Raw genomic sequence first — 72,089 nt, 5'->3', positions numbered from 1 at the left:
TGTAACAATCTTTCTGTTCCTACTTGAGGCTATACAAATTTGTCTTCTGCCTTCAGGATTTCATGATTCTATCTCATGACTTTGAAACTGTGTTTCTTCTTTTGTTTGTTTACAATATGCTGATAGAATTACAATATCATACTTAGAATCTTAGATGTTGGAGAAAGGATCCTAAGAAATCATTTTATCTAACTTCCAGCCTGGAGTAGACTTAATTCTTAACATTTTTACTGATGAAACAGCTATAACTCATAGATTTTAGAGATTTCTCACTTAGGTAGTTAAAGTGGTTGAATAAGAACAAGTATTCAGCAATATTCTTTCATAATATCACACTGCTTCTTTGGCAGTAAGTTTTATCATTAAGCTATTTATGGTGCGTTACATTCCTGTGGAAAAATATAAGTAGAAGAATCTTTTTTCCATAAAAATAAAATTTGATTCAATTCAATGAGCATTTATTAAGCATTTATAATATAGGCACTATGCTATATACCGGGGATTAAAAAGGGAAAAACAAAAAACCCAAAGCCAGTTCCCTGCCCTCCAGGAGTTTAAGATCTAATAGAGGAAAAAAGGAGCAAATAAATATATCCTAAGCAAGCTATATATGGAATAAATAAGGAATACTTAACAGGAACTTTAACACTGGAATTTAGAGGGGTGGAGGAAATTGTCATATAAAAGGTAGGATTTTAATTGGCACTTAAAGGAAATCCTGGAGATGGGTAGTCAGAGTGGAGTAATATGGACCAGGCAATGAGGACAAGTGCAGAAAATGTCTGAAGCTGAAAGATGAAAGATCTCAATTTTGGAACAAACAGGAGTCCACGAACACTGGATTGAATACTCCATGGTAAAGAGTAAGGTCTAAGAAGACTGGGAAGGTAAGAAGGAGCTAGGTAATAAAGGGCTTTGAATGCCTCACAGAACATTTTGTGTTTGTTCCTGGAAACAGTAGGGAGCCACTGGACATAATTGAATGGGGGTGGGTGGGGTGATATGATCAGATCAGTGTTTCAGAAAAATTGCTTTTGTGGCTGAATGGAGGGTGGATTATAGTGGGGAGAGATTTGAGGCCAGCAGACCCGGCTTTTGTAATAGGCAAGACATTAGGTTATGGTGCCACTATGGTGTCAGAGAAGAGAAGGGATCCTGTTCTTGGCAGTAGATTAGCTGGGAGTCAGGTGGGATGAAAGAGTAAGGAATCCAGGTTTATTCTTAGGTTGTGAGTCTGAGGGATTAGGAGCATGCTCTTGTCCTATATAGTAATGGAGAAGGTGGAATGTGTACAGAGGGTTTTGGGAGAAAGATAAGTTCTGTTTTTCACATGCTGTGTTTCAGATATCACTACATATCCTGTTTAAAAGGCAGTTATAGATAAGAGATCTGAGGTCAACTGAGAGGCTGGGGTAAGATTTTAAAATTATCAAATAAAGATAGAAATTAAATCCATTGGAACTGATGAGATCATCAGGTGAAGTAGTATGGAGGGAGAAGAGCAGAGGATGTAGGGCAGAACCCTGAAGAATATCTATTGTTGGAGGTTTTAATCTGGTTGAAGATCCAGTAAAGCAATTAAAGAAGGAATTATTTAGATAAGAGGAAAATCTGGAGAGAGTGATAACCTAAAAACCTAGAGAGAAGAGAGGAGAGAGAGGAGAGAATGATCCATAGTATCGCAGTCTGCAAGGAGATCAAGGAAAATGAGGGGTGTGAAAAGTCTATTGGATTTGTCAATTAAGAAATCATTAGTAACTTTGGAGACAGCAATTTTGATGGAATAAGTTTGGAAGTTAGATTGGAAAGGGCTAAGAAGAGAGTGATAAGGGAGAAAGTAGAGGTGGTTGTTGTAAATTACCTTTTTGAACAGTTTAGCAATAAGAGGCAGAAGAGAAATAGGATGATAATATGAGAAATAACTCCATTGGACTTGGGAGAATTGAAGTTAAAAGTTTTTAATTATATATCTGCAAAGGTGGGTGTCCTATAGAATAGAAATGCTAAAAATCAATACTTGTCTTATACCCAAAGATATGGCTGTCCTGGGCCATGTCCTTATGCAGATATTGGAAAGATCCATCTAATCACAGAAGAATTTGCAGGATTGCAGGGCATTTCCAATGTGTAAGGTCTAGAGTGAGCTAACTTCCATGGAACAGAGATTTCTGGGATTTGTTGTATTCTTTCCATTCACATTTTCATTGTTATGAGTATTAAGTTTTTTCATACTACTTTCTATTTATCACATATCATATCATGTAGTATGATAGTTTACCAGTATATTCATGTAGTTTGTTATCCAATTGTTGAATATCTTATTGACTATTTTGCTGCTATAAAAAGAGCTGCTACAAATATTTTAATGTATATGGGACCTTTCTCCTTGTTGGTATATGCTAGCATTGTAATCTCAGAGAATGCACATTTCAGTAACTTTAGGCAGAACTCTAAGTTGTTTTCCACGTTGATTGTACCAGTTCTCAACTCATTCAACAATGCATTAGTTGTCTGTCTTCCTACATCCCCCCAACATTGACTGTTCCTCTTTTTTGCCATTTTTGCCAATTTTGGAGTCTGTGAGGTAAAACCTCAGAGTGATACTGATTCAGACTTCTTATTAGTGATTTGGAGCATTTCCTTTTTACATCATTGCTAATAGTTTGCTACTGTGTTGAGAACTGTTCTGATCTTTTAACTACTACTCTTGGGAAATGAGTTTTGGTCTTGCATATCTGATAAGGCTTATCAGATATTTCAAACAATTTTTTCCCAGTCGATTTATTGCTCCAGATGCTTAATTTTGTTTTCTGTTTCATGTAAATAAAATTATTTTATCTTTTTTTTTTTTTAAAGTTGCTTCTTTAAGTTTCTTCATTAGGCTAAGCATTCAAACCCCTCTCCATAGCTGTAAAAAGTAGAGAATCTGCTCTTCTATTTTAGGGATTAGTGAGAGGAATATAATCTTTAATATTTCAGACTATACATTTTAAATTTTATTGTGAAATATGGTGTAAAATAAGAATCTAAGAAGATTTTTTGCTAGACTTTCTTTTTTTCTCTTTGCAGTTCATATCAAATATAGAAAATTGTTTCCCAGGTAATATCAAACAATAATTTATTTAGTTCAGTTATTTCTGATAATTCCTTGTCTAGTCTGTTCCATTAATCTACTCTTCTGTTTTTGTTCTATTTTGTTTTAACCAGTACCAAATGGTTTTGATGAATGTCTCTTTATAATAAAGTTTGTCCATTTCCCCATTTTTCATTTTTTCCTTGATATAAATCTTTTGCTTTCCCCAAATAATATTGTTATTTTATCTAGCTATTTAAAGTATACTTTCAGTAGTTTTGATTACAGGATTAAAACTGTAAACACTCTTTGGTAGTGTCATTTTTATTATATTGTCATGGCTCACATTGAATATCCACTTAAGTTGTTCTTTATTAAGAAATATTTTAGAATCAAATATAAACTGCTTTGAAAGGCCAATTTGTAAGTTTTATATGTATTTTGTAGATATTTTGATTTGTTATAGAACAGCATTTAGATCTAGAGACTGTTCACTTTGATGATGAATAACTATTTCTTATATGAAATGGAAGACTTGGAAAATCTTCAGTACTGAATAAAAAATTAGTTTTAATAAAGGAATAGTGGTGAAAGCTAAATTAGAAAAAACTCAAATTATGTCAAGCATAGACAGTGAGTTTAGATTATAGAAGAATATACCTGAAAAGAAGAACAATGATAAGCAATACTGTTTGGGTTTTTTAAAAGATATGTAAGGGTTTAAGCATGTTTGTATTCTAAGGGGAAGGAATGGGAGAAATTGCTGATTAATAGAGTGCAAGAGAGAGAGAGACCTGGTCAAAGTTCCAGGGCTAAGAAGAACACTAGCATCTGGGGCTCCAGGGGAGCAGGGCTTCTTCCTGGGTAAAGATCAGAGCATAGACCAAGAGGAGTGACTACATTTCTCCCTTGATCATACCATCTTGAAAGGACCAAAAACTTATAGACTTCCAGAATTAGCTTTGAAAATAGTAGTACAAAAAATTCTGAAGCTTGGAACAGTGCCTCCCTATCCTCAGGTAAGCAGAGTCTAAATTTTACACAAAGCACAAAGTAAAAATAGATTGGAAAAATAAGAAAACAGCAAAAAAAAAAAAAATTTGGCCACAAAAAGCTACTATGATGGCAAAGAAGAATAAGATACAAGCTCAGAAGAAGACAAAAACATTTTCAACCAAAGCCTCAAAACAAAATGCTAATTATGCTAATTAATCTAAGTCCAAGAATTCCTGGAAGATATTTTTAAAAAAGATGAGTAACAGAAGAAAAATTGGGAAATAATGATGTAAGAAAATTAGGGAAAGAGCTTGGTAAAAGAGGTATGTTTTTTGTATACCTTAAAGCAGTGGTCCTCAAACTTTTTAAATAGGGGGCCAATTCACTGTCCCTCAGACTGTTGGAGGGCCAGACTATAGTAAAAACAAAAACTCACACTCTCTCCTCTCAGCCCATTTGCCATAACCTGGCAGAGGCAATAACTGTTTTCAGCAGCAGCAGCAGCAGGCCTACACTACAGGCCATAGTTTGAGAACCCCTGCCTTAAAGTTATGACCATACCTTAAAAAGAATTGACTTAATGGTTAAAAAAAAAAAAAAAAAAAAAAAAAAGCTGGGTGATGGGTGATGCTTGAATTTCATCAGAATTGGTTCCAAGATATGAGAGAGAGAGACAGAGACTGAGAGAGAGAAGAAGAAGAAAAAGAAAATGAGGGAGGGGGGAGGGAGAGAATATGGACACACTCAGTTGGGTATAGAATGAAGGTAGGGACACTGATAAAAAGGGAAGGCAGATTAAGAGGCAGTGGAGCAAGGCAAAACAAACATTTTGAGTAGGATCAGGATAATGGGAGAGGGGGAAAGATGAACAGAGGGAAATAGGGTAGAGGGAAATACACAGTAATCATGATTGTGAATGTAGATCAGATGAGCTCACCCATGAAATAAGGTGAATAGCAGAATACATTTTGAAACTAGAATCCAATATGTTTGTGGGAGACACACTAGAAAAAAAAATACGTGGAGTAAAATAAGGGGCAGGATCAGAATCTGTTTTTTTTCAGTTGAAGTGAACTGACAAGTATAGCAGTCGTGATCTCAAAGTAAAAGCAAACAATTTAGAGATAAACAGGGAAACTACTTTTTACTAAAAGGAACCACATACAATGAAATATCAAAAATTTTTACGGCAAAGTTCTCAGATAAAGGTCTCATTTCTCATATCAAGAAAACTGTCAGATTAAAAAAAAAAAAAAAAAAAAAAAAAAAAGATCCATTCCCCAATTGACAAATTGTCAAAAAATGAACATTTTTCAGAAGAATTATCAAAGCTATTTATAGTCACATGAAAAAAAAAATATCACTATTGATCAGAGGAAGGCAAATTAAAACAACTCCTAGGTACCATGACATACCTATCAGAAATGACAAATGCTGGAAGGGATAAGGGAAAATAAGCATACTAATGATTGCTGGAGTTATGAAATTGGTCAGTTCTGTAGAACAATTTGGAACTATCCCCAAAGGGCTGTAAAACTTTGTTTATCCTTTGGCCTAGCAATACTATGTGTGTATACCAAAGAACAGGAAAAAGAAAAGAACCCATATGTACAAAAATATGGATACCAAATCTGTAACAGAGATGGAAATTGAGGGGGATGCTAATCAGTTGGAGAATAGACAAATAAATTGTGGTACATGATTTTAATAATATAGCATGCTGTTATGTTACAAGAAATAGTGTGGGGAGTGGTTTCAAATTCATGCAAAGTATAGAGAGAAATAGATCATCATACACAATAGTAATATTGTAACAATGACCAAATGTGAAAGACTTGGCTACTTTGATTAATACAATGATAGAAGATAATTGCAAAAGACTCTTCATGAAAATGCTAACCACTACTAGAAAAAGAACTGATGAACGAAACACCAAATATTATGTTTTTTAAAAATTATTCTTGTTTTTTTGTGACATGACTAATATAGAAATACATTTTGCATGGGATTTTATTTGTATAATTGATATATTTTTTGCATAAGAAAGGAAAAGATTTGGACCTCAAAAGTTTTTTTTAAATATTAAAAATAAGTCAATGATAAATATATATTTAAAACAAACTGTAAATAGACATTAAAAGAATGACTTTGAAGACTGAACACTACATGACAATATTGCATCCCATTGCATCTTTAAAATATCTTGCCACTTAAAAGATATCAGATTTCTTGAATTTCTTTAAAATAAACCCAGAAATATTTGCATGATCCTGTAGCTATTATGGAAATAATTGTTATGATAATCAGGAAGGATATTTTATTGGATATATAATAGAATATTGATGAATGAAAAAATTTAAGACTATATTTTAAAAATATGTAAAGCTAAAATAAATTTGATGCTTATTAGATTTTCTTTGAATTTTACTAAATTTATTTTAAAAGTTTCTCATTTCTCATGTGTTTTATTTTTGTTTTTTTTTTTTAACTAGTTGATGAGTAAAAGTGATATTGCCCAGCCATTGAAGGTAATATTTCTATATATAAACAGATAACTACAATTTCTACACTTATTGAAATAAAATTTCAATATCATGGTAGTTTAAATTGTAGCCAAGCTTTAAATTTGCTTTTTCTTTGAAACTTCCAAGTGGGACCAAATCTATGCTTTAGTAATATGAATAATGGCCATTGTAAAAGTACTATATTTAAAATCTAATTTGATCTGCAGTCTTAAGTGGTAAATTATATCGTCATGGGTTTAAATTAAGAATCCTTAAGTGAAAGAATACCGTATCATTCTACACTATTATCCTTTTTTCTATTATGATAACTTATGAAAATAGCTGTTTGAAAACATACTTTGTTTTCATAGTCCTAAGAATTATTCTTTAGTCATATTCTGATACTTCATTAAGATGTGGCTATGTCCATAGGTTCTTGAAACTATGATAGTAAACAGGTCTTTCCAAGTTAGGAAAACTTTAAGCATGGCCTGGCGCTGGATTATATCTCCATGAAATCAATCTAGCCAAATTTATAGTCTGTACATTTTATTAAGTGCTTACAACATGCCAGATACTACTATGCACTGTGCTTCAAGGATATTGCAATCTGAGGGGGAAATCAACATTCAAACATATATACAGAGCAAGTTTACATTGAGAATAAATAAGATAATTAACAGACAAAAGCAGCAGATTTAAGAGAAATTGAGGATGTCTTCTAATACAAGATGGAATTTTAGTTGGTACTTAAGGAAGCCAGGGAGTCAGTAGTCCAAAGTGACTACTGTCAGTACTCCAAAGTGGAGTAGGGAGAGCCTTGTTCATGGAAAAAAACCAGGAGACCAATGTCACAGGATTAAAGAATATGTTTTAAAGAACAAGGTATAAGAAGTTTGGAAAGGTAGGATCACATTGAATTATGAACTTTGAATGTTGAACAGAACATTGTTGTGAGAATGGAATGAGGCTGCAAAATGCTTTGCAAATCTTAAAGTGCTATACAAATGTCAACTCTCATTATTAAAATTTTTAATATTGATTCAAATTAACCTGGATTTTAAATAATCTTCTCCTTGGAGCCATCGGCAACACTTATCCTCCAGCTGGAATGTTGTCCCATTTCCTCTGACCTCTCATTAGTATACCATGTGTAGGACTGTTGTATTTCATAATTATCTATAACTATGTCTTCTCTTCTTTACAATAAACTTAGTCACACATGAGGGGGTGCTTCTTTCTTATCTTTTTTCCTTAACACTTAGGATAGTACCTTGAGCATATTTCAAAACAACTCCAATACTCTCTCCCATAAATCTTCCACAGAGAGTTCATCCCAAATATTGGGCACCTATCTTTAGACCTCAACTTATGTGGGCGTCAGTGAAGTATACTGGCTGTTTTATGCAGTCAGTTTTCTTACTTATATCAAGCACTTACATGTTTTTAAAATGTAGACATTCTGGACATTAACATGTAACAGGATAGATTTGGGGCAGACAAAATTATAATCAATAATCAAAACTAAGTTGTTGTTTTTTTAAAAATATTTACCTAAAATTACTTTAAAAAAACAACAACAAAACAAAACCAGAAAAAAAACATAGCAGTCATTAATATCAGGATTCCAAATTTTCCCAAGTTCTAGGAAAGCAGATGAATTTATTTAGTAAGTCAAATTAGTGCCAGCTATGTTGGCACACCCCATTATTGGGGAATGCTGAAGCTGGTGAATCATTTGGACTCAGGATTTCTGAACTGCAGAAAAACAAAAACAACCAATTGCATGTATATACTAAATCTGGCACTAATATGACTGTGATAACTTTACATTGTTTGATGTTGGTTATAATAGGATTCAAATATAGCATCTCTTAGACTTGAGTGTCCATAAAGCATATAAGCAAAGACAAAATTTGTGCTTTTCCAATGTTTTGATTTATGTTAACTCTATGTCAGGCAGATAGTGCTTGCAGTTTTCCTTGGAATAAATTTTTGACTAATTGCAGATGTCTTAAGGCATCCTCTTACTGCTGCTGCTTTAGATAGATCCTCCCCTACTAGTCTTGGTTCCAGTAAGGAAACTCATTACTCAGACCTTACTTGAACCTAGTACTCATTGATAAATGACCATAGAAATGTCTCCATATTTGGGTCTGATTAGGAACATCCTTCCCACAGCTGGTGTTTATTACCTTTTTCAATCAAGCCTATTAGAGTAAATAATTTTGCCACCTGAACCACAATTTTGAGTATATTTCCTTCATGACAAATCTCCTTCCCCTTGTGCTTGGTGATTTTCTTGCAACACTATGAACAAATCTCTTGTCTCTTCATATTGCCATATAAGTATGTAAAGATATTCTTTGCTTACTGCACCAGATAATAATATTTTCTTCTTCTTCTTCCTTTTTTTTTTTTTTTTTTTTTGTATCAGCTTCTCAAGTACCAATTTTCTTCAAATTCTCAAACTCAGGTCTTGGCCTTAACCGCAATGATGAGTCCAGAGAGAAGGAGACCACCAGGTTGCCTAAGGTGCTTAATAAAGGTTTACTGACATAACTGAAGCAACTCAGTTGAGAAAGATGGCTGGTCAAAGGTTCCTGGATGATTGACCAGTTAGGCCCACAAATGGCTACTATACTTTCATGCTGGTTAAGTTAGGAAGATCCAGTTTCTAAAAAAATGCATGAATCCAAATTAAACAGGGTTTTCAAATAATCAAACATGTTTTGATCTGGTCCCTCTCTCTTTTCCATACCTACTCAAAGACTACTGAAGAACAGAAGACTTCAGCAAAGCAAATCAAAAACTCATTAGGTCCATTCCCTTCTCAAACCTACAAAAAGATGCAAATCTTCCAAGAGGAGATATTTCCGGGGAAGGAATCTTAAGAGTGTGTGTGTATTACAGAAGACCCTTTGGCATTCTAGTGAAGCTTATGAACCTCTTTTTAGGATAATATTTTTATATGTATAAAATTAATAGTTACAAAAGAAATTAATTAATTGAAATAGTTATTAAAATATTTTATTACAAAAGTTCATAGGCTCATGTTAAGAACCTTTATTCTAGAGAATTTACTTCTCCTGAACCCAGCAGATATGAAAAGATGAGAATTTTAAGGGCAAAAGAAAAGTAGAAAAGGTTTCTTCTGTTATCCCTCCCAAAAACTGGTATTGAGAGATAGTTATTATTGGAACATCAAGGAGGAAAGCATTTTCCTTCTATACATGAATTTTTTTGTGAGCTGAAAAAGGTAGAATAGCACTAATAAGATCTCCTTTCCATACATTGAAGGTAAGTTATTTTATCAGGGATTCTCAAACTTTATTTTTTGTCATAGCACAACAGTGTTTGCTGTGAGAAACATGGTTCACAGGATTTAATTTAGCAACAAAGAAGAGTTCTCATGCATTTGGCCCTCCACATCATTACCCAGACCTTAGAAATCCTCAACTCTTCTCCTTACCTTCTCACCATCTTTACTTCCCTAGGGCTCAAAAAGCAGGCAGCAAAATCTATTTTAATTTGGACTCTGACAAGTCATAACATTAATTGCAAGTTGAAAAGGAATTGAATTCCTGACCAAAAGGGGTAATTTCTTATTCACAAAGTTTTAAATGGCTATGTAGAAAGCAAAATTTCATATGCTATGACATTATCCTTTGACAGCCAATAGAATAAATGGTTCTTGATGCAAATATGACATAGCCATTTAGATTTTTTTCCTGCCGTAATTTTCTTATATGGCATAGAACCAACAAGCTCTGCAGAACTTAGTACCCTGGACCTTAGCTCTTTTGGCTTCATTTTAGTAGCAGATACTGTTCATATCTCTGGTTCAGTAGGAAGAGCCAAAAACAAAAAGCCCTACTCAGAATTCTTGACATATATTTAAATTCAAGACTCAGGAGAAGCTTTAGCTACTGTGGTACCTTACCTCATGTGCTTGAAATAAGTTTTACTACCAGACTTTACTTAATGTTCATGTTTTTCAATCACCTATTTTTAAAATACTAGGCATCATCATGAAATTTCTAGATGCCAAAGCAAGTTGATGCCTGGTGTTTAAGAAGTAGAAAAGCTTGATATTCATCCACCTTCTTTTCATTTACTCAATGTATCTAAGTTAATTTATTTTAGTCAGAGGAAAAACTAAAAATACAAGGTCTATATTGGATACAAATTAACAAATTCTCTGACAAAAAAAAAAATGTTTCAGGGCATTTCACACTCAATTCCTAAAATAACGATTTATATGTTTGATACTAGATGGAGGAAAAAAAAAAAAACTCTTAAGCTAAGACACTGTAAGATTTCCCTAACAACATTTTAAAGTAGAGTTATAAGTCTATGACAAACTGAGTCATTATGGAAATCAGCTTCTGGCTAAAACTCAAAAAGCCAAATCTGTTCTGATTTTAGGTCCAAATTAAAGAAGCATGTTTTATGCTGCTTTTAATTAGCTTTATATTACAAAATTTCCTAAGTCTGTTGTGAAGGATGCTATATAAAGGCATATTGTACTATAAATGTTGGCATAACCTTAACGACACTGGTATCATAACTAAACTATTTACAGGTCTACTTCAACTGGAATCAAGAAATAAATTATTTGGCACTGAGAAAGCATTTCCTATGTTTAATTTCACATGCTATTGCAACAGAAATAGTTTTAGTTCAATTTACATTTGCATTTACCTTAGCTTCATGTAATTAAGAGAAAAGGGAAGCAGAATTACATATTTATGCTATTCTTAAAAGATTTTATTTGTTAAGAAAAAGGTTTCCATGTACATCCAACTTGTCATAAATATTGAAATATCATATAGGATATTGTCATGTGTCCAGTGAAACAAATTCTTTCAGGGTATGAGGTCTAACAGAGGACCTGAGTTTAAATCCTAGTACTGCTGCTTATAGCTATGGAACCCGAGATAAGTCTCTTCAAGCTAGGTATCTTAGTTTTTCCATCTGTAAAATGGGAATTACAACTTTATAATCACTTATTAATATTTTTGGACATATAATATTCCAGTGGGTTTATGATCTCATCGATGTGAATATTCCCTCCAATGTAGCAAGTTTTAACCCACCCATGCCTGCTCATCCTATATGACTCTTGTTGATGTTTTTCCAAAAAACCCGTTATACTGGGTCCACCCAAAGTGCTTGGGGATTTCTTCAAATTCTTCTGAGATTACATGGTCTTATTACTAAAATAAAGGCATGACATCTGAGCCATATGGGAAGGAAAGAAGTACCTGATGCCAATGCCCTAAAGAGGGGCATTAACCTCTCAAAATTTAAAAAAGAGGGATTCTTCAGTGGTTCAAAAGTTGTACTATAAAACTACCATAATACCCTTTTAGATGCAAAAGATACAACTTGAATGTGTATTCTGTTTCTCTTTCTGGTGTGTGTGTATACCAGGAGAAGTCTAGACCATTAAGCTGCCTTAGGTCTTTGAGTACTCAGGATAAAGATTTAGCAATAATGCACCTGTCATACCATAAACAGCATCATTTTTGACATCTTCTGAGTCATTTCCTTTTTTCTCATATGTGTCAAAGGTCATGTAATCCTGAGAGATAAATTATTTGTATAGAAAATATTTTTTTTAATACTTTATGAGCTTTTGCTCATACTCTGAACTAGAATGTAGTGGAGAGATGATTCTCATGCTATACTTGTTAACAATAAGGAATAAATTTGAAGACATTAAAATCAAAATGTTCATTCTAAAATAGGTGAATAATAGTTACTGTTTCTTCACCATTATATTCAGTAGCTGCACACAATGAAATGAGATATAGTGGCTATTATGTTTGGAACCAGACCAAAAATGACTAGTTATTTAAAAATGTCATATAGTCACATAAAATGGCAAACAAAATTTATATCTGAACATAGGTCTCACTCTTGGTAGATTTTACTAGTATTAAAAAGTCCTAATATAAGAGATCAGATTAATGCTAGTTTTTTCTAAGCTATTTCCACAAACCTGAAACTATAGCCAGAAAAGGGGATGTGTGGCAGCACTAAGAAATTGATAACCATTTTTGTATAAAGTCTAGATTGTATACAAATTGAAAATTAAATGCCATTACTTAAACATTTATTTTTCAAGTTTTTGTTTCCATCTCATGACAGACATAATAAACTGTCTCTTAATAAGTAGAGTAGATCAGCAAGAATAATAACTGAGGCTTTATTGGCAGGACCCTAACACATTTTAAAGAAAAAATTATATAGAATGGCTTGTGTGTTTTGAGAAAGGCAGAGATGCTATTAGAGGCCAGTGACAAAATGCGTTCATGATTATACCTTTTAGAGTAGATTTAATGATAAAATGATTACCTTTGTTTCTTTACATTTTGCTTCTAATCCTTCAGTGATGATTAAATGAATATCATTAATTCTAATTATTGTTTTGAATTTTGCTGTTTCCCTCTCTCATTTTACAGATGAGGAAACTAAGACAAACAGGGATGAATGACTTACTCATGGACTGAATCTGAATTTGAACTCAGTCCTTCCTGATTCCAGGCACTGTGCTAGGTCTTCTGTAGTCCTTTATTCACTCTGAGATTTTGGGAGGTTTGAGAAATTGAAAAAATCACACACTTTCTCTGTCTCTGGCTGGCTGGCTCACTCTTTTTCTTTCTTTCCTCTTCCCTCTCTCTCCCTTTTCCCTTCTCCTCTCCCATTCTTGCTCTCTTTTTTGGCTAAGTGAATGGATATAGATATTGTTTCTGTTTTGGCCAGAAACCCTTAGAGTTTCCCTCCCAGATTGCCTCATTTTTAAAAACTAGTTAAAAAGAATTATTCTTTGCCTCAATTCTTACTTAGCCTTAATCACTGGATGGGTTTTGCCTCAGCAAAAGAGACCTGTTAACAGGCCTAAAAAGGCCAAGTTCTCCGACTGCATCTAAGTAAGGCCATCTCCAGTTGTCCTGATCTATATCTTACCACTGGACTCAGATGACTCTGAATCTTTAATTTCCTTAAAAATGGTGACTTTGCACAGCCTTCCTCAATTAAATCCAGTTCACTTGTATGCCATGGCATCACCTCTTGGTGTTCTGATCATCATCTAGAATGAAGGATAAACAACCTATGTTTTAAATATTATTTATTATATAGTTTAAATAAGTGAAAAGGATTTTGTTCCCATAATCAACCCTCAAAAAAGTCATCTTAAAATTCAATTTGATGTAATAAATATACTGGTATTACAGAAAGAAAAAAGAAACAATTACTGATCTCAGAGGTCTACTAAAAAAGAAGCAATGTGTACATAGATTTTCACTCCTGCCATCTGCCCAGCTACTCCCACCAAAATTTAATGTCTCTTGCTCTAGGAACAAAATCCTTGCTATTCCTTTGAACTGTATTATGACTGTACTTTCATGCATACCCCTTACCATAGACCAAAAGTCTCCCCTGGTGAACACTCTTTAATATGTTATCTTCCCCTATTAAAATGTAAATTCCACAAGGGCTGAAACTATCTTAATTTTGTAGCTGTATTCCCCTCTACTTAACACAGGGCCATGGAAGCCAAGTTTCAAAATATCTGTGACTTCACCAAAGCAGGTAATATCTCCAAATGACAGATGTCTCTCAATTTCTCTATAGACAATATTTGAGTAGCTGTGGTAAAAGTGAACATCATTTGGTAATCAAATTTCTTTTTCTAAATGTCTATAAGTTTAGAATATATATAGATTGCCCCTTCAGTCATCTGCACTCTTAGTTATTTTCAGTCTTGATCCCTCTCTAGTAGCGTTTTTCCTACTGCCTATAAACATGCCTAATCTTCCCTGTCTTAAAATAAAATAAACCTTTCACTTGATCCTTTTATCCTCCATAATTATCTTCCTATACATCTCCTGCCCTTCATACTTCTTGCAAAGACCTTTTACAATAGGTGCTTCTACTTTTTCTTCTTAATCTCTTATCTGACTTCCAGCCTTATCATTTCATCAAAACTGCTCTCTGGTGTAGTCAAATGATTTCTTTACTGCCAGTTCCACTGAACTTTTCTCACTCCTCAATTTTCCTAACCTTTCTGAAGCCTTTGACACTATTGCTTACTCTCCTCCTTGATACTTTCTTCTCTCTAGGTTCTTGGGATAACACTCTTATCTAGTTTCACCAACTTTACTGACCACTTTTCTGCTCTATCCTCCTCCAGATCAAGCCTTTTAACATGTCCCTCAGGGTTTGACCTGGATTTGACCTGGGTCTTCTTGAACTTTCACTTTACATTACTTCTCTATGATAATTTCATGCACTCCAGTAGATTTAATTCAGGATGATGGTGAGATATAAATATATAAGTGCTACACATGACAGTATATACTAATGAAAGTTCAGAGGAAATGGGACATCATTTCAGCTGGTGGATGAATATTGCTGATGGATCTATGGAGGAGAAATCCAGCCTAATTTGAATCAATATTTCAAATTTTGATAATTGCTGATATTTGTATAGCACTTTAAGATTTGCAAAGCATTCTACAGGCTCATTCCATTCCCACAACAACCTCTTTTACATAGAGACTCTTAGTAGTTCCATGAAAAGGCTGCATTAAAATTGAGGTTTGAGGAAGGTATAGAATTACAAACCTAAAACTGGAAATTAGAGGTCATCCAATCCATCACCTTCATTTTATAGGTGAAGAAAATGAAGCCCATAAAAGTAGCATTTCTTTACAGATACTAATGAGAACATTAATTTGTGCATTCCATGTATTTACCCATGTATTCTATGGAGAAAAGTCGTAGAAATAAGAGATCCCTTTATCTCCTAGATAAGAAATGACCACTTCTTGATTTATTTTTTTAAAAATGTATTTTATTTAAAAAAATACAGAATAACATAAAAGAAAAATAGAAAAGGAATATCAAAACAAAATAAAACATTGTCATGTGTCCAGCAGAACATCAGGGAAGATTCAAAATATATAACAACGAATTACTAGTAGAAGTACTAGTAGAAGAAATTATATTATGAATGTCCATTTTTTTAACTTCTTTGTAAAATTTTCTTTTGTTCTCTGCTGTGCAGCTATTTACTTTATTCTTTTTGCCCCCTTACATCCTCCTACCACTCCCAAGCAGGCCAGTAGTTAAGATATATTTATGTATGTTTATATAGATATATACAAACACATACCTCCCTGCTCCCCCCAGATGCCTTGCAAGTTAATCTCCTCCCGTCCATGGATTCCTCCCTTTTCTTTTCTCACCCTTTGTTTCCCCATCCACCCATCTCTCCCCACTTTTTTCTTTATAAATTTTTGGGGTATGCTATACCCTTCATGATATATATTTAGTGTTATCTATTAAAACTTATTCCAGAAGTGAGTAGGTTTTCAGAACAAGTCCTCTACTCACCCTCTAATGCCTCTGTGTATTCTTCCTCTACACCTCAATTATATAACATGATTACTATATTTACCTTAACTGCCCCAAAATTTCTGTTGAGCTATTATATTTTTGATGTCAACCTTAAACACATGGCATATATTTCCCATATTTAAAAAAAAAAGTTTTTTGACCATGTTGGATTCCTAGAAATTGACTCATATGTTAAATTTTCTATTAAGTTCAAATTTGATTGATAGAAAGTCCTGAAAATCTGCAAGTTCATTGAATGCCCATTTTTTCTTGTTCAGTATTATAGATAATTTTGCTGGATAAAATATTTTTGGCTGAAGACCTAGTTCTTTTGATTGTCAGTAGATGATTCCAGGACCTGTGGTCTTTTATTGTGGCTGCAAATGGGTCCTGTACCGTTTGTAGCTCCAGGGTATTTGAATTGTTTTTTTGTTTTTTTGTGTGTTTTTCTCTTGTTTTTGGAAAATTTTCTTTTTGATCTGGGGTTTTTGAAGTTCGGCAATAATATTCCTATGTGTTTTCCACAAACGATCTCATTGAGGTGGTGATAGGTGAATTTTTTCTTTTTCTACTTTCCCCTCATGTTCTATCACTTCAGGACAATTTTCTGAGATTATTTCTTGTGTTATTGTGTCAAGGTTCTTTTTTTGGTCACAGTTTTCAGGCAATCCAATTCTTATATTTTGACATTTTGTGTTTCATATTCTGTGCTTTTTTTTTTTTCTTTATAATCTGTTTTATTATTTCTTGGTCTTTCATAGATTCACTGGCTTCCCTTTGCCCAATTCTACTTTTCAAAGAATTATTTTCATCTCTGAGATTCCGTATCTCCTTTTCTAGTTGGTTGTCTTTTTTTTCATAACCTTGCTTTTCTTGAGTGGTTTTTATTTTTATTATTTAGTTTTTCCTCAGTGTCTCTCATTTGATTTTCAAATTCTTTTTTGAGTTCTATAAATTTTCTTTGGGCAGAGAGTTATTTCACATTATTCTTTGGGGTAGAAGCTTTTTTTTTTTTTAACTTAAGTGTCCTTCTCTGAAAATGAACCCCGATCTTTCTTGTTGTCATAGTAGATTTCTACAATGAGGTTCATTCTTCTTTGCTGATTCATTTTTTAAAAATAAATATTTAATGTAAGCACCTCTAATCATGAGATGGGGAAATGATTCCTCTAAGTGTCACTTCAGCTCTCTCCTCTGATTAGAAACCTCAAATCAAAAGCTCTACTCTCCAGCAAGTGCCCGCAGTCATCAGCCTCCCTGTTCCACTGCTTCTGTACTCCATTCCTTCTACCCAGAGCCAAACCCTGCAGCATAGTTCCGCATCAGCTGAGATTCCCTCAGTCTTCCTGGACTCAGACCCCAGACTCCTCAAAGCATTTCTTGGGGTGGTTTCTGCTTGGGTCTGCTGGCCCCAGACCTTTGCACTTGATGTTTTGGTGGAGCTAGCCTGGAGATGTTTGCATTTCACAAGGGAATCACTGGCCTAGGGACTTTCTAAAGATCATCTTGGGTTGTACCAGAAGGCCCCTTGTTCTGCTGTAGTCAGTGTTCACACCTGCTCTATTTTTGGGGGGAAATCTGAAGAGCTTGAAATTTACCAAGCTTCTCTGCCGGCTTCCCAGAATTTCCTCTGATTTTTTTTTTTTTTTTTAATGCACACTCATGATTTTTTACCATTAAAATGAAATTATTGGATATTGCCTTATGGTGACAAAAGCAGTCACATGCCTTATATTACCTAAAGGGAGAAACGTCTCTGAAGCAAATACTTCCTGCCTTTGGATGATTAAAAAACTCCATTATCTATTCATCAACTAGTTTCAGATTTTTCTGAGAGTGAAGGAAATGTAGAGAAAATTTATATAAGAGAGGGTTTAAGTTCGAGTTTATAATCTTGTTGATATTGGTGTAGCCTAGTACACTCTTCTCTGATAGTTTTAGGAAGGCAATTTTTTTTCTTTGACAAAAATCTGTATTTATGAAGCATATAGAGGTAAAGCATGAAAACATGGTATCATGTGATCAGTGTTACATAATGATGAAGCCTTTTTCTATTCTTAGTCTTTTATGTAGTCTCTTTTTCTATGAAAATAGCCCTTTACAATTAATCATTTGTCATATGTTTAGTTTGTAAAGATTTGGTGCATTTATAAATCTGATTGATGGAATATTTTTGACAAATGTAATTTTCTAGTACTTAAATGACTGTTCATTTCTCTGTATTTGTGATTATGTATCCTAAGGTTTCATTATAAATATGGGGATGAAAGTAGGCCTTTACAAGTTTAATCAGATTACTACTTTGGTATATGTATGTATGTATGTATGTATGTGTATATATATATATATATATATATATATATATATATATATATATATACACATATATATATGTGCACACATGCGTATATATAATATATATATGTATACATATGTATAAAAATTTTCACCATATCAACAGTTGTCATAGTAGCAGCTCCAGTTGAAAATTGTGGTTACTTGTCTCATTCAGCTAGATGTAAAAGTACAATTATTCTAATCTATTTCAGTCATAAATATGTATAAGTTGATGACCAATTTATAAACAAGATATTCTTCACCCTTATATTGGTATACCTCAATTTACATAACATTTTATACATGAAATTCTAAAATTATATAAAAATAGAGATTAAGTATGTCTTTTATTAAAAAAAAAAAAAACTACCAGTTACAAAATTATTCGCAGTAAGGTTCCTCTCAATAAAAATTATGCTAATTTATTTTAAATGTAATTTTGCTTATATAAAATAAAAGCATGGTATAGGGCATCTGTGGAAAATGTCCAGCCTACAGACCATATTAAACTTGTAAAATCATTTGCTAAGGCAATTGTGGGAGATGATCAGCTGAAATCTGGGTACAACAATCTCCCATTTGTTTAGGTTTTATAAGTTGAGAATTTTGTATGGCCCGCAAGTCTTGTTACAAATATTCAAATGGTCCTTGGCAGAAAAAAAAGTTCTCCTGGTGTAGGAGATAGAATATGAATCTTATATGTAACTCAGTTATTTGCCCTCAGACTCTTAGTATTGTATGATCCTGAAGCAAATTATTTATTGTCTCAAATTTCTTATCTATAAAATAGGCATAATAATAGCATTTATTTTAATTGTGAAAAGGTCATGAAATAATAGATTCCCAGTACTTCAGATCCGGAAGCGACTTAGTGGTCATCTTGTTCCATGTTATTCAAGAAAAAGAATCTTCTGTGTCACATACTTGACAAGGTCATTATCTAGGATTTGTTTGAATTCATGCATTGAAGAGGATGTACCACCTGAGACTATTTCATAGGAAGTTTTCTTTTCCATCAAGCCTTTAAAAAAATTCCCTGCTTATGGGGAAAATGTCTGTAAGAGGGATTAAAAGACTTATCAAAGCTCTTCAAATAATTGATGACAGTAATGTCCTATATTCTACCTCCCCAATCTTCTGTTTTCTGGTTAAGGACCCTCAATTCCTTCAGCTGATCGTTATATATCATGAGCTCCTGGTCCTTTATCATCCTGATTGTTCCCTTCTAAATATTCTCCAGCTTGTCTCTTTCTTGAAGTATGGAATCCAGAGCTGAACATATCTTTGAAGCATTTCACAAACCTAAGAATCAGCTATAATTAGCTAAATAGACTTTTCAGAAGCACTTCTGTTGCTTCAAGGTAGGATACAACGATATCATTTAATTCAAATGATTTCACAGCAGTTATTCAATAACAAATGTTTATTGAATTGAAATTAGTGTTTTTAATATGCTTTAGTGTTCAGGAAAACTGTGTTCAGACCATTAAATAGTTGAGTAACCCAGTGGCAATGGTATGTTAGATTCTATTTAGAAGAATAATAATTGTTTAAAGGTATGATCCCTGCCTTTCATGAATTTGCACAGAATTATGAACACTAAACACAATAAGGCATTTTTCCAAATGAAAAAAACTAACCCTCCACAACCATTTTTTCCAGGTTCTATTTTGTACAGTGGGAGGAAGAGATGATTCATTGGGAAAATAAGCCTCTAGCAGGTTCCACCATTGGTGGACTTGGTAGGATGACTGCATTTACTGTCTCATTATGTACTGTTTATATAACCACTGTCTTTTGTATTAAAGGTTGTATTGCTGTTGTTTTTACTATAGTGGAATGAAAAACAGAACCTTAATTTTTGTAAAGTGGTAGCTTTCCAAAAAAAACTTAACTTTTCCAAAGTGCTCTCTAAAATAACTATGTTAGATATCACATTTTTTCTCTATTTGACATATAAGGAAATTGAGGTACACAGATTGAAATGTCTTTAAAAGGATCATTCAGATGATTAGTGGCACAGTCAGGAATAAAATCATCATTTTGACAATTCAGCAAACTTATTTATTACTCATTTTATGCCAAGTCTTGGTTTCCAGGAGATTTTTTCTTCCTTGTGATTTCAAATTTGTGAAAATGTATAGGCCATTTTTTTTGCTTTTATTACTTTTTATGGTGATTTAATTTTTTGTTTTGTTCAGAATGAATTACTTTACTACTGATTGTTATATATCAGATTCCTACCTTCTACAATTGTCTTCCTTCAGACAACTGTTAGATATTATGTTTTAGGAGAGTGTTGTTATATTTTCGTTTCATTCAGTAGCCCTTTACAAATTCAAATATTCTAACCTGAATTCATCTTATCATATTGTAGCTATTTAAGTTACTTGCTATTAACTATAGACATGTTCAGACAATTGAGTTGTAATAAGTTTATCATTGAGTTCTCAGCTTAATAGGGTATTGGTTCTCAGTTGTCATTGTCTAATTAACTTTTCCGCTTTTATGTACTTTCATATAAATTATAATACATCTCTAGCTGTAGTTTGTTTTCTTATTGAATTGACAATATGTAGACTACATAGGATTGCAGAAGAGATATCTTGTTGACCTTTGTGGACGTAAGTCTTAAAAAAAAATCTCCTACTTTTGCAGCTTACAAAGGCAGCCTGTATAAAGGTTGGTCAAAAATAAAGCAGTAAGGGATATTATGTAGTAAAGGTAACCCTAACACTAATTATGTAGTAGAAGCCAGGAGACTTGTACTATAGTTCTGATGCCTCCAGACAGTCCCTAGCATAATGCCTTATTCATAGTGGATACCAGACTCCCAATGATTCTGTTAACTCTAAATTAAATTATCTTAATAAAATGGATTGAAAATGTTTTTAGCTCTCAAATTCAATTCAGTTGTTCAGTTGATTCAAATGAAATGATGGTCAAGCTACTAAGTGGAGAAAAGTTCTAAGAGTAAACATTGGCCTTGGGAGGTCTCCCTTATTATCCCAGTTAGGTGATTATTATTTCTGAGTAGTTGATAATTTCCCTTGTCTTAAGCACTGGGTCCTTTATTTTTATTTTTCAAATTAATGTTTTTCTTTATTATTAGGCCATGTACTCTATAGCTACATAGGTACATGCATGACAAGTAAGATCTTTGCTAAATCTTTTCACATTCAATTTTGACTCTGATATACTCCAAATATATTCATTATTTGAGAATTGATTCTGATGTCTTCAGTGCTGTTTTAAATCTCTTTCAGATAATAGAATTAACAAAATCAAACATTTAAATAAAAATTGTTGTTTTATAACAAGTTTTTTTTAAAAAGTCAATAAACATTAATAACTACTTTGTTCCATACTTTTTTTTTTGTTTGTTTCATAATACTACCGTATTATGCCTGGTATTATATGAAATTAGAGAGCATCTGGAATTCATTGAGTATAGGGGTAGTTCTTATTTTAGGAAGGCCACTTTGACACTTGCATAGAAGAGTGACTGGAATAGGGAGAGATTTATGTCAAGGATACCAGAGAGCAAGTCATTCATTACAATGGTCCAGGCATTAGATGATAAGGACCTACAACAGGATGATAGCAGTGTAAGAGAAGATATAAAGATAGATATATAATTCACAGACCTTGGTACAACAGATTGGTTTTGTTAGGTGTGGTAGTGGAGGATGAGACCTCCATTGCAAGTCTGCCCCACCTCCTCAAGTCTGGGGGACTGTGAAGATAGTGGTAACCTCAACAGTAATCTCTCAACAAAAATCTACTTGTTGATATACTCTATTAAAAAAAGGAGGGATTAAAGAATTGATCCTAATTTGAATTTTTTAAAAATAATTTTATTAAAAGTATTTCTATGGCACTTTTGTTTTACAAAGTACTTTCATATATATGTATCATTTTAGTTGATTCTTAAAACAAACATGAGATAGGTAAGTTACATGAGTTGATTGTTTCTTTTTACAGACAAGGAAACTGATACTGAAAAGAAAAAAAACTTGTCCAAAGATACATGGTAATACAAGTAACAGAATTAGAATTTAATATTAAAAATTGAGACCTGAAAAGGAGGAAGGGAATAAATAGCATTTATTATGCCAGGTACTGTGTTAAGTACTTTACAAATACTATCTTATTTTATCTTCACAACAACCCTGTAAAGTGTATGCTGCCATTATCCTCATTTTACTGTGAGTAAAGAAATTGACTTGCCCCAGGGTCACCGAACTAGTCTGTGTCTGAAGCTAAATTTGAATTCATCCACTTGTCTACAAGTATCTGAAAAGGTACTTTTGTGATCAACTGGTCTACCTCCCCACCCCACCCCACCCCCTTTTTTTTTTTTTTTTTTTTTTTTTTTTTTTTGCAGAGGCAATTGGGGTTAAGTGACTTGCCAAGAGTCACACAGCTAGGAAGTATTAAGTCTGAGGCCAGATTTAAACTCAGGTCCTCCTAACTTTAGTGTTGGTGCTCTATCCACTATGCCACCAAGATGCCCTTTCCCAATTTTTTTTAGATGAGGAAACTAGGGTCCTTAAACTATTCATGTTATGATTCCAGGATTTTGTTTGTCTTCCACATTAAAACTACTTTTCATACAGAACATTCTTCATCCTTGAAGATACATCTAGAACTTGTCAATTGAAAATTATTATTATATTCCTATAAAATTATTGATACTATTCATGGCAGCTGTTCTGTGTTTTTTCAAAGTCAAAATTATTATCTGGATTTTATTTTTTTAAACTACTCACCCAGGGATTTTTCCATTTGCCCAGAAATTGAAAGTTGAGAAACAACCAAAAAAATTCCATTTTAATCTCTATTGCCTGACTTCTTTATTGAAGTAGGAATAGGCAGTATCCAAATAAATGCTCAATTGTTTAAACTAGACACTTTGTTGCTTTTAAATAGTATTTTTTCCTGTACAGAAACTCATGCTCATGAAAATTTAAATTCCTTTGGAAATAATTTCATAAGCTATTAAAAATATACCCTTGAAGCAACCATGAAAATCAGTACCCCTGGCAGTGTGAGGAAAGAAGTATAGTATGGTGACTACACACACACACAAGAAACTAAAACTTAACAATCTAGGTGTAATATAGATAACAGTAAGTTTAGTTTATTTTAGCTCACAGGTTTTCTTTCTCCTCTTCTCTTTAAACCCAATCTGGACAATGCAGAAAAAAGTTCAAAATACTAGATCTAGAGGGACATATAATTTTATTTATAACTTTCTAACTATCAACATCTTGCATATGCTCAATTTTTTAAAGTTGGTCAACATACTTTTCATTTATTCACAAACACTTTTGAATGAAAGTAAATAGTTATCTTATAATTCATATCTTTTAAATCTCCTAGGAATATCATTTAGCCTTCTAAGTATATAGCCCTTTACAAAATCTCAAAACTTTAGAGTTGGAAGGAATCTTGGTAGCCATGTAGCCCAACTCAGACCCCATAAAAAAATCTCCCTGCAACACATCTGATAAGTGGTTACCTACTCTTTCCTTCTACTTTTCTTCTATTCCCTGTCACTTTATCTCAAATAAGCTCCTGTTTTTCTTCTTTTATAATTTGAATTGGATAATTTGGTTTTTTCCCCCTAACATTAAACTTAGATTTATCTCTTTACAATTTTTGCTCCTTTCTACTTCTGCCTTGAGGAGACAAATAGAACTAAGTTAAGACTATTATACCGTTTCAGTTCTTGAAAACACTTGTCAAATTCCCTTTGAATCTTCTCTTTCTCGGGCTAAATATTCTTGTTTTCTTCTAATAATTAGTAGAGATATATTTAAAGTTCTTCATCATTTTAGACATTCTCCAAAATAAATAATCTCTACTAGCAATCTCCTAAAAAATGGTACTTATAAACCAAATAGTGTTCAAGATGTAGTCAAAATAGGATAAAGTATACAGATGGACTTTCACATCTTTACCCTAGGAAATTTACTTTTTTCAATGCAATCTTACATTTTGGGGGGTGGGGGGTGGGCTACTGTATTGCACTGTTTACTAATTGAGTGTGCTACCTGCTACCCTCTCCCTGCATCTTTTTTTAGACAAATTGCTGTCAAATGATGTTGTTCTTGTTATTCTAGTTAAGTTGAATTTTTTGTATCCAGATATATTTTAATTGTCATTACATATTCAATTTCATTTTATTAGATTCACTTCAGTGCTCTAGATTATCAAAATTATTTTGGATCTTGGCTCTATTCCTCTCATTTGTATATCTGCATTTTTGAGAAGTGCATTATCTACTTTTGTCTAAGTCATTTTACCATATAGTTCCTTCCAAGTTGACAGTGAACAATTAATGACCTTTTGTTTTTTATTCAGCCCAGCCATTTAACTAGGTTCTACATCTATCTTTGATAGTTTTTCAACAATGTATTTGCAAAGTAATATGCTTCACTGGAAAGCATTCAGAAATAAAATTTATTTGATCTTTCTGTTCTTATTTTTCTTATGTATAAAATAAAGTTTGAATAGATTTATTTTAAAAAATCTATTTTAACTCTAAAATTGTATTTCTATATTTATGTATTTATCTTATTTTTATAATGGTAATGAATATCATGTTTTTCCCCTCTTTATTTACTAACACTTTTCTCCTCTTTCCGGATATAGTAAGTTTTCATTTTTTCTAGGCTTTCCAAGAAAATCTTGTTGTTTCAGTTAATGTGGCCAGTGTGAGTCTTTTTTCTATTAATGTTGATTATTGACATTTTACAAGTTAGTAAAGGTCTTAAGAATTTCCTAAAGTGAAAAAATTCATTAGCTAATGGATAGCCTGGGCATAAACTTCCTTGAATATAGGTATTCTATACTTGGGATATATGTCATGAAAATCCATGTTATTCTATTCTTGGTAGGATTTACCAAAAGTTTGTTCTTTGATGACATAGACTTCAAGAAACTAGAATCCTTTCATGTTTTCTTATCCATACAATTCAGTCCTCTAGAAACATTGTCCTCCTTGATGTGGCTTATATTGAAATTTTTATTGACTTTCCTCCAAGCCTGGAATTCTCATATTTGCCTTCAGCATTTCTAGCTTCCTTCAGGTTTTAGTTCAAGTCCTACCCTCTGCAAGAAGTCTCTCTTGATTTCCCCTTAATGCTCTGCTTATCCTTTCATTCTGAGATTATCACCAATTTATTCTCTATATGTTTTGTTTGTATACAGTTGTCTGTATGTGGACTCCCACATTAGATTGTGAGCTTCTTGAGAGCAGGAACTGTTTTTTTGTTTTTTGTTTGTTTGTTCTTTTTTGTTTTGTTGTATCTTCAACATTAAGCACCATGCCTTGGGCACTTAAAAAGTATTAGTTGGCTTTTCCAGTTCCAGGCCCAAATCATCATCTAATTGTACTGTCCCTTATGTACATATTTAAGGACAAACTCTATAGAGAGACATTATACAGACATTAATTGCCATTGTACAGATGAGGAAGATGAGACAGAGAGAGAGAGAGAGAGAGAGAGAGAGAGAGAGAGAGAGAGAGAGAGAGAGAGAGAGAGAGAGAGAGAGAGAGAGAGAGAGAGAGAGACTCAGAAAGCAATCTGACATGGGATATACAGCAAATAAGTAGCTGAGGCAAATAATGAATTCATTGAGCTGACTGCAAGATGGAGTTTCTTTTCCATCATATAATGTTTCTTCTAATCTAGTATGGGCTGACAAGCAAAATAATTTGTTTTTAAAATTGGAACATTGGAAAGAGATCTGGACTTGGAGGCAGAAGACCTGATTTCAACTTCTGGCTTTGCCATTATTTAGTCATAGGCCCCCATTTTCTCACATGTAAAATGATTGGATTTGGATTATTTGATGTATGAGATGCCATCTATATAGTACCTTTGAACCTCTAAGAATTATGTCTGAGGTAAGTATTAAGTGAGGAAAGTTCTTAGGACTTTTCCTGTGAACATAATACACTAGTGTTTAGAATCTTTTTGGGTGGAAGTGAGAGGGTTCTTCTAAAAATAATGTATATTTCACATTATTTGGATTGGCCCACTTTGATTCAGTAAACTTACACTATTTATTTACTATGTGTAAGAAATCTCTGCCTAATAAGATATTACTCTGGTTTTCTAATGCAAAGCTAAGAAAGATTTACATCTTTTGCTTTACTTCCTGAAATGTTTTAGATCCTGGTACTGACATTCAGAATAGTTGATTTAAGTTCTTGATATTTATGTAGCTTTTTATTTGAGGGTCTCATTTGAAACTATTCCTTTGTTTACATTTTTATGGCAACCCTGAATGTTTATTTTGTTTCAATAAAAAGCTTCAGTATTCCCTCTCTTTTAAATAGCAGTAGAAACATTTGTATTAAAGGTTGTGGTTTTATCCATTAGGATAAAAACTCCCAACTTACTACTAATATTTCCTATAGTGGTTCTTATATATTGCTGTGGCAATAATAATAGTGAAAGCATCTAGATAAATTTCAATTCAACTTGACAAGTATTTTTTAATACATTTTAAACAAGATGTTTAAGTAATTCTAGATACTAAAGGTAATACAAAGAAGAATCAAATGTAGGATTCAGCTTGAATCAAATAAGTATGTTATAGAAAGTGATTTGGGCCAAAGGATAAATCTAAACCTTATACTCTAAGAAATATGAGGAGGTATATCACATCCTAGCATGAGAGATCAAGAAAAAGATCAGGAGATGTCACCTTAACTGGATTTTCAAAGAAGAACTGGACTTCATTAGGCAAAAATGGGGAAGAGAATACATCATAGTTATGTAGAAAGTCATATGAATGACTGTTCAAGGATAAGAATGAGCAGGTTAAATTCAGTCTTCGTTGGAAGGTAGAATACATGAAAAGAATTGAGTGAAATAAGACTGAAAAGGTAAGGTGGAAAAAATGTGGGGGCTTTAAGTCTCAAGCTAAGGAATTAATATTTTATGTTGGATATAACCATATTTTAGAGGAGGGGAGTGATGATATTTTGGCAGCTTTGTGAAAGATAGATTGGAAAAGGAATAAACTAATGTCTATCAAGAAGTAATGTTATTACAGTAAGTTCAAGTGAAAAGTAATAAGAGCATAAAATTAAGGTAGTATAAGTAAAACTTAGAGGACCAGTGTGAGAAACTTTGATGGATGTATATATTCAACAAAATATGGCAATTGATGAGTTGTGCAGCTGAGGGGGAAAAAAAGGAGTCAATTAGTACTTAAATTTTGAACTAAATAATTGGAAACATGATGCCACCAATAGAAATAGAGAATTTGGGGAGATGGTCAGATTTCAGAGGGGAAATATATTCAGATTTCGGCCATGTTAAGTTTGAGGTGCTGGTGGGACATCTAATCAGTGTCTAGTAGGAAACTGGAAATATGGGATTCAATGATTTATGTTGGATTTATTAATTTGGTTATCATCTACATAAAAATGATTACAGGAAACATGAAAATAGATAATCATCAAAAAAAAAGAAAACAGAGGTAAAGGGTTTTAATATATATACTTAGAAATTATATTTGATCCATAAAATGTGGCTTATACTAAAAATGTAGTCAGAAGTAGGGTCTAAAGAAGCATGGCAGTGGAAATGAAATATTTCAACTTATTTAAGAATAGTCAAGATGGTACAGAAGAAACAGGACCTGGATTCGGGTGAACAGACCAAACAGCTGAAAGTTTCAGAAGAAGAGACTGAAAACAGTATCAGAGATAGGGATAAGAATAAGACCACAAACTCTCAGCAAGATCCAAAAAGACCTAGCAGTATAAAACTGGAGATTTTAGACTGCAGGAATTCAGTGCTTAATATCCAAAGGAGTCAGGTTAATCAAAGATTATAAGTTCAACATTAGTAATTTTTAACTCTGGTCACCTGCTGTTTAATCCCATTTACCTGATGAATCCCTATGGGATTTTGCTGGTTATAGATAGGGAGGGGACAAGGAAAAAGGATGTGAAATAGCAAAAATGAATGAGGAGTGATCAGACAAGAATGGTATCAAGGAAGCCAAAGGAAGAGAAACTATCAAGAAGGAAAAGATTGAGAACATGAGGCCTGATCAGATTCTGTCTTTGGATTAAGCAATTAGGAACACTGGCTATTTTGAAGTTAGTAGTTTTCATGGAGTGGTGGGTTCTGAAGCCATGGTTTAAGAAATGGCTTGGTTGGAGAAGTGGATTTTGAAATGAAAGCAACAGATCACAGACTGCTCTTTCTAAAGTGTAACAATAAGAAGAGGAGAGATATAAAGCATTCAGATAGATTCCAGGATCAGAATATTGCATGCACATAAATGTCTGTGTTAGCATAAAAAAGACCAGAATTTCTATTTAGGCAAATCACAAGAAAGATTGTGAAGAGAAGAGAGGAGAGAGATAGACTGAGGATGAAACACATACACACAGAGAAAAGAGAGAGAGAGAGAGAGAGAGAGAGAGAGAGAGAGAGAGAGAGAGAGAGAGAGAGAGAGAGAGAGAGAGAGAGAGAATGATGAATGGATTGATTTATTTTTAAATATCAAGGTTTAGAATCAAGGATACAAATGGATGGCATAATATTGGCAAAGAAGCCCACCTTCATCCTCTGGAAGCAGAGGGAAAGAGAAGAGGATAGGTAAGGATATAGATAAGTTTTAGTGTGGAAGATGGTAAATGAAGGCATTCATGAAGAATAACATGATTTTTATATGATCTTTACTAAGTTATTTATTAAAATGGTATAATAAAGAACAAAGAAATACTAGAAGAGTAACAGTGAGATATGTGGAAATAGAAAATATCTTGTGCTTTGAATGAACCAGTGAGGAAGCAATCTAAATCAATATGAGGATAAGATTAAATTATCATCCTCATCAGCTCCTCTTTACCAAAAAAAAATAAATAAATAAATAAATAAAAAGTTTAAAATATAGAACAGGTGCTTTGACTCCCCCCTTTTTTCCTTATTGCGGCCAGAAGTGAATGCTGAACTTATGTAAGCCATTCAGTGGTTCCTATTTTTATGTCTCAAAGCAGGGAAAATCTTCCTGTATCATTTAAAAAAACAAAACAAACAAAAGACAGCCAAATACTTAATACTTTAAAGGACATATTATCATCTTATTTTAATTTGCTTTAAACTTATAGCAAAGCTAAATAAGACTATCAACTTTAACTTAAATTTCAAATGCCTGAACTAGTATATAATGCCAACTTGTGTATTTTCAGTGAATTACAGTTTTTAAACAACCCTGTAATCTGTCTCATATGAATCTTTATTTGTACATCTTGAATTTTTTTAATGATGTAGTACAACCAGGTTTCTATAAGATGTTTGATTAAATGTGTTGAGATTTGGGATTCCTATCAACAAGCATTATTGTACCTAGAAACACAGTAAATTAAAACTAAATGCATGATCTCATCTCTTTCTTGTTTTGCACTATAATAACATAACTTGCATCAAAAGAGACTATTAGAAGATGTTCCTGCAATAAATTTGTTTAATATGGTTTTGCTATTAATTCTTTTAAGCTTTTAAGCTTGAGAATTGTTAAAATATTCTGAATTAAATGCTCTGTGGAAAATTAATCTGGTAGAAATAAAAGGAGAATATGTCCTTTGTTAATTGGTGCTATTTGTTTTTCCCTGGGGGAAAAAAATTGTCTGTCTATAGAGGAGAGGGAAAAAAAGCACACTATAGTGATAAATTCACTTCTTGTATTTTAAATGTGCTCTGTATGTAGTTTCTTTTTTGAATGCACTGTGAGCAAGAAAAAGCAACTGCTGTCCCTTTAATATAGGAGCTATGCACATTACAATAGGTGTCACTGTGTTTCTTGGTCCAATCATTGTCGGTGACTTCAGCTATTGGCTCAAAACACTGGCTGTCTGACTCCATCTGCAGGACTGTAATACCTACTCTCGTCGGATCCATTCAACACACAACTTCAGCCAGCTGAACAGACTCGCACTGCTACAGCAAGCTCATCTTGCTAACCTAATTCAGAAAACAAATGCTACAGCTCTCTATATATCTTCTTTGCAAACTGTAGCATTTTCAGGTGATCTGGGAAGCTGAAAAAGGCTCTTAGAAGCAAATATAAGAATCAAGAATCATAATGGAGATATATTTAACAAATCAAGTACTGGATCAAACTTAAAGCCAGTTTCTTATTCATCATAGTGAAAAGGTCACCTTGCCTCACTGGAAGAGAAGCAAAATATTGTTTACTTTTAAATTCTTGTCATCCATTCTATTTTTCTTAATGAGCTTACCTATGTAGACTCTCTAGCTGCACAGACAGACATACGGTCCTCATGGTAGATGACAAGGGAAAGAACATGAAATGTCTTACCTTTTTTTTGATGCTTCCAGAGACCGTCAAGAACAGGTCCAAGAAAAGCTCTAAGAAGGCAAATAGCAGTAACAGCACCAAGTTGCCACCAGTCTGCTATGAAATCATTACCTTGAAGACCAAAAAAAGAAGAAGATGGCTGCTGATATTTTTCCCCGTAAGAAGCCAACCAACTCCAGTACAACCACTGTCCAGCAGTATCACCAGCAGAATCTCAATAACAATAATACTATCCCAGCCCCTAATTGGCAGGGGCTTTATCCTACCATTAGAGAAAGGTAAGTACACAGACCATTCTGTTTACTTTCAAATTTATATTCATTTGAAGTTTTTTACTTTTGTGTATCCTCCAAGTTTTAACTCAAATATGTGTTTCCTATCTAATTCAGAAGCTTTGTTGGTAATAAAATGTGTCTCATCTATTTTCCAAATAGTACAGCTGTTTTTCTCTAAGATAAAAATGTTTTTACAAGCTGTGATATTTAACTCAATGTAGTTGTGCCCATGAGACATGCATAGTTAAATTCTTAGATAATGGGAACTTTTTACTCTATAAAAAGCTTGGATGAGTTTTCTGCTTTTGTTCACCAACATTTTTAGTGATTACAAGCATGGTTATATATATTTTACAATCTTTGTTGACTATTTTACCTCAAAGTAACTGAAATATTGCTTGGCTTTTCGATATTTGTGGCCAGTGGGACTGTGGACCGGGTGTGTAAAAAATGCTGGATGCTGTGAATTAATGAACTGCCTCTGTTTGTAGAAATGCGGTGATGTTCAACAATGATTTGATGGCAGATGTTCATTTTGTGGTTGGGCCACCAGGTGGGACACAGCGGTTGCCAGGACACAAAGTAAGCAACAGCTGCATTATCAGTTTAGATCTGGGAATAACAAAGAGGAAACTTTTAACTATTAGGCTGGAACTTAGTGTGAACAGATATCCTTTGACAGGCACTGCATGGTTGGTTATGTCTCAGGTTTATGTATGAGAGGATTGGGGAGTAGCATATCAGGGAGGGAGCTACTTCTGTGAGGTACTTTGGCTGCTTCATAAGTCTTTCTTTGCCCCTATTTATCTGTTTTTATAACCCTCACAAATATATGCACGCTCTTGAAGTTCCAGTCATATGATAAAATCTGTTGTGACTAGAAGTTGCTATGACAGGCTGGCAAAGTAGTGTGTGTTTACCACTTTCTGAGAGTTGGTTTGTTAGATAAGATTTTTCTGTGGGTGCCAGTTCAACAGTCACTTTTAAGCATTTGGGAAGCTAGTAACTTAAAGGCTATTTTTACATGTTGGATTTATATTACTATTGTAAGATTTTAATGTTTTTACTTTTTCAGATGAACTGATGTTGGTGCTATATAGCCATTGAAACTGATTGTTCATAGTAACTCTGCTGGGTAGTTTTTTGTTAAAAGTGCTTTCAATTTAGAGCATGAAATAAGATTTCCCTTTTTCCACAGTATGTTTTAGCTGTTGGGAGCTCTGTATTCCATGCAATGTTTTATGGAGAGCTTGCTGAGGACAAAGATGAAATCCGTATACCAGATGTCGAACCTGCTGCTTTTCTCGCTATGCTGAAGTAAGCATCATTTATGTGTTGGAAAAGAATTATTCATGCTGTATGGTTACATGGTTACTCTGCTAGTAGCAGTTGAAATGTGAGTTATATTTTAACATCAACAAAAAGCATGAATAGACAAAGAGATTGCTTTTTGATATTTACACTTAATACCCGAAAAAGACTGCATATGATTACATTTAAAAGCACATTGTACAATACAAACTTTTTAATTGAAAATTTAATCTTGTATCTTTGGACATGTGGTTCTGATTTAGTTTTTAATTTAGTATCTATTAAAGCAATATATCTGGCTAATTTAAGCATTACCTTAAAAAAAAAAAAAAACGCTTCATTTCTTAATGTAAAGAACACTGAATTAGGAATAAGGAGATCTAGGTTCTGTTCTTGGATGTGTGATATGATCTTTACTAAGTCACTCAATCATTCTGGCCCTTCCTTAGTTTCCCCATCTGTAAAGTAAGAAGTTTGAAATGAATGATTTTTGTGAGCTCTAAAATTCAATGACTTTTTGAGATAGTGCAAAGAGTTTTTAAAACAAACATTTCTTGGAATATCTAATAGATTTAAAGTAATAATGGAGAGAACTGCAACATTATTTAATTTAACATCAGTGCCATACTTCATCTGTTGACTCCTTTTAACCATTTAATCTCACAAAATTTTTAAAGACAAGTGCCCAAAGATAATACATGCTTGTTTTTAAAACTATACTTGTATTTTAAACTCATTTCTTAGAAGAGTACAATAAATTTCATTGTTTTCTAAGAATTGTCATTTTAGGATATCGCCAAGTACTAGAATTTGAACTACCTTTTGAAATAAATAGATATTCATTTTATGCTGTTGTTGCTTCTATTCCAGTCTATATATAGAACTCTTAATATAGGAAGTCCCTCTACCAGTGAATATCAGATGCAGCTTGTTTTTATCTTTTGGTCTTAACTTAAATGACTTACTTGCTAGTAATCAGACATTTAGGAAGTGTCAGAGGCAAGAGTTGAACCCAGGTCTTCCTGAATCTGAAAGGAAAGACATTTTTCTCTCTTTTTTAAATATGGAAAAATAAATATGGAAAAATAAAAAAATTAAATAAATATGGAAAAATAAAAATTTTTAAAGCTTTTTTAAATATGGAAAAATACACTATAGAAACAAAAAGTTACAGGGTTGCCTTTTTTTTTCTTTCTGTGTTTATTAAAGAATCATTTGTTACATTATGAGCATTAGTATCTCTTAGAATTATGCAGGCATTAACCAGTTAAAATAATCATCCTATGTAGTATGGTACTAATGCTTTATAATGTAATACTGTAGTTCTCAATTACTGCCTTTTAATCCATTAGTCATCCTAAATAATGCTTGTCAAATATCTTTTTTAACCTCTTCTTTGCCATGATATATTAAACAGAGGTAAAGATAAAGTACTGCTGCAGGGATTTCAAGTCATTGGAATCAAAAGCATATATACAAAGCAAACATGATGACAATTATTCACTGATTTATTGAGCAACTAATCCACCACATTCTGTTGTGATTCCAGGAATGGCTAAAAATAAATGTTACATTTTACATGCTATCTACTGAAAACTGTTTTTAATATCTCTGAAATTTGGACTTAAATGTATTTAGATTCTTATTTCAGCTGTGGTTTGAAAGTCTGCTAAATTCTGGAGGCTTATCAGTGCTGCTGAATATAACTTTAACATTGGAATACAGTGAAATCAGATGTACAGAGGAACATATAACTTCAAAAGTTAATAAAACAGCCATTTCTTTATTACCTTTTCAGCCATTTTATATATTTCTATGTGAATAAAAAAAAAGAAAAATTCACCTTTAGATTATTTCTTCAGTGAAGTTCCAATCTCTTATGTTTGACATTGTCTTCTATTACTGATGAAAATAATAGTATGTCATTAATTCAGTATTCTGATTTAACTGTAGAATCAGTGGTAACTCATTTGGATCAGTAGTTATCTTCAGCAGTTATAAACCAGGACAAGGAAAATAAAGACAAAAGAAATAAGATTCTATGTAAAATCACAAGTTTTACTTTTTCTTTAAAAATCCCTAGTAATTATTTTTGCTTCAGAATCAAATTTATTATAAATAAATATATTAACATCTAAGGAAGTTAATTTATTTATAGTTTTATAATGAGCATATTCAATTTTCCATCAAGTTGTAAAATATGGTCTTGTGCCATATAATACTAATCAACTATATAGTTGATATATTATTCTGTTAAAATTAAGGGGTATGGGATCCAGAAGATAACTGCTACTCTCTAACTTTAAGATCTTAGATTAGGAGACCTGATAATACTACCAGGATAAAATTAATAAGCACTGACCATACCCTATGTGGATATCAGCATTTCCTTATTCTTCTATTGAAAAGGAAGAAAGGGAAAAGAATAGGCATTTATATAGTGCCTATTTTGTGCCAAGCACTGTACCAAGTGCTATACAAATATTATCTTTTTTGATCCTCATAACAACTTTTTGAGGTGGGTGCTATTGTTATCTTCATTTTACAGTTAAGGAAATTGAGACAAATATAGGTTAAATGACTTGGCTAGGGTCATCCAACTAATGTGTCAGAAGCTGGATTTGAACTCAAGGGGGCCTGACTCCAGGTTTAGCTTTTTATTCACTGAACCAACCACTTAACTGCCTTCAGCTGATATTGAATCTTCAATACTTCACCAGTCAGTTCTGCAATAATTGGTTTATTTATCTAGAAGTTTGATTCTTGATAATTAAAGATCATGGTTATGATTTTGGGAATATAACTTCACTTATGAGCTACCATCTTTGTTTCATTATACTGTTTCACTGGGAGTAGACCTAACTTCTTGAGTTATATTTTTCATGATATTGAATCATTAAGTATCTTTTTTTGGTCAGTATATATCTTTCTATCTATGTAAATTTCTTAATGATGTAAAAAAGTACTTCTGACTAAAGGAGAGAGATTGAAAAATATAATGAATATTTCTTGTTTTTTAATACATTTTTTTTTGAGGATGGGAAATGGTGACTGATCACAAAAAGGTAATTAGGTTAAACACAGCAGGCAGAAATTTCTGAAATCATTTGTTTATATTCTGTTATATTAAAGACAAAAAGAAAGTAATAGGTTCTAAGTGTGACATCTTGTTTCCAAAGTGCACTACAGTGGTAGGACACTCTGGTTTGGGAGTCAGACAAAGAACCTGAGCTCAAATATTGCCTTTGCGACTTATTACCTATGTGATATTGGACAAATTAATTAATCTTCCTACCTGTCAGTTTCCACATCTGTAACATAAGGGGTTTAGACTTGATAGATATTTTGCATTTTGCTTCTGAAATTCCTTTTAGGTCTAAATTTATGATTCTGCAATTCTAATGCTTTGATCTTAAGCTACTTAAAGGTACTTTTCTCTAGAAATGACAATGGAATGTTCACAGTATCACAGAAATATATGCAAACTTGAGTTAGCTTTCCTTCACTTAAAAAATATAAAGTTTGTAAATAAGGTGCTACTTATTTTTAAAGTTGGAAGGAATACATGTAAATGTTTTTTTGTAATTATTTCAGACTTGACAACTTCGGAAAACTTCACACAAGTTGATATCTTTAGTTAATTGTCAATTTTAGTTAAGTAAAGGACCTTTTAAAAAAAAATCATTCACTAGTCCTAGAACTACCTGAAGTGTATTCTGCATAAAAATTACTCTTTTCAGGAAAATATAAGAGATTTTCTTTTTTTAAAAAAAATATTAAGATGTGTATAATTGTTAATGGAGGAAATTTGTGTCCTTTCACTTTTGAGTGAGTGTGCTTGTTCTCAATTATACATACTCATTTCTGGCATACACATATACACATATTCTTTTATAATGAAACTTATTTCCACAAAAGAAGACAGAAATTTTCTGCTGATGAAATCTAGTAGTTGCTCACATTAGCATAACATTTTATGTTTACAAAATATTGGATTACATTATTTAATTTATAATCACAAATCCTACTTGTGCAAGGCAAGTAGGGCAAAATTATTAGATATGCAGAATCATAGAATGTCAGAGTTGGAAGAAACCTCAGAGGCCACCTGGTTCAAGCCATATTTGATTTAAAATCCCATGTAAAACAGACCTTACAAATGGCCATTCAGCCTTGGCATGATGTAACTCCTGTTAGGGAAAACCCACTATTTTGTAAAGCAGCTTATTCCAATATGTAAAATGAATTTCCTACTTTCTAATTTTTAGAACATTTTCCCTCATGATCCTAAATCTACCTCAGCAATTTCCATTGATTGCTTCTATTTCTATTTTCCTGGATAAGCAGAAACAACCTACGACCTCTTTCAAATATTCTCCTGTCTCCCAGATCTTCTCTTCTACATTATAAACCAATTTTCTTCAACTGATTCTCATCCTGTCTGATGTCAAAGTTCTTCACTATCCTGGGCATTTTTCGTGTATGCTCTCCAATGTTCTCACCCTTATCAGTGTCCTTTCTAAAACTGAACATTCCTAACCTAAATGTAGTACTCCAGATGCAGCCTGTCCAGTAGAGAGCGCACACTGTCAAGTATTGAAATTGTTCACTTTTTTTGTCTCTCCATCATTTTTAGCATTATATTTTATCTCTTATGCAGATGGCATCTTAGAAAAAACTTATATAGTAATTAAGAAATTTCTCATGATTCTATATGCAAAGATTTCTCCCTAAAATAATTCCAAAAATCTTTTCTCTTTACCCATCTCATAAAGTATATTGAAAACAAACTTTCTTGTAAAATGAGATGAAAGTTTTGAAAGGAAACTAATATGTTCAATAAACACAGAATTATCACCTTCCTCATATTTCAGTAACTATATATTCACAAGGTTTATTTAGTTTCTTAACTGTATTGGATTAATATTCTAATGGAGACTGATTCAGAGGATCTGACAGGCCCATTGTAAACATCTCTCTGAGATAGATATTCATTTCATCTTTTTATCCAAGTATCATTTTCTCAAGTATCAGTTACTACTAAATGGTTTGTTATCATTTTGCAAAAACTCCTGATTACTAAATTTGCTTTGTAATGTATATTAATATTATAAAAATTATTGTAAGATGAAAACCAGTGCTTATCATCCTCTAATAATGCTTTTTAAAAAATATCCCTATTGTACCAGCCAGTTTTGAGTAGTCTTTCCATAAGTAGGAAATCTGATTATTTATGCTTAATTTCTTTTAATATTTGTGTATTTTTTTTTTTACATTTGAACTTTTCTTGTACTTTTTTCATTGGTTACCACTTGGACATTGACATTTTATTCCTCATTTATTCTGTTTGTCACCTACCATCTAACGGTGAAATTCCTTTATTACATTCTCAAAGATGATCTAAGATCAAAAGAAACCTTATTTATTTAACCCCTGCTGTTGAGTTGTTTTAGTTCTCTAGTCATATATCTTAGCAAGGATAACACACCTGATTATGTACTTTGCTTTTAACTCTTAGTTGATATACAGTAGGTCCCTATACATGTTTCCATACAACTTGCACATTGTTGCTTTTTCTGATGCTAATTATATAGTACTCTGCTGAAGTCCCATTACACCTGTGTCCTTTGTTTCAGATACATCTATTGTGATGAAATTGACTTGGCTGCAGACACAGTGCTTGCCACCCTTTATGCTGCCAAAAAGTACATCGTCCCTCATCTTGCTCGAGCCTGTGTCAATTTCCTGGAGACCAGTCTCAGTGCGAAAAATGCTTGTGTGCTGCTTTCCCAGAGCTGCCTCTTTGAAGAACCTGATCTGACCCAGCGCTGCTGGGAAGTCATTGATGCCCAGGCTGAGCTAGCTCTTAAATCTGAGGGATTCTGTGATATTGATTTCCAAACATTAGAGAGTATCCTCCGCAGGGAGACTCTGAATGCCAAAGAGATTGTTGTTTTTGAGGCTGCTCTCAATTGGGCTGAAGTTGAGTGTCAACGCCAGGAGCTGTCACTGAGCATTGAAAATAAACGGAAGGTCCTTGGAAAGGCACTGTACTTGATCCGAATTCCCACCATGGCCCTTGATGACTTTGCAAATGGCGCTGCCCAGTCTGGAGTTTTGACTCTGAATGAAACCAACGACATCTTTCTTTGGTACACAGCAGCTAAAAAGCCTGAGCTAGAATTTGTGAGCAATGCCCGTAAGGGCCTTGTTCCACAGCGTTGCCACCGCTTCCAGTCCTGTGCCTACCGAAGCAATCAGTGGCGGTACCGGGGTCGTTGTGACAGCATTCAATTTGCTGTGGACAAAAGGGTCTTCATTGCTGGCTTTGGGCTCTATGGCTCCAGTTGTGGTTCAGCAGAATACAGTGCCAAGATTGAACTCAAACGTCAAGGTGTCATTCTGGGACAGAACTTAAGCAAGTATTTCTCAGATGGATCTAGCAACACTTTCCCAGTGTGGTTTGAATATCCTGTGCAGATTGAGCCAGACACTTTTTACACAGCCAGCGTAATTTTGGATGGCAATGAATTGAGTTACTTTGGACAGGAAGGAATGACAGAGGTTCAGTGTGGCAAAGTGACTGTCCAATTTCAGTGCTCTTCAGATAGTACTAATGGTACTGGTGTACAGGGTGGACAAATTCCTGAACTTATATTTTATGCTTAAAATATCATTTCCAAAAGAAAGTGTGATCTTTGAAGTGCATATCTTGTTCAGACATGTTAATGCTTTGCTTATCTGCAGATAAGTACTCAGTACAGGTAATTTGTAATGAATTATGTTATGGGCAATTCTTAATTATTTTTTAGGCTAAAATGCAGTTTTCCATTCCTAACTAGATGCTCAAAAGAGCCAAGTTCTGATTAAGGCTATTATTTTAAAAGTTGCGTCTATATACTAAGAAAAATTGTGTACATTTTCTTTACTGCTTTTGTCTAATTAATCTTTTTATAATTGTCTTAAATTTCCCTTTGGGCTTTATTTTGATCATTGTGTAAATATGTAGTATAAAATGGAGTGGAGGATTATTTTATTTTTAAGGCTCAAGGGAAAAAAATAGACTAGTTTGGAAGGAAGTTCTTTTAATCTACAAGTAACAGTTGTAAGTTTGGTTGAATATATAGCAAATAGGTAATAATCATTTTTGACTTTTATTTTATTCCTTTTCATTGCTTTTCAGCTTTTGCTTTGTACTTGCTATGTGAATTAATTGGACTGGTACATGTGAAGCTAAAGGTAGCAATTTCCCTGGAGGTGTCAGTGAAAAATTGAAAGACTGGATTTTTTTAAAGGGACTCCTTGAGAACAATTAACTTACCTTTCTTTAATCTGGAAGGACAGAATTTTGAAGCACATGAATTTCTTTTGGAAGTAACTTCAAAATCATAGTTTTCATTCATAACAGAAAAGGGCTACAGGCTTGTCACTTATTGGAAAGTAGAAGAATCTTAAAGATACAAAATTGATAGCACATGTTAGAATTAACAATTTGAGGAGAGAGAGAAAAAAAAATAAAGCTTTCTCTCTACATAGCTCTTAATATATCATAGTTGCTTAATACATAATAGGATTAATTTCTATATATATTTTCTGTTAAAAGAGGACCATACAATTGTTTAGATTGGTTGAATGCCAATTAGTTAACAGAGTTCTTCACATAACAGTTTTACTTGTTTTACCTTATATATGCTTTGAATATATGATAATATATCCATTAGTGATAATTCTTTAAAATACCTAGATGGCTAGAATAGTCCCATCTAGTCACCCTAAAGTGATATTAAATACCTACAGAAAATAGAATATGATCTCAAAGGATTAAAGTGGATTATACTTAATATCCAAAACATCAGCATTGTATCTAGCTTTCTCATATGTTCTATGTACAACATAAACAAGGGATTGTCTGTTTTACAAGAAATAATCTCCCTTATAAGATTGTTTGTGGCAATTTAGTACCTACATTATTGGTAGAGTTCACTATGACTGACCTATTTGCATGTGAACTATCCATGCACTCCTGGTTGCTTTCCTGCCCAGTATGATCCTGAGATGTCTTCCCCCCCGCCACCCAGAGTGCGGCTTGTGGCTGCCTCCTTCCCCTTGCTCGGCACAGTCCTAGACTGGCTTTTTGAAGCTAGGGGGTAGTTTTGGGGTGTGTGTGCGTGTGTGTGTTTGCACACTCAGGAATTTCCTTCTTTCTATGTCTGCCATCTAGGTGGTAGAACAGAAATTATTCCTCTGTTCACCCTAGTATGGTCCTAGGCAATTTTCCTTTACCCTGCCCTCTTTAGTGTGCTACCAGGCCACTTTTTTCCCTTTACCTAATAAAACTGGGATGGCTTTCTCATTACCTAATCTAATAGAGGAGGACAGTGGATTGTCTGAGATTTCAAAGTCTTCTGTGCTGCTGTCCCCATCTATACAATCAAGAGTTGACTGTCACTGGTAATTAGAGAAAACCCCCTAGGACAGCTTTCCAAGAGCTTTAACAATAATGTGATATTGTGAAGATTGTGAATAGGAGATGAGCCAAAATACTAATGGAATAAAGGGAAATATTCCCTAGAACACTACTGCAAATTATTTTTAATATAGTTTTAAATTGCCAGTTACTCTTTGCCACCTCAAAACAAATAAAAAAATTAGCCTGATTAACCATCATGCATTCTTTTTATTAAAAAAAAATTATTAGAAACTAGGAAAATGGTATAACCCTAAGGAATTGGGGTCAACCTTATGGCCTTCTTCTGGATTATGCTCAATTCAGTGAATCATTGTCCATGCTATTCTTAAGTAGCTATGTTCTTGGTGGTTTAGGAATTAACCTGATGACAGCCAGATGGAAGAATACCCCTTTTATGTCTTCAGTAAACTCATTCTCATTTTACATTTACCTTCCATTCTTTTTTTTAAGTGCTAGGTTTACCATGTGATGAAGTTAGGCAGATTTTCTTGAATTAAAGTTGGATATTTTACTGTGGAAAACTTTATTTTAAATCTGTTATCCCTTCAGTATTTTAGACAAATGGAATGAAAAACTGATGTGCTTGCTTTTAGCTTTTCTGAGTATATTCTTGGTAGTTATAGGTTATAAAACTAGATCATATTTCTAACAAACCAGGCAACTTTGGTATATAAACACAACTTCAATAAACAGAACATGCTGTAGATGCTATTTTTAAATGTACCTGGCAGTCTTTGTATTTCAATGTTAATTCTGGGGATAGAGGGAAACTAGGCTATGTAACATTCTTTATATCTTAAATAGTATTTAAGTAAATGGTTTAATTTCTACATAATTATTGCACTGAATTTTTTTTTAAGGTGCTTAAGCTAAGCTAATTTCAGATCACAGCAGCCAGTTGTGCTTCAGGGTGCTTGAATTTAGCAAGCTTAAAGCATTATTTATGAAGGACAAATATATAAATATGAAGTACCTCATGTTGAATGTTTATTGTACTGTATCTTTAATGTAACAGTGCAGATCTTGTTAGACACATGAATGTGTATAATCATGTTAAATACAAATAAACATAAAACTGGTTCGTAGAGTTGTTTTCTTCAGTATTTTTTAAGCCTTTGTAAAAAAGAGCAGGAACAGTATTAACTTTTAACACTTTTCATTATATAGATATCACCATAAAATCACTTGCTTTGGTCCATTTTAAGTTATCTGATCATCAAAGAAGAAATAAATCTGAGACAATTCTTCAGGAACAATAAATACGTTTATCATTTATATTGTTAAAGGTTGACTATTAAGCTAATGAGATGGAGTGCATAAGATGTGTGTGTGTGTGTGTGTGTGTGTGTGTGTGTATATATATATATATATATATATATATATATATATATATATATATATGTTCCTTTTATTAAATTCCTTATTGGCTGACATTTTGATAGCATAGCCTGCAGAAACTTTTTGTGAATCTTAACAAACTAGGAAACACAAACAAATGTATTGTGCTTAAGCTAAGTGACATCTAATATATGATGGGATCATGCTTTTGGTGCCTGTTATGCCAAGCCAGGAAAATATTAAAAGTTAAAAACATAAACATTTTTATTAGCTCAATTTTCTGTTTTATATTCATTTATTAAATTAAGATCATAACCTCTGTGCATCTTTTTGCTACTTTTCAACTAGGGCTTATTATGGAAGCCTCTATATATTCACTGACCCAGTTCATCTATTCAGAATTCATCCTTTTGAAGCAAACATGCTATAAAAAAGGATTTTTAGAAATACTTCAAAGGAAAAAAAGAACTGTCTTCTTTCTTCAACTTAATCCCACATAAAACTTAAATTGTAAATATATATATATTATATCCATGAATGTCTTAGCTATTACTTCCATCACAATCTACATTAAAGTATATAAATTCCTCACTATTGAATGAGGTCTATTGGAGTGAACCTACTATCTGCCTTGTTTTTTTTTTTTTTGTTTGTTTGTTTGTTTTGTTTTTTGTTTTTTTCTATTTGTGGACCAATTGGTTATTAGAATTATCTTTCTTTCCTGATGAATATAGAAAGATAGTACTGAAACTGCTTGACTGGTAATGACAAAGAATCAAAGGGAATTCCCAAGTTAACACTTAGTATACATCTACTGTGCTCTGGACTCTGAGCTAGACACTGTTACATTAAAGAAAGAGTCGCTGAAGATGCTTTATAAATGTGATTCTTTGGGGGCAGCTAGGTGGCGAAGTGGATAGAGCACCAGCCCTGAAGTCAGGATGACCTGAGTTCAATTCTGCCCTCAGACATTTAACACTGTGACCTTGGGCAAGTCACTTAACTCCAATTGCCTCAGCAAAAAAAAAAAAAAAGGAGGTGTTTTTTTGTTTGTTTGTTTTTTTGGTACAGCTTTAAAAAGCATAGATACTTAAAAATTTTAGTTAAAATTTTTTTTTATAATTCTGGTTAATTAATGTTTATTGGAAATCTACTTTGTACATACTATTACATGTTTTCTCATATGAAATATATCCAAAAAAATTTGGCTGTAAAGCATAATTCTATAAAATGAGATCTTATTGACCTGTCATTAAGATCAAAGATGTATTTCTATTGAGAAAAAAAAAAAAACTGTTGCTATTAGACTGGGCTAGAATTGTTTTTTGTTGAGAAAAAGATTAAAATGATGACTTACCCCATTGGTCTATTGGATATTATAGTAAACCAGCACTTCTTTGCCTTTTGGGAATATTTGGAAACACTTTACTGCAGTTTTCTATTTTTACAATCTTTTCCCAGCCATTGACCCTTCACATCATCCATTGTCCCTGGACTCATAGGAATTTTAGCTGGATTTCACACTTGTGGTTTCTGAAATTCCAACACATAGTAGGCACTTAGTAAACTGTAAGTGTTTATTTAGCCTTCAATTTGAAATTGAGTTATCTTCTTCATTATTTTCTTATGGTACTTGCGATTTATTACATTTTAGTAATAAATGTAAATTTTGGTAATGCACAAGATATTCTCAAGTAAAAAAAAAAACTTGAACAGTGAAAAATGCAAAAAAAAAAAAAAAGCTGTTCCTTATTTTATCAATTTGATATTTGAGTATTTAAATATTGAGACTGAAGTTTTTTTAAATAGTGACCAATCTAAGTAACAATAAACACTAACTTACCAATTAGTAATAAACAACATAGAATTTCAAAGTTGGAAGGGATAATAAATATAAATTTGTTTTTACTCTGCCCCACCTTATTTTATAATGGAAGAATCTGAGACTGGGACACAGATTACATAGCTAGGTACATGTTGTTCTTGCTACTTCTGAAGTCTCTTAACTTCTTACCAGTAAACTCTTTCCATTTCACAATTTCAGTGTAATGATTTAGAGACTATAAGATATCTAAGATAAATATTTGTTAATAATGACTGAGCTGAGATTTATTCAGGGGCATATCCTGTAAAAGATATCTGAAGTTTTGGCTTTAACAACAGAAGTGACCATTATACTTCAAAATTAGGTATACATTTTCATGATTTTCCACAGCTTTAAGTGGGAAATGCTATTTCCTTATGTCATAATTATTTCTTAGAGTATTAATAGTGGCACATGTGAAAGGAAATACATTTTAAGAGTCTACCTGTAATTTATTCTATAGATATTTTTTGAAAACTTAAGTCTGTTAATAAATTTGTTTAAAATGAGTAGCATATAGAGTAAACAGTTTACAAAATAACACGAACTATTTTAACCATGCATTGAATTCTTAGCACATCAAATATATTATGGATAGAAAGTTTACATTTTTCATTTTTAAAACTATATGTTAAATGTATCCAAGTGAAAGATAGTATCTACTAAAATGAACTAAAAGTAATTTTTCATGGCACATATTACCACATCCTAATACATTAATGGTAGCATGTATGAAAATGAATTTCTGTGAGATGAAATCATAATAATAATAGCTGACATTTATATAGACTTAGTATGTGTCAGGTACCATACTAAATAGTTATTATTATCTTATTTGATCCTCACATCCATGCTGGGTTTTTCTCATTTTACAGATGAGGAAATTGAAGCAAATAGCACATAAGTGACTTGCCCAAGATCATACAGCTAAAAGTTATCTGAGGCCAGATTTGAACTTGGTTCTTCCAGACTTAGGCTTGGTGTTCTATTTACACCACCTGCTCAATTTGGAAGATATGTGTTTTTGGTACCATAAGATTTTAAAGTCTAATGCTTGCATCAATCAATTCTGAACTTTTTGTTTTATTTCCCCAAATATATTAAATTTAGCACAGTAATGATAATTATCTTATTTGCAAAGCATTTTATATTGTGTTTGATCAAATAATAATTTAAAATATAGTATATTTAAAATAAATTATTAAATACATTTAAAATATAGTGTATATTGAATGAATTTAAATCCCCTTTCCTCCTTCAATGTGATAACTATGTTTACACTAATATGTTACACTTTTTTCATGCTATTACTGCAACTGAAAAATCTGCTGTTTTTCCCAGATGGAGTGTGTTAATCTATACCCCTTTGGCCCTACTTACCATCCCTATAACTTCATTTTAAATTTTATTTTAAATATTTTGAACTTGGACATCCCTTCTCATGAACACTTTTATATTTAAAGTAAATACAAAAAGGATTGCATATGAAACCGTTGTATCCACTTCATATAACTTGAATTTTTTAAAAAAGTTCCTTACCTTTTGGGATTCTGTTTCCTTCTGTTAACTGAATTTTACAAATTTTTCACTGACTTTTTTTTTGGCATGATAATTGCTATCACCCATCCCCTTCTCACTCTTCCTACCCTCAACTCTTATCCTTATATAAAAAACAGAAGAGGAGGAAAAGCCCTTCTAACTTAAGAATGAGTTCAGTTAATAGCTAGCTATCTATGTCCAACAATACATGTCTGACCTTTGATTCCATCACCTCTTTGTCAAGAGGTACTTAATATTCTTTATCATATGTCCCCTAAACACATAACTAAAGCCTTGTTCAGAGTTGTTTTTCTTTACAGTATTATTCATATATAAATTGTTATATTTCTGTCCACTTCACTCTATCAGTCAGTCTATACCACCTTAAATCACTTGGTCTTTTCTTATGGCGGCATAATATTCCATCACATTCATAGGCCATACTTTGTTCAGCCATTTCCAAATGGAACACATCTCCTTATATTTTAGTGTTTTTTTTTTTTTCTTTTTCCTTTGAAATGCCCCTTCCATTTGTTTTGCTTGTAAGTAGTAGGTCTCTTCTATTCTCCTCCCTCTTAATCCCTACCCACTCACTTGTTTCCCTGTTGAAATGGTGTGTGTGTGTGTGTGTGTTAGTAACTAGAGCAGAGTATTGAATCTGGAGTCAGAAAGATCCAAAGGATACTATTTAAACGTGGATAGGTTGCTTAACCCTTTGTTTGCTTCAGTTTTCTCAACTGGCGAAAAGATTCTCACAGAGATCTCATATGGCTACTTTCTTACTTAATGTAACTTTAAAAAAAAAAAAAAAAGAGAAGATCCAGCTAAGAGCCAGGGTAGCTAGATAGCCCAGTGAATAGTGTTGGGCCTGAAATCAGAAGCATTAAATTCAAATACCACTTCCCAACAATTACTAGCTAGGTGATCCTGGCCAAGTGACTTGACCCTGTTTGCCTCAGTTTGCTCATCTATAAAATGAGCTGAAAAGGAAACAGCAATCTACTCTGCCAAGAAAATCTTAAATGGGGTCATGAAAAGTCAGACATGACTGAATAGCAACAACAAAACTAAGAGCCAGCAAATAGTACAGGGTGTTCCAGAAATCTTACTACCATTTTAAGTATTAAAACTTTTGTGATACCATGTATAAAATGAACCTATATTTTTGATTAGATTTTCTTTTTTTGTAGCTCAGCTTCCATGGAGTCTTTCCATTACAGCCATGTAAATGAGACATGGGAGTGGTTCCTTCCAGCAAGGGCAAGCTCTAGCTGATCACATAATACTTTATACTTCAGTGAGTGCTCTGGGATGCCTCAGATTACCCTTAGAGCTGAACCTGTGTGTGCATGCAGAGTGATTAAGACCTGCTCCTGACTTTTCACTTTGCAAATGAAAAGAACAGATGTTTTACTAGTTCTACCTTAGCATCAGGATAACATGCATTACTTGTTGTTGAAATTTTAGACACTTTTTAAAGTTTTTCCACACTCCCTCAAAATTGTTAGAGGCAAAAATGAGTGGGTTTTGTTTTGTTTTTAACCAATGAAGTATATTCTTCTGAGGCAGCTAGGTGATTTAGTGGATTTTAGTGAAGTCAAAAAGACTTATTTTCCTGAGTTCAAATCTGTCCTTAGGCACTAATTAGCTAAGTGACCCTGGGCAATTCACTTAATGTATTAGCCTCAGCTTTCTCATTTGTAAAATGAATTGGGGAAGGAAATGGCAAACCACTCTAGTGACTTCACCAAGAAAATTCTAAAAGGAGTTGTAATGCTGGAGAATCTGAGGCAAGATAGAGATTAGATGAGCAGGACCAAGAGATCTTTATATGCTTCAACAACAATACTATATGATGATCAATTCTGATGGACGTCGCCCTCTTCAATAATGAGATAAACCAAATTAATTCTAATAGAGCAGTAATGAAATGAACCAACTATACCCAGCAAAAGAATTCTGGGAGATGATTATGAACCACTACATAGAATTCCCAATCCCTCTATTTTTATCCACCTGCATTTTTGATTTCCTTCACAGGCTAATTGTACACTATTTCAAAGTCAGATTATTTTTGTACAGCAAAGCAACTATTTGGACATGTATACATATATTGTATTTAATTTATACTTTAACGGGGCAGCTAGGTGGCCCAGTGGATAGAGCACCAGTCTTGAATTCAGGAGGACTGAGTTCAAATGTGGTCTCAGACACTTAACACTTCCTAGCTGTGTGACCCTGGGCAAGTCACTTAACCCCAGCCTCAGGGGGGGGAAAATTTAAACTTTAACATATTTAACATGTATTGGTCAACCTGCCATCTGGGGTGGAGAGAAGAGGGGAAAATTAGAACAAAAGGTTTGGCAATTGTCAATGTTGTAAAATTACCCATGCATATATCTGGTAAATAAAAACTATTTAAAAAAAAAAGAAAAGAAAAGATGCTCCAAGTCACTATTAATCAGAGAAATACCAATTAAGACAATTCTGAGATACCACTATACACCTGTCAGATTGGCTAGAATGACAGGGAAAGATAATGTGGAATGCTGGAGGGGATGTGGGAAAACAGGGACACTGATACATTGTTGGTGGAATTGTGAATACATCCAGCCATTCTGGAGAGCAATTTGGAACTATGCTCAAAAAGTTATCAAACTGTGCATACCCTTTGACCCAGCAGTGTTACTACTGGGCTTATATCCCAAAGAGATCTTAAAGAAGGGAAAGGGACCTGTATGTGCAAGAATGTTTGCAGCAGCCCTCTTTGTAGTGGCCAGAAACTAGAAAGTGAGTGGATGCCCATCAATTGGAGAATGGCTGAATAAATTGTGGCATATGAATATTATGGAATATTATTGTTCTGTAAGAAATGACCAACAGGTCGATTTTAGAAAGGCCTGGAGAGACTTACATGAAGTGATGTTGAGTGAAATGAGCAGGACCAGGAGATCGTCGTATACTTCAACAATACTATATAATGATCAATTCTGATGGATGTGGCCCTCTTCAACAATGAGATGAACCAAATCAGTTCCAATAGAGCAGTAATGAACTGAACCAGCTACACCCAGCAAAAGAACTCTGGGAGATGATTATGAACCACTACATAGAATTCCCAATCCTTCTCTTTTTGTCCACCTGCATTTTTTATTTCCTTCACAGGTTAATTGTATAATATTTCTAAGTCTAATTCTTTTTGTACAGCAAAATAGCTGTATGGACATGTATACATATATTGTATTTAACTTATACTTTACATACTTAACATGTATTGGTCAACCTGCCATCTGGGGGAGGAGGTGGGGGGAAGAAGGGGAAAAATTGGAACAAAAGGTTTTGCAGTTGTCGATGCTGAAAAATTACCCATGCATATATCTTGTAAATAAAAAGCTATAATAAAAAAAAAAGGAAAAAAAAGTGATTTTGAGCATTTTTCATATGATTATAAGTAGCTTTGATTTCTTTGACTGAAAACAGCCTGTTCATATTCTTTGACCATTTATCAATTGAGGAATGATTTGTATTTTTGTAAATTTGGTTCTATATTCCAGCTCTTTGAGAAATGAAGCCTTTAGCAGAGATACTTAGTATAATCCCCCACCCCCAGTTTTCTGCTTTTTAAAAAAAATGTTGGTTGACTTGGTTTCATTTGAGAAATTTTTTTTAAGTTTTATTTTTATATGTTTAATTTATATAGTCAAAATTATTTATTTTATATTTTGTGATCTGCATATTTTCTTTGATCCTAAATTCTTCCCTTATCCATAAACCTGACATAAACTGTTCCATGATCTCTTAATTTGCTTTTGATATCACCCTTTTAATGTAAATCACATGTCCATTTAGATCTTATTTTAAAAGATAGTATGAGATGTTGATCTGTACCTAATTTTTTGTCATATTGTTTTTCAGTTTCCTCTTCAGTTTTTGCTAATAATGAAGTTTTCCACTTGGGTCTTTGGGTTTATCATATGCTAGGTTACTATGATCATTGACTATAATGTAATTTTTACATAATCTCTACCACTTATCCACCATTCTATTTCTTAGCTAGTACCAAATTGCTGTGATAATTTATAATATAGTTTGACTCTGGTATGACCAGATACCTTCTTTCATTTTTAAAAATTTATTCTTTTGATATTCTTGACTTTTTTTTCTTCCAGATGAATTTTATTATTTTTTCTAATAGTAAAATAATTTTTTGATAATTTTGTTGGTATGCCACTGAATAAATATGTTAATTTCGATAGCACTAGCATTTTTATTATAGTGATTCAGCCTATCCATGAACAACTAATATTCTTCCAGTTATTCAGATCTGACTTTATGTGTATGAAAAATATTTGATATTTGTGTTGGCAGGGGGACTCCCAAGTATTTTATATTGTCCACAGTTGTTTTAAAAGGAATATATCTTTCTGTCTCTTGCTACTTGCTGAACTTTGCTGGTAATATACACAAATGCTTTATGACCTGTAGTTTTCCTAAAGTTGGTAATCATTTCAGTCTCTAGGATTTTCTAAGGATAACATCATATCATCTACAAAGATAGTTTTGTTTCCTTATTTCTTATACTAATTCCTAAATTACTTTTCTATTTGTCCAATTCTATTTTTTAGGGAATTATTTTCTTCAGTAAATTTTTATAAATTAAGTGAAGTTTATCCATGCTTTTGACTCCAAAAAGTGGAATACCTTTCCATAATAGATGATTGTTCCAAACTTCACAGAAGTTTTCAGATTCTACATGATTGACAATTTGCTGGGTATATTATTATGGAGAGATTCCTTTAGTGTATAGGTAGGACTAAATGTTCTCTAAGGTCCTTTCCGTCTCCCAAATGCTGTGATACTATTTAGGCAAGTACTCATGACCAATTCTAAAATTCTTTCCATTATAGTGGCATACGGATCCTTCTAGGCCTTTCACATCTCCCCTCACCTATATGCTCTGAATTCAGGACACTTCCTATATTCAAAATACGACACTATTTCTAAGAATATAGCTCTCCCTGAAAACCCCTTATAAAAATTATCTTTCAAACACATTACTGACCTTCTTACCTTTCTATAGCAATATTATATTAGCTGCCTGCCTAATGCCTACCCACTGGCAGCAACTTTTTCCAGTGTGAAATTGCTGCCAAAATAATCTTCCAAATGCATAGGTGTGACCATTTTACTTCTCTACTGAAAAACTTACAGACACCCCCCCCCCACACACACACACACACACTGCCTAAAGAATGAAAGACAAATTTATTTGCTTGGCACTTATAAGTTCCTGTACAATTTGGCTCTAATCTACTTAGCCAGCCTTATTTCATAACATTCTTCCAGCTAAACTGAACTACAAAACTGTTCACCAGCCTTATCCTATACTTTCCCTTTTCTGTTTACATATATTCAAAACTAAGTCTTCTTGACCTTAAAACACACACCTTGTTCTTGACCCATTAATCTTCTTTTCCTTTTTAAAAACTAACTTGGGGGGGGGGGCAGGGCAGAGCCAAGATGGCAGAGAAGGCACACATGAGAATCTGACCTCCTCTCACCGTCATTACCAATTTTTAAAATCATCCTCAAATATTGCGCTAGACTGGTAAAGTTCACGAAGATTGAAAGTATAACAACTCACCAGCAGAAGATAATATGGAATATCACCAGTAAAGGTTTGACCTGAGTGGTGAGAGTAGACTGGTGCAGGGTAGGGATAGAATTGGGAGTGGGGTGGCCTCTGGGGTTGGAAGGTTTGCATAGAGCTCTCTGCCATAGCCTGACTACTTTGCTTTGGTGGCAGAGTAGGGGACCAGCAAAGAAACCAGAGCCTAGGGTAGAGGGTACACTGAGGGACGACAGAACCTGAGAGGATCTGAATATGCCCACCCAGGACCAGAAGTGACTCAGTGCAGACCATAACACAGCTCTTCACGGCATTTTGCAGCTAGGGGCTCTTGTTGGGGGGCAGTCACAAACCTGCACTGCAGGAGCACAGCCAGGGCAGCCTCTCATCTACACAGTGAGGGGCTCGGCCTGGGGAAGTGGAATCTCCCCAGCTTGACTACCCTCCCCAGGCAGAGACACTTCCAGTGAGGTGAGGGATAGGGCAACTGCTAATACTGAAAGCAGGCATTTGTGAGGGGGCAGTGATACTTTTGCTGCTCTATCCCCAAGGCAGTCACTAATCCTCACAGAAGCTCCTGGCAGGACACTTACACAGCCTGGCCCTTGTTACCCAGGCCTGCTCACTTTCGTGTGGAGTTCTTCCCAGAGCCCTCCCACAGATCGGCTGTTCCTTGCAACCCACTGAGAGGACAGTTACTGTCCATATACTCATCCTTGTTCTGCAGAGGAAGCTGGTAATCTCTTTGCCCTGAAGGCAGACCCTGAAGGCTTTAAAAAAAAATGAGTAAAAAAATGAAGAAAATAATTGATAGCTTCTATACAGAAAGAGAATGGGTTTCCAATCCCAAGGAGATAAATAGCAAACAGCCTCCAGAAAATACCCCAAATAACGCTTTCCTAGAAGAGACTATTAAAAATCTCAAAGAGAGTTAGAAGAAAAATGGGGAAAGGAAAGAGAAGCTATGCAAGAGAGTAACAACTTCTTGAAATGTGAATTGGAAAAGGTAAAATATTCACAGGAAGTGCAGGGAAACAGAATTAGGGAATTGGAAAAGATGAAGAAATCATAGGAAAGGAAGATCTGTGAGTTGGAAAAGATAAAGAATTCCCAAGAAAGTAAGTAGGATTTGTGAATTGGAAAAAGAAAATAACTCACTAAAAAACAAAATTTAGTGAAATGGAAAACAATTCCATAGAGCAAAAGAACTCATTTAAAAACTCAATTGGACATATACAAAAAGAAGTAAAAAAAGCTAATGAAGAAAATAACTCATTAAAAATTAATATGGCAGAAACTAAGCATTGATCCACACTTAACACCGTACACCAAGGTCAGGTCAAAATGGGTTCATGATTTAGGCATTAAGAATGAGATTATAAATAAATTAGAGGAACATAGGATAGTTTACCTCTCAGATCTGTGGAAGAGGAATGAATTTATGTCCAAAGAAGAACTAGAGATCATTATTGATCACAAAGCAGAAAACTTTGATTATATCAAGTTGAAAAGTTTTTGTACAAACAAAACTAATGCAGATAAGATTAGAAGGGAAACAATAAACTGGGAAAACATTTTTACAGTCAAAGGTTTCGATAAAGGCCTCATTTCCAAAATATATAGAGAATTGACTCTAATTTATAAGAAATCAAACCATTCTCAGACAATTCTCAGATGAAGAGATTGAAATTATTTCTAGCCATATGAAAAGATGCTCCAACTCATTATTAATGAGAGAAATGCAAATTAACACAACTATGAGATACACACTACACACCTGTCAGATTGGCTAGAATGACAGGGAAAGATAATGCTGAATGCTGGAGGGGATGTGGGAAAACAGGGACACTGATACATTGTTGGTGGAATTGTGAATACATCCAGCCATTCTGGAGAGCAATTTGGAACTATGCTCAAAAAGTTATCAAACTGTGCATACCCTTTGACCCAGCAGTGTTACTACTGGGCTTATATCCCAAAGAGATCTTAAAGAAGGGAAAGGGACCTGTATGTGCAAGAATGTTTGTGGCAGCCCTCTTTGTAGTGGCCAGAAACTGGAAACTATGTGGATGCCCATCAACTGGAGATTGGCTGAATAAATTGTGTTATATGAATATTATGGAATATTATTGTTCTGTAAAAAATGACCAACAGGATGATTTCAGAAAGGCCTGGAGAGACTTACATGAAGTGATATTGAGTGAAATGAGTAGGACCAGGAGATTGTTGTGTGCTTCAACAATAATACTGTATGATGATCAATTCTGATGGATGTGGCCATTTTCAACAGTGAGATGAACTAAATCAATTCCAATGGAGCAGTGATGAACTGAACCAGCTACACCCAGCAAGGGAATTCTGGGAGATGACTATGAACTACTACATGGAATTCCCAATCCCTCTAATTTTGTCTGACTACATTATGGATTTCCTTCACAGGCTAATTGTACAATATTTCTAAGTCCGATTCTTTTGGTACAGCAAAATAGCTGTATGGTTGTTAGGATCATATTAGGTGCTAAGTCAGTTGTCTGGTACTTAACAATTCTCCAGCTCAGAGTTCACACCTTTAAAAGGAGATTACACTTTTAGACTTCTGAAAGGAGTTTACACCTTTAAAGGTATTAGCTCATTGGCCCCTTAAGGAGTTCCTACAAGGCCATGAGGTACTTACAAGCCCATTCTCTGGGAGGATAAAAGGAGCCAACATTGAATCTAGAGGGCAGTCTAGATTGAGTCAAGGACAAGACTTTCCAGGAGAACTTCAGGGAAGCTGGAGGAGATTCAGACTCCTGGATGCATTTTGGGATTATTGAACTGGAACTAAAGCCAAAGTTGCCTCCCCAGAAACTCCCCAAAGAGATCTGCACCCAGAGAACGATTATATTCTAGAGACAACAGAATATCACATTTGGTCATGTATACATATATTGTATTTAATTTATACTTTTAACATATTTAACATTATTGGTCAACCTGCCATCTGGGTGGGGGAAGGGGAAGAAGGGGAAAAATTAGAACAAAAGTTTTGGCAATTGTCAATATTGTAAAAATTACCCATGTATATATCTGGTAAATAAAAACTATTTAAAACAAAACAAAAAACTAACAGGTTAGTTTAAACAGGAGACATTTCCAGACCTCCTCACATAAAAATAATCTCACCATTAAGTTTTCCTAGTACAATCTGTCAGGCTCCCCTTTATCTCTATTACTTTCTGATATATTTAACATTCATATTTGTGTGTGAGAATGTGTATAAAACATCCCTTCCCCAATTAAATTATAAGCTCCTTGTGGGCAGGAAGGGTCATTAGTCATTTTTGTTGTAATTCTGGAGAAACTGTGGCAAGATAAAAGATTAGAGAGATTTTTTTTTAATATCTTATTTGGATTTCTGAGAGGGAGAGATTTTTCTGGGAATAAAGGTTTTTTGGTCCATTTTGGTCCCAGGGCTAATGTCTTTTAAAGCATTCAGCATCAGCCTCAAATGTGAGAGTCTAATGATTTATATATGGTTCCAGTGATCAGGGTAGACAAAGGCAAAGGGTGGATTCTGAACACTGAAAGCAGGAATTTCCAGGGATGAACAGGGTGGGGGGGGGTGACGACCATAAATTCTTATAAATTAGGAGTTAAGGAGGTAGTCAAACTAGAGACAGGAATTCTGGAACTTAGAGGTAGAGGATGCCAATTAGTTATCTGAGATAGGACATGTGGAGTTTTAACTTCTGGAATGCCAGATTGGCCACATCTCTACAGCCCTAATTATCTCAGCCCTAATGAACAGGAAAGGGGGGTTGCAGCCTGGGGGATTGAGACAGAACAATTAAGGGAATTGAGGCAGAACAATAAAAGGAAACTGTGACACAACATTATAACTCCTGCACTTCTCTACACATAATGGAATTTTAAACATTCCTTGAATTAACATCTTCCCTATTGAATTCTAAAAATTTACCATTACAAAAATTACTAAACAACTTTTAAAAAAAATGACCAAATAAATAAAAGCTAAAAGAAGAGTTGCCAATTCTGCTTGCCTGATCACCAAACTAGTTATCTGACATTTTGTAGCACAAAATGAAATCCTGCATTGAAGTATCAGTTGATTTAATTTTATTCTTCAGTTACAAAATATTAAACGTTATGACTCCTTATGCTCAGATCTTACATTTCTTGTCACCTTTGGAATTAAGAAAAAAATTGGCCCAAGAAAAAAGTTAATTCATTAATTATGATGGCCATGTTATTCAAGATAATAATTTCTTGATCAAAAACCAAATGATACGCATTTTCCAAGTGTTCCCTTTAGGATGATCCTAACAAATCCAAACCATGACATCAGCCTTCAAAGAAAGTTCTAAGTTCCAAATTTACTTTAAACTATTTTTAAAAACCCTCACTTTTTTCTGTTTTACTGAAAAGATAAAGTTCAGATGGTAGTCCATCCTGAAAGGTCAGGAAAATCCCAATATTCCCAATGTGGTTTAGATTGAGAGTTCAGACATATTAATTTATCACATTTCTTGAAATAGAGTAAGATTCACACTATTTTCCCTACAACCACTACTGACCATGTCATCAAAGAAATTAGACCAGCTGAGAGAAGACAAATTAGTCTGAAGAAGACAACTTTGACTTCCTTAGAGTGGAAACAAGAGCAGCTTTGGGATTCAACAAAAGCCCAAGCTTTGAGAGCTAGCAGAGAGCTATACATACAATAGGGGAAAATTCATGAATATATCAGGAAGATAAAAAAGGCTTCCATCCAATGAGAGCTGTGAGTTAAATTCATATGTGTTCTCTAAGATTGAGTCTACTTCCAAAGAATTCTGTATTTATGTCAGATTGGGTCTCTAGGTAATAAACTTTTAACAAGCTTTTAATAACACTGGTTTTGAAGAAAATTCAAGTGAACTCAACTCAAGTGAATGTCTTATACATAGAAAATAGAACATTTTAAAGACTCTTGCAGGTCACATAATTCACTTCAGTGACCAATTGGTCTATTCACCTGAAAAATAATTATTTCTGAAATATATCCAATAAAAGGCCATCTAGTCTTTATGTATCTCCAATGAGTGCTCCCCTTCTGAGGGAATTCATTACAGGTTTTTATAGCTTGAACCACTGGAAATTTTTGCTTAAACCTCAAGCCTAAATTATGGTTTTTGTATTGTCCACTCACTCACTACTTCTAGATCTTCCTTCTATGATCAAGGACAAGCCCCTCACTATATTTGCAATTATCATGTCTCTCAAGAAACTTTTCTTCTTCAGACCCAATATTCCCAGTTCTTTCAAAGGATTTTTTGTTTTTGAGGAAGGGAAAAAAGAAGAAAATAAACATCTACACAGCACCTACTATGTGCCAGATACTGTACTGTGTTTTTTTGTTTGTTTGTTTGTTTGTTTTTTAACAAATGTCTCATTTGTTCTTCATAACATCCTAGGAAATAGATGCTAGATGTTGGGGAGTGGTGGCTGGATCCCAAAAACATACTGGAGTTTTTGGGCCAGAATTACAAAGTGTCTCAAAAGAATTTGAAGGCTTAGACAATCTCTAAGATGGCAAAGATTTTATTTTGCTTTTATTAATGGACTTAATTTTCAAAAAGAAGTTTTAGTCATTAACAAGGGGAAAGTCAAGAGCTAAATTTCTTAGTAACAAGGGGAAAAATGTCATATGTCAGGCAAAGTGCCAGAGAAGTTGCTATCATAAGGCAGACAATTCCACAAAGAAGTGGGGTAGGAGTACCTTCTTTTATAAGAGAAAAATAACCTCCAGCATTGACACCATAATTTGGCCTTCTGATTGGATGCAGTAACTGTGGAGTCATGATAATTTTATCAATCATAATAATTTTGTCAATGCAAAATTCAATAAGGGCAGACTGTAATAAAGGCCAATTTAAGGAAAACAAAGACCTAATTAAAAACAAAAGGTCCACTTAAGAGAGATAATTCTATAAGTGTTCCTCCTTGCTTGCCTCTGGGAGTAGCTTGGACAGTAAAATCCAGGCCCTCTTTTTTTTTTAATGCTCTTTCTTATAACCTGCCCAACTACCAAAGACTAGGGGTCATATACCCCATACAAAGGTTCGGTAATTTGCCCTGAACCACACAGCTATTAAATGCCTCAAGCCAGATCTGAGCTTAGGTTTTTTTGACTCCAAACCAATGTTCTAGCTACTGGGCCACCAGGTGCTTCTGCTGACATGATTCTGTACCAAAATGGAATTTTGAAAAAGTTATTTAATTCTGAAGCCTCAAATCTTGTAGGAATTTTGTGGCAACAATTCATACATGAATATGGGAAGGGGAAAAAAGCAGTGTCTCAGAGTCTTAAGAATGAAGAGAAAAAAAAGATTTCTTTCAACTTAAAAAAGATAACAATCCTGTTTGCCTTCCATTTGTTGGGCAACTGACAATTGTTCTAGTTACACATTCAGCCCCTGCTGATGTGTTTTGGTTAGAAAAACAAATTAGTCAGTAGGTCAAAATGAAAAGTCTTTTAGAGGTCATTATGGAAACAGGTTCTTTGTCAGACAAGAGCCTGTTTGGGAGGAGACATCAAAATTTCTGGGCCATGATTGTCAAGGGGAAGCTTTTTAACTGCTTCCTGCTGTCCTGTCATTTTGTACTAACCCCAAATGGTTGTGTTAAATTGATGTCATCTTTCTAATTTGTTTCACAGAAGAATTTTCCTTTCTTAGTTAACAATGGAAATATTTGCACACATTGAAAAAGGCAAAGCAGTTTTTATAATTAAAATTATAAAAACCAATAAGTTAGATAGATGCATTTATTTACCTAAGAATATCATTAGTTGATTTTTCAAAACGATAGAATAGCTTCCTAGTTCTATGATACAAGTATTAGTACCCTCTCTAACTAATTCTCCCAAATTGGACTTTGTAGAAATTAAGGTTCCCAGAAATTAACTAACTTTATCTCCCTTCAGGGTTTTAGGAGTAATTATAATGGACTGAAGTTTCTAATATCACTTCTCATGAGCCCCTACTAGTGTCTTCCCCCTTGATTATCCAGATGATATGACTTTACCAACTAGAATTAACTAGCTTTTAGTTAGGATATTTAATAAGGTATCATAATAAGATAAGTTTATGTAAAAAAAAACCAAAAACAAAAAAAAAACATTCTTCTAAAAATTCTGGGACCCCTTCTGACATTAATACATACAAGAGTTCCTAGGAAAGTAAACTCAAGCTTCAACAATATAGGTGAATTTAACTCAGTGTCTTGAGAAATGAAAGTGATGAGGTTAGTGGCAATGCAGATAATTGTGGAAATCCCTTTCTGGTTAGTGCAGGTCCTTTGTGAAAGAATTCACAAACCCGAAGAGTTTTAGGTGGCAAAAATGGAAGTTTATTGTTGGATAGGAAGCCAGCTTTGCTAGGAAGTCTGACTTCCTCAGAGACAAGTCCTGTTAATGAAATGGGATTAGCACTGAGAAGAGAATGTCTCCACAGCAGGCTGGGTCCTACTTTGGACATTCTACAAAGAAGTGAGTTTGAAATTTCCCTTTAAAAAGGAATATTGAGGCTCAAGTTTCAGGTTAAAAAGAAAGCCAAAATCTGGAGGCCTAGATGCTTATCAAAATCAGGCCCAGATCTCCAATTGGAATTTTCTGAAAAGGGTCTGGCATCCCCAGTGGATCATTGAGGTAACTTGCCTTAGAAAGGCCCATTTGAATGAAGCCACTTAACTTGTCTGGGGAGATATGCTTCTCAGGAGGGCCTGAGACTCGAATCTCCCTTCTTTACAGATCAAAAGGGAACACAGTTTTAGAGTATTAATTTTACAGATTAAATTTCTGGGACAATTTCAAAGTGATAATTTTAAACAGAACACAGTTTTGTTTTGTTTTGTTTTTTTACAGAGTTTACCCACAGCCAAAGTCCTTTTTTTCTTCCTAGAATATTCTTACATTTCACCCTGAGGTATGTAAAGTCTGGGCCTTTAGAGTTCCAAATCTGACCCTATTGCTACCCTGAAGAAGTCATGCTTTTCAAAGCTGTCCTCAGAGTGTCTAATTTGTCCTGTCTCCACTGGTGTAGTTTCTTCAATGATTTGGTCAATAGGGATTGTGGGGGAAAGACTGTGATTTTTCCTCTGAATTTACTTCTTCCCTTTCCTACCCTCTACACTTTCACCTATCTCTCTTCCACTCCCTGGCCTGTGGTAGGGACAATACTCCTGCCAAAAATCTCCTTCTCTGAAATATGTTGGATTATTTAAATTTTTTCTATCAATCCTGTTCCCAATCCTGACATCTCATTCCATCAAATGCTGGAAACATTCTTTCCCAATTTGATTAGATAAATTGTTGGGATTCATTTTGTGCTTTTGATTGATCTATTGATTCAAAAGAGGTACCCAGGAATTGTTTACACTTATTTTATATTTTTGTTTCCATATTGCAAAGAGTTATATTATCTGACAAAAGTATCATGCTTGTTAATAATAATCATCTTGTTAGACTACATTATTTGAAGACAGAGGATACCACTTTTACATAGGTTCACTTAAAGTTGACTTTTTAAACAAAAAAGTAGTAGAAGTTGACAGAACACCTAGAACTTAAATCTACTATGGAGTAAAACAACAAAAAAGAATATTATATGGGGAGGGCAGATAGTTCAGAGATAGTTTGCACTATCTGGAAATAATTCTTCAGCTTCTTAGCACTGGTCTCATTGTCACATTCCAATAGTTCACAAACAAAAGCTCTGTTCAAAGCAGAATATAATTTGGTCTGGGCCCAGTGTTGGCGTAGGTTCCCAGGAAACAATTTGCCTTTTGATCCACAATAGAGATAAATGTGATCTTCATAATAACTCTCAGTGATTTAAATATTGTTATAAATCATTACTTTGTATTTTAAATATAGTGATTAATATTAAGATTTACTTATTTAAGTAAAATGTCTACTTTTGGAAAAAGTTATAATTTAGTAGAAAAGGATGCTAGAATATTCATCTTAATTAATCACATCAATGGCATAGAAACCTGGTTATTCAAACCATAATGTTATAATTATGGCATCTTTGTTTACCTATTAGCAGTATGTTTTAATTTTTGGTCAAATACCAAGGAGTAAAGTTGCCCTTGAACATCTAAACCTATAAAATTGTGTCACAGTTTGCTTGGTACAGTTATTTATTAAAAATATGTCACAAGGGCAGCTAAGTGGTGCAGTGGATAGAGCACCAGCCCTAAAGTCAAGAGGACCTGAGTTCAAATCTGGTCTGACACTTAACACTTCCTAGCTGTGTGTCCCTGGGCAAGTCACTTAACCCCAACTGCAAAAAAAATGTATATATACATTTTTTTATAATAACAGTCAGGCATTTATTCTTTACCTGTGTGCCAGGTACTAGAAATATAGAGAATAAAACCATCCTTAGTCATAAGGAACAATATTATGTTCTAATGGGAAAGACAACATGTACATGTTAAGGTATATACAGAATACATATGCAGAGAATAAAATACAAGGAAGGTAGATACAATGTAGTTAGGGAGGAATGGGGAAAGCTTTATGTAGAAGATAATATATCTTGAGCAAGAAAGAAATTAGTTTTGTGAGGTAGCAATGAGGAGGGTGTTCATTCCAGACACAGACGACCAGTACAAAGGTACACAGACAAAATAGATTGTATTATATGTGAGGAACAGAAAAAAGGCCAATTTGGCTGGATCATAAAAAGAGTAATGTCTAGTGAGGCTGGAAGCAGGCTGTGTGAGAAGCCAAGCACAGGAATTTATATTTGATTTTAGAAGTGAATGGTAGTCTTTGACATTTATTGATTAGAAGCATTACATGCACAAAGATGAATATAAGGAATTTCACTTTGACATTCTATACAGAAGGTAGATTGGCATGGGAAAAGATTGTTAAAGAGATCAATTTGGAGACTTGCAATAATGTAGGGGAAAAGTGAAATAGGCTTCAGCTAAGGTAGTATTTCTGTGAATAGAAAAAAAAAAAAGAGCTTAAATGGGAGAGATTACAAACAGCAAGTTTGGCTATGTGGGACAGTAATGGTCAAGGATAGTATCAAAGTTACATACCTGGGAGACTTGGGAAAATGGTGATGCCTTTGACAAATAGGAAATTTGGAAGAAGGAAGAGATTTAGAGGTTTTGTACTATATTCTAGAGTTTCATATTGGATATACTAAATTTGAGATCTTCTCCAGGACATTATATATTTTATAAGCATTTAAAGAAAAACCTACACAATACACTTTTCTTTAAAAAAGAAAAACAAAACAAAACAAAATCTTATTTATCATCATTGAATTAATGTGTATTTGAAACCAGACTCAATCTCTAATTTTCATACTCTAGGACCAATAATATTCTCCTCACACTAGATAGGAGATTTGTCCTTTTCTTTTAGTTAGCTCTTTCATCCTTGATAGTAAACATTTTTTCTGAATTTTGTAATAGTGTCATTTTCTATATATGCTCATCACTGTATGAACATAGCTATTTATGGAAAATTCTACTAGTGTCGTGGATATATCCACAAATAAAGCTCATCTAAAGGCTAGGCATCAAAAGTAAGGATGAAAGGGCCCTTAACAAGAAGCATAACATACAACAATAGATACCAAGCAGACATATGGCCTAAATGTAAAATATATTATCATATTAAAATTAGAGAAGAAAAAATAAAAGAGATACACAAACAAAAGTGCTTCTCAGAAAATAAAGTGTATATAATATATTTATTGTTTCTTTTAGTTTCTTTTACAATCTTCTTTCTTGATCTTTCTTGTATACCAAAATGTTTGTGTTTGGAGATAATTAATGTTATTTCTATACATATATGTATATGTATATGTATATATATATTAAAGGTAGCATGAACCAAAGGAACAGACAGCCAGTAGATCTGGACTCCAAGGACCTCAGTTTGCATCCTTACTCTCCCAGGTATTAGATGTATGATTCTGGGTAAGTCATTTTTCCCTTATGTAAATTCCTTAGAAACCTACCTATAGAACAAAAGAGTTGCTTCTAAGGTATATTCCAGCTCTAAATCTATAATAATAGATTTAGAAACCCACTCCATGGGGTCAAAATGAAAAAAAAAACATATTTTGTGTATAAGCTTTTTTAGACATTCTGTTTGGGGAATTCTTGCCTAACTTCTGGCCATATTTTTCTGTTTTGTCCTTTTACATCCTTATGCTTCTGTGTTTTCTAACTCATGCTGCTGAGTTTTGGGTACAGAATATATCTTGTCTCTGACCTATGCCTGCTCAATGAAAACTGGCACTGTTGTCTTGAAAATCCAAATGGCTGTTTCAGTAATTCCACTCTTATTCCAGTGGCAAACAGGCCCTGTAAGAGCAAGCTAACTGTTGATCATTCTCCATACATAGCCTTAGAACTGGACTAGATTTTTCCCTGGCTCAACTACCCAGCAACCAGCAGAACTGTATACATAATGACACACTGGATTAGCCTGTTTTCCTCTTTTAAAGGTACTCTATATCCCTCTCCTAGTTACAAATCCAAACTAAACTAAATAGAACATGAATTTTTGTCAAACGGACATACCAAATGGTTTCACTGTACAGATATATGTGTTGTGGCAGCAGCTCATTTTTCTGGAAGGCCCAAAAAGAAATATGCACATTTAGACTGGCATATCTTTTTTGGGAAGCCTATGAAAATATATCTTCTATTTTGTGTAATCAGTTATTTTTTGAAGATTTCTTTAATTTCAAAATTTGTTGATGTTGTATACTAGAGCTAAGGAATGATAAGGAATTTTTAACATTTTCATTTATATTTGTCAAGTTCATAATTCATATAAATAAATGGATAGCTAGAAATGTATATAGATATAGTTGCAGAGCTACTCACTGACAATGGAGTCAGGAGGCCTCTATCATGGCTAATCATGATGCTTATTACCTGTGTATTCAATGGTCAAACTGCTTATTCACCCTGGACCTCAGTTTACTTGTCAGTAAATTTAAACTATTGGAATAGATGGCCTCTGAAGTTGCTTTAAGGCTCAGATCTATGATCTTATGGTTCTTCAGGTAGGAAAGATTTTAGTATATCCACTTTGAGTCTGAGTCTGAGTCTGAGATATGGAGGTCCCCCAGAAAAGAATGAAATCAGGACTAACCATCTTGATCCCATTAACTCTCATTCAATGATTTTTTCATCATCCCACTTGTAACAATACAAGGAAACCATATGCCAAAAGAAAACATGTTTGCACTAGAGTTCTTAGGGGACCACAAAGCAAAGGCACTGAAGAAAAGAGGGCCAATTTGGGAATCAAAAGATTTGTGGAATCTCAATGTCTCTACTGATAATGTGGGATTTGGGGCAAGTTGAGTCTTTATTAATATAGCTGGAACAAGAAAGAGTATAATGTAAGTCTTTCCCATAGTAAGTCTTTTATTGTGGTAGGAACAATTTGAAAAAGCATTTTAGCAGATGGCAAATAACCACACACTATCATATAATCCTGATTCATAGTATTGATGGGAGGAGAAAACAATATAAGGTAGCTGTCTTTTATAAAATATTTCTTGATTAAAAAGAAAAGCTGTTGGTAGAGTTGCCATGGGTGTGGGCCACTGGACTATTGAAGAAAATGGTTAATGCGATTACATGGCTCCTGGCTAAATTATAAAGAAGGAAACACTTATCATCCTTGTAAATTGGTCCCAAGCAAATGTGAGTCTCCAGCAAGAGATCCCCTCAGTATTCATTAATTCAATATTGAATAATCTTTGAATAATCTTAAATGTAGTATATGATGCTAGATGCAGGACTGATGTATTACAGAAAAAAAAAACTATATACAAATATCAGTTGAGACAAAGATTCATTTCAATTGAAGAATGGAAGGTCTATACTTAATCCATGATGACCACTTGTTAGAATTTTCTATGAACCCTAATCTATAGAAAGTCAAATGTTCTATGAACAATCAATCACTTATTGAGTAATAGGCATATATTGCCTGGGCTAGACACATAGGGTACAAAAACAACCAAGACTGTTCTTACCCTCAAGGAGTTTACATTCTATCAAGGGAAATTATATGGTTATATATATAAATAAATACAAAATATATTTTAGGTAAATACAAAGAATTTTCAGGGAAATACCAGTAGCTAGGGAGAATTGGAAAGACCATATAAGAAGAGCACTTGATTTAAGCCTTGAAGGAAGTTAGGCAGTCAGAAGAAGAAAATAAAGTTGAAGTTCTTTCCAGTCATAAAAGGACAGCCTATGCAAAGTTATGAAGACAAATATGCTGCTAACTGCAACATAAAAAGTTGTGATTTGTCTTATGTGACATATAAAAAGTTTAAGAGATAATTAATTAAAGCTTTTTGAAGCTTATATGGAAGCTTGGAAGAATGGGTGCTCTTCTTGGAAGAATGCCCTTCAGATAGCAATCAACTCTGATGAGTTAACAATTAATGAGAAGAATTAATATCATAATAATAGGTAGATTTATTCTAATGAGGATCTTGAGATAACTGAAGGGTCCTTCACACCTGTTTGTCTAGAACACAAGAGGCTGTTTCACTTAAAATCTCTTTACTTTTAGATCTGATCTAAACTTTACTAGTTGGGTGGGGTTTGAACAAGATTGAGGAGAATGTTGAATCCAATTTCATTATCAGCCCTATTTTTCAGGGGCTAATTTGAACTAGTAGAAAATGAGGAAATAGGAAGGGAAGGAGGTGAGAAAATTTTACCTATGCAGATCAGGCAGTCAGTCAGACAAAAAACATTTATCAAGTACCTAATTATGTGGTAGGCATTGTGCTGCTCACTGGGGAAACAAAATAAAAGGGGTGGGAGAGGAAGAAGAAAAAGGCAATTCCTTGTTCTCTAGTTGCTCACTACAGCTTGCCTGCTGGAGAGAGCTGCCTGGGGCCCTCTGAAATGTTAAGTTACCCAAGGCCAAATGGCAGCAGGACTTTCAGGCCTAGTCTTCCTGACTCCATGATTGTCCTTCACTCCACAACAACATGTTCCCGTAAAGCATTATTGCCATGAGAAGTTTTGAATGCACACAGAGGAAAAGATATCCTGAGCACTACAAACAACTGTCCTCATTAGCTAGCTCACTCATTCTTCTCTCCCCTTCTTCATGTTCCCCAGTCATAAGTGCCATCCAGGAAGCAAATACAATATACTGAGCAGCCCCAACACAAACATGCAGCTGCCTTTAAAAAGTGAGCCTACTGAAATGAGATTAAAAAATAATAAGATTTTCCTGAAGTTTATGCTGAAGGACGAACTCATGCAAATCTGGCTGATTTATCCTGTGCTGCTCCCTGGAGAGGATGCACCAGGGAAGCAATTTGTATCTTTTTAACTAAGACAGGAAGCTCTGAAGTCAGCGAGTTGTCTAGCTCTGCAAGGATCCAGGCTAATCATGGGGAAAGGTGTCAGATCTGAAGCTTGTGTGTGTGGCGTTAACTACACATGATTCCTCCTCCCTTCCTGTCCAACCCCCCAGCCTTTATAGTGATAGTAATACAAATGCTCCAGTTTTCCAAGTACATTGTGATGCTGAGATTGTTGGTGGCATAAAGTCCATTTATAATTATGCCTCTTGCACTCCTTGAGCCTATTTCCTTTCAAAAAGTGCTTTTGCTGCATTCTTTTTATTTGACCCTCACTTGCCTAGGTGGGTTCATAAGGGCAAGTATCAGCATTCCCATTTTACAGGGGATGTCCTGAGACAGTTTGGATATTGAATCAGGGATAGAGTCAGGATTAACCAACAGATCAATAAACATGTATTAAGCACCTATTCTGTGCCTGACACTGCACGCCATTGTTCCCTGTAGCATGTCACACTTTGTGATAACAGGAAAGAGATATTAGAAGAAATGTCAGGCTCTGGAAATTTTAGAGGGGTTAAACAGAATCAGGGATTTGAATCACTTGAACACATGGACAATTATCTATTGGAAATCCAATTCAACCAAATACCTAGTAAGTTAAATTTAAATTAAATTTAGTAAGGCTTGAGCCAGGGACTGAGGATGCAAAAGCAAACTGAGCAAAATCTCTGCTTTCAAGTGGCTTGCATACTGTTGCAAGGAGGTGGGAGGGTGGGGAGGGAGAATACAACATATAATCAGAAGGCACATGCTTATAATTGTTTGAGGAAGAAAAAAGAAGAAATTACTAATGGGATCAGAATAACAGAATTCATAGTTAGAAGAGACCTCAGTGACCATGTAGTCCAATTCACACCCCAAAGGATGACTCACAATAATGTACCTGATACATGGTCATCTAGCTTTTTACTTAGAAACTGCCATTGATGGGGATCCTATTAGCTTTAAGGAAGCCCATTTATCTCACTTTTGTATAGTTTGGTTAGAAAGATTTTTCTTTCTTTTTTTTCTTTTTCTTCCTGACTTCAAGTTTCAACTTGTCTCTTTGCAACTTATAATCATTGCTTCTGACCCAGCCTTTTGGATCCAAACAAGACAAGCATGATTGCTGCTCCACTTGGTAGTCCTTTCAGTACTTGAAGATATCTACCATTCCCCATGGCCATCATGTATATATATATATATATATACATACATGCACACACACACTCACACACACATATTCTTTAAAATGCCAAATTGAATACAATGCTCTGGATATAGCTGTACCAGGAGAGTGGTTATATCACTTTATTTTTGGAAGTTCCTCTTTTGATGGATACCAATATTACATTAACCTTTTTGGCTGCCTCCTTCAACATACCTATGATTCATGTTGAGTTTACAAGCCATTAAAATCTCCTTATTGTTTTCAGAACAAATACTTTCCATCTATACTTCTTCCACCTTATACTGGTTAAAATGGCTTTTTTGGACCCAAGTGTTAGGCTTAATATTTATCCTTATTGCATTTCTTCTAATGATATTCAGCTCAATGCACCAGCCAGCTGAGATCTTTGTAGATCCTGGTTCTGTCACCTAGTATCTTAATTTTTTCTTTAATCTTTATGTTCTTTGCAGATTTGATGAGTGCATCATTTATGCTATTATCCAAATCATTGATAAACATGTTAATAAAAAGCATAGTTCCCCGGTGGCCCTCCTCTAAGTATTCCTAGTCAAGTTGACCTTGCAAACCTAACAACTATGCTCTCCTATTCATAGCCACTTCTAAATCTCTCTTTTTGTATTACTGTCTCTTCCCTCTCTAACATTGTAATGTCATTTTGGTCCTCTTCCAGTATGAAAGTCATCAATCAATGCAGGCTCTGTTCTCTTCCATTTTTTTAAAAGATGGTACAGTGGATAGACTTTGGGTCAGAAGTCAGGAAAACCTGACTTCTAATTATACACTGATCAGTCGTGTCCTAGATAAGTCATCTAAACTGTCTTCCTCAGCTTCCTTAACTGTACAACTTTCCAGGATCAAATGAAACCTATAAATATAAATGGTAAATATTATTATTATTATTTTTTAAGGTGGGATTAAGTGACTTGCCCAGGGTCTCACAGCTAGGAAGTGTTAAGTGTCTGAGACCAGATTTCAACTCTGCTCCTCCTGAATTCAAGGCTGGTGCTCTATCCACTGCACCACCTAGCTACCCCCATAAATATTATTATTATTATCATTTTGAAAGTCAGAATATTTCCCACAATCTTGATTTTTCAAAGATCAATGGCATTAGTTTAACTATCATATTCATCACTTCTTTCAGTATCAGAGAATATAGTTCAGCCAAGCCTGATGAGTTGAATTCATCATCTTATCAATCAATTAGGAATTAATGTGGGCCTCATTTAAGTGCTAGGTACTAAGATTGCAAATATAAAAATGAGACAAAAGGGAAGATGCCATCATAAGACACTATTAAGGCAGGTTATTAAGCCTTTAAGATGTTTGCTAAAAGGAGTTAGCAAAGAACTGGAGTACCTACAGTTTCTTTTATAGGAAGAAAAAAAGAAAAACTTCTGGAGTGAATATCTACAATACAGTAGCTGTGGGATCATGATAATTTTGTCAATGCTAGACTCCCAAAGAATTCTACAAGAGCCCACTACAATAAAGGCCCACTTAAGGGTGACAAAAAGCCCACTTAAGGATAAGATAATCTTGTAAATGCTCCACTCAGCTTGTCTGGAGAAAGTAGATTCAGAGGTTAAATGACTACTAATTATCTTAAGTTGGATTTGAACTCAGACTTTCCTAACACCAGCCTCACTGCTCTTATCCCTAGCCAAAGAAAAATGATTCTCTGTTGGTTACAGGAGAACCATGGAATGTAGAACTGGAAGGGACCTTATAGAAGATGTTCACCTTAGAGAAAAGATAGCACTTGGGTAATGGAAGAGGAAGTATTTGCAGGAGGAGAATTGAGCTCTTATGAGAAGATACAACTGATCCATGACTTTGTGTGGTGGGCAGTGAGTAGGTATTTGATGAAACAGAAGAGAGGTTCAGAGAATTCATTCACTCTAAATAAAAGAAGGCCTCGTATATGCTGAAGAATGCTTGCTTATTCTGGCTGTGCAAAGGATCAGATGAGGTCACAGATGGGAAGGAGATTGAAAGGACCCAGTATCCTAATGCATCACATTATTATTATAACCCAGTTATACTCTTTTGCTTCCCTTTAAAATGTTAGAACTGACTTTCAGGAAATAAAATTCTAAGGGATAAATACAAGGTGGTTCTTTCCTTTAGGAAATCAGGATGAGGAGGAAGCAAGTTGGGAGAAGCAGGTGAAGGAAAGGGAATTTTTCATCAGGAAAGAGGAAAAATTGTAAGGTTTATGCTTAATTAGGTCAGATGCTCATTCTCCTCAGAGTCTCCTGCTTGCCTAGAACTTCTTTTGAAGTTAGTGGAAGCCCTGGGCAAAGGAGAAAAAAGAAACAAGAGAATTGAAATTGAGCCTTCTCTATATACATAAAAAAAAAATCACCCATCAACCCTTTTTAAAGCTTGAATACTAATAAATTCAACTACCTATACTATCAGTTTAGGAAGAAAGCCTTTAACACAAGGAGAAACCAAGTTCCCCAAAGGGAGAAGAAAGGTTGAATCAACTCTATTATCTTGTTAATCTCAACAACAACTACTACTTTGGGAAAGTCTTCAGGATATTATTGAACAGGTAAACCTGATGACTTTGATATTCTCTCTAAAGTGAAAGGAAATAAAGTTAAAGATAAGACTATAAATTTAATTCCAGAATAATGTAGGATGGTGGAGGTGAGTTTTCCAGTAGGGAGTATTGGTGGGAAGGGCCCCTAACTGGGAGTGAAGAAACTTGGGTTCTCTTTATGGCTCTGCCATTAACTCTGTGACTTTAGGCAAGTTATTTCAGCAGCTGGATTAAATGTCAAGCTGAGGAATATATTTTTATCCATGAGGTAGATCAGAACTATTTAAGATTCTTAAAAACATAAATAGGGTATCACAACACAGAGCAGCTAGAATTGAGGGCTTTAGAATTCTTAAATTAAGGATGGGAAAAAATGAACTCCAGAGGAGGGGGACTAAGAATTATGGGCACATATCTGGGGCAAAATCCAGATATTCTGAAACTCAATTCATTGTTCTTTCAATTACAATCATTTTCAAAATTTTAAGATTATTTTTCTACACTTCTCATTTGGCAATGAATATGAGGATTTCATTTTTCTCATCTTTATGTGGGATCTAGACTACACATTCTTTAAGGTCTCTTTTAGCTTTAAATGTCTCTGAGACTATTAATGTGTGTAATCAGTGCCTGAGAAGCCCCAGGAGTATGTGGATATCCCAAGCAAGATCCGATGGTATGTAATGTTGGAAAAACTGAGGCAAGGTAGGGATTAGAGAGTTTTTAATATTTTACTTGGAATTTCTGAGAGGAAGAGATTGTCTGGGGGCAGAGCAGAATCCATTTTGCCCCCAGGACTGAATTGGACTTTTATCTCAAAGAATTCAGCATCCAATGTGAGATTCCAATGATTTTTATAGGGCTCTAGCAATCAGGAGAAAGAAATGCAAGGGGTGGAGTCCAAACTGGTGAGCAGGAATTTCCAGGAAAGGACCATCAGTCTTATTCTTTCAGGTTGGGGGTAGGACCATAAATTCTGATAAATTGGGAGTGAAGGAGATAGTCAGCTAAAGACCGGAAGTCTGAGAGATAGAGGTAGAGGATGCCAATTAGGCATCTGAGATAGGACATCTGGAGTTTTATGACTCTTTTGGAATGACAAAGTGGCCAGATCTCCACAGCCCTAATTATCTCAGTCCTAATGAACAGGAAAGGGGGGTTGCAACCAGGGGGATTGAGGTAGAACAATTCCAGGAAATTGAGGCCAATTTAGGGAAACTAGAACAACAGATATGGTTAATTGGAGAAGTACCCTTTGCAATTCTGATTTTTTAAAAATAAAATTTATTTTTTTAAATTAATTTTTATAATTATAACATTTTTGACAGTACATATGCATAGGTATTTTTTTTAACAACATTATCCCTTGTACTCCCTTCTGTTCTGAATTTTTCCCCTCCTTCCCTCCACCCCTTCCCCTAGGTGGCAGGCATTCCCATACATATTAAATATCTTATAGTATATCCTAGGTACAATATATATGTGCAGAACCGAATTTTGTTGTTGTTGTTGTTGCAAAGGAAGAATTGTATTAGGAAGGTAAAAATAATCTGGGAAGAAAAACAAACAAACAAAAAATACTCACAGTTTACACTCATTTCCCAGTGTTCCTTTTCTGGATGTAGCTGATTCTGTCCATCATTGATCAATTGGAATTGGATTAGCTCTTCTCTATGTTGAAGATATCCACTTCCATCAGAATACATCCTCATATAGTATCATTGTTGAAGTGTATAATGATCTCCTAGTTCTGCTCCTTTCACTCAGCATCATTTGATGTAAGTCTCTCCAAGCCTCTCTGTATTCTTCTTGTTGGTCATTTCTTAAAGAACAATAATATTCCATAACATTCATATACCATAATTTACCCAACCATTCTCCAATTAATGGACATCCATTCCTTTTCCAGTTTCTAGCCACTACAAAAAGAGCTGCCACAAACATTTTGGCGCATATAGGTCCCTTTCCCTTCTTTAGTATTTCCTTGGGATATAAGCCCAGTAGTAGCACTGCTGTGTCAAAGGGTATGCACATTTTGATAACTTTGTGGGCATAATTCTAGATTGCTCTCCAGAATGGTTGGATCCTTTCACAACTCCACCAACAATGCATCAGTGTCCCAGTTTTCCCACAGCCCCTCCAACATTCATCGTTATTTGTTCTTGTCATCTTAGCCAATCTGACAGGTATGTAATGATATCTGAGTTGTCTTAATTTGCATTTCTCTGAGCAATAGTGATTTGTAACACTCTTTCATATGAGTGGAAATAGTTTCAATTTCATCATCTGAAAATTGTCTGTTCATATCCTTTGACCATTTATCAATCGGAGAATGGCTTGATTTCTTATAAATTAAAGTCAATTCTCTGTATATTGTGGAGATGAGGCCTTTATCAGAACCTTTAACTGTAAAAATGTTTTCCCAATTTGTTATTTCCCTTCTAATCTTGTTTGCATTAGTTTTGTTTGTGCAGAAACTTTTTAATTTGGTGTAATCAAAATTTTCTATTTTGTGATCAATAATGATCTCTGGTTCTCCTTTGGACACAAATTCTTTCCTCCTCCACAAGTCTGAGAGGTAAACTATCCTATGGTCCTCTAATTTATTTATGATTTTGTTCTTTATGCCTAAATCATGGACTCATTTTAATCTTATCTTAGTATGTGGTGTTAAATGTGGGTCCATGCCTAGTTTCTACCATTGCAATTCTGATTTTGTTGTAGCACAACATCCTCCTCTCTGACTGATAGATAAGATTATTTAAAAATTTATTAGACAAGCTGATCAGTCTGGGAAGTAGATTAAGGTCCTTGAAAATGAT

The 72,089-nt window shown here is 34.1% G+C and overlaps 1 protein-coding gene across 1 annotated transcript; it reads left to right on the top strand.

Moving 5' to 3' along the window:
• Positions 1-28,818: 28,818 nt before the first annotated feature.
• On the top strand, positions 28,819-41,822 carry BTBD3 (BTB domain containing 3). Its single transcript, XM_074287853.1, is given in 5 exon segments — positions 28,819-30,802; positions 30,805-30,959; positions 31,448-31,538; positions 32,155-32,273; positions 37,904-41,822. Coding segments are annotated over 5 exon segments (1,557 nt in total). The 5' UTR covers positions 28,819-30,643; the 3' UTR covers positions 38,937-41,822.
• Positions 41,823-72,089: the final 30,267 nt, after the last annotated feature.

The sequence above is a fragment of the Sminthopsis crassicaudata genome, chromosome 2 (assembly GCF_048593235.1).
Source record: "Sminthopsis crassicaudata isolate SCR6 chromosome 2, ASM4859323v1, whole genome shotgun sequence".
Taxonomy (NCBI): Eukaryota; Metazoa; Chordata; class Mammalia; order Dasyuromorphia; family Dasyuridae; genus Sminthopsis; species Sminthopsis crassicaudata.
The sequence above is the reverse complement of the archived record's forward strand: the minus strand, read 5'-3'. Positions and strand labels throughout refer to the sequence as shown.